Consider the following 72,089-nt stretch of genomic DNA (forward strand, 5'->3'; position numbering starts at 1 on the left):
TGCTTGGATATGCCTTGACCTTGCTTTCCTTTTTTTAAATCCCATTTTTCTTTTCTAGAGTTTTCAATCCCTATCTACATATAAGAACAAATCTCCTTTGGTATATGAAGAAATAAGAAGGGGGTTGAGGAGGGAACAACAAAAGGATTAACAAATAAGATGTAAAATTTCATTTCCAACTTGATTGCCAATTTTGCTTGCTCCATTATGTTTGTACTATACTAGGCATCTTGGCTTGCCCCATTATGTTTCTCCTACACCAGGCATCTCCAAAGAGAGATGAGTACCAAGAGTTAATTTTCATTCATTAAATGTATTTTTTTTTAATTCTTCACTATCATTCAATTTCTCATGAGCAGAATTTTGAGGTTTAAAATGGGTCTCCTAAGGAAAATAATAAAATAATATTTATTATTTTTTAATGGAAACGAAAGAAATATACTTTTTAATCCCTATCCCCCTTGGGCTATAGGGACTATAACAATAATTTTTTTAGTCCCTGTTAGTTGGACACAAAAACTGATGAAATAATTTTGTTTTTAACCAAAATTTTCCTTTTATATTCAACTAAATGCATTTTCTTAGCTTATGAAAGGCTTACACACATTTTTCTATCCAATGAACCATTTTGAGATCTTATTTGGCCCCATATCGAGGCCATACTTTGGATAAATCTCAAGCATATGAGAGCATTTCCATGTTAAATGAACTAGCGTTAGTTCATAAACATTTAGTGTTTAAAATAGATTTTTTAGATCCAAATATTAATAAGCCAAAACGAATAATTACAAATATGTTATTTTAAATGTTTATTTGATTAAATTGCATTATATTGTTTCATGATAAAAGTTTATAATGTTTAAATGGATAAGTTATTTTAAATAAAATTTTCAAATGCATAAGCTTTTAAATTTTTTGATATTATATAAATTCATTTGAGTTTTAAAATTTAAAACTTATTTTATAAATATGTAATTTTCTATATAAATATTCTTGCATATAATTTTATAACCTTATATATTATGAAATTTTCGAATTTCAATATGTTAAATCATAAAATAATTTTAATAAACTTTAATATTATTTTAAAATTAAAATAATTTCATGTACACGAAAGAAATTTTGTGTTGCTTGCTCTAAACACGCATTCCCTCTACACACATATTCTCCCACACAGACCCCCTCTTATGTACATCCTTTATTTTGCACACATCCCCGAATCCATATACCTGTTGTTTTGCACAGCTATTTCCGCACTTGATCTTTTGAAAAAAACTTGTCACTTTAAAAACCATTTTGTATATAGGTTTAGTTAAAGTTTTCAAATGCATAAGCTTTTAATTTTTCTCGCATTATTTTTCTTTATGTAATTTTTACAACAAAGATCTTTCCGCACTTAAAATTAAATTTCCTTCTCTCACACACACACACACACACACACACACACATATAGACAAGTCTATTTTCAAATAAGCCTTTTAGAAAATGGTTGGTAAAGATTTAACCTTCATAGAATATCTTAATAGTATACACAAATTAAAGATGACGGTACTTCCCCTTCCGCATATTCCTCTTTCTGCACACATCCCAACTTTTGCACCTCCACACACATTCTCACTCAATAAAACCAACAAAGAAAAAAAGTGTATCTATAAGTTATTTTATTACGTTTTGTATTCAATTGATTGTCTTCTATATTTATTTTTCTATTTTCATTTCAGTTATGCAATAAAAATTTAACTCTTTTTTTAAGGAAAAAATCGTAATTTTATTTGACTTGAAACAAGGAACAAAAGTACATTATGTAGATGTTGTTAAGCATTCAGACATATTAGCCTTGTTGATGAGAATAAAAAATAAAACTGTAAAAAATTACATGAATTTTACCGGGGTTAAGTGTGCTAAAAGTCATTTAACTTGGCCTTTTTTCCTTTCATTTTCCAAACCTTTTGCCAAACCCCATGGTTGGGATCAATTGTTACCTTTTCCAATTCATTTCCAGCTACTTGCAAAGATACTTCTTGTCTAAGTCAGAACTCTCAGATACATGAGTTCCCTTTATACTCCATGTACCCTTTTCATTGAGTGTTTCTTCTTTATGTTACTTTGATGCTTTGATCTCTACTAATTCAATACCCTTCTCAATGTGGTTCGTGGTTCCTAACATCCACAACACGTCCATCTACTTGGTTACCATGTTGTGCATGTGCATCCTTATGTGGATTGTGTTCTCAATGGTCTCTTCTTCTTCTTCTTAAAAAAGGATAGGGTCAGATACCCACCATCCCTTACACTTATGGGGTTGCCTTAGTAAGACTTTATTTCTTTTCATATATATATCTATTCTCTTATATCTTTTATATTAACAAAAAGACAATTTTAATTCCTCCCAATCAAAGAGTTATTTTTATAACACAAATCTTCTTCTATTTAAGATTAAATTTCCATCACATATATCACCTTTTCTTATTATAGTGACTTTCGCTTTGCAATGAGTGAGTAAACTTCTTGATGTTAGCATTGGAATCCTTGGTTGAAACAAACATTTCATTCAGTCTCATGTTGATCATAGCTACTATGTATGAATTCAAATTTGAATTTCAATTGGGTTAGAAAAGGGAAAACTATATTTTTGAATTTAAATGTGATAAGATACAAACTACATAATTTGTTTTCTTTATATCAATTTTTACAACACAAGTGTTCTCCTACCGCACACATCTCCACTTGTGCACCTCCACACACATTCTTCCTTTTGCACATTTTTCCGGCATACCTCCATCCCAAACAACACTTCTTCCACACATGCATGCACATTTTTTAATGTGATGCATTAAAAAACACAAATTTTATTTAATTTTTCTATTTTTTTCTAGTTTTGCAATAAGATTTTGATTGTTTTCATTAATATAATTATACACACGCACATATGCTATCTAATAATTTATTATTCTTTTTAACGGAAAAATATATTTTAGTTCATATTAGAATAATTGGGATCCGACCTAGAACCATTGCAATTCTTCTAAAAAAGAGATTCCAAAATTACTTGAGGATTTTAGATTGAGCATATAGGTTCAATCCATATCCTCAATTGAGAACTTCATAATACAAAAAAATTGTTCCTATTCCAGCTAAACATTTTCCAAAATACCCCTAGATCAAAATACATTTGCATCCCATTCTTAACTAATTGTCCCCCTAGCTTTGTATGACTTCTTGTTTTCCTTGGCGAGATATTTTTCGCCTTTTTTCCAACTTCATTCCATCCCCTGTTATTTGATGAATCTAATAGGTCACCTATCTAGTGATGATATCTACTAGGAGCTTCATCCTTTTGGCTCCTTAATGGCTCTTCCTCATTTTCCCGGGCAACCCAAGAAGTTACTCATTCAGTCTTATTTTTTGAAGAAACATAAGAGAAGATATTGTTCTTATGGCTTTGTTGAGTAGGTTCCTCTTTTGAAGTTGGATATGGTGGAGTTTTTATGATTTTCACGTCTTCTTTCTTGTGTTTTGCCTCTTGCATATTCTCTACCTTATCTTGTGGTTCTTCTTCCTTATAAATTGTATAGTGTTTTCTCTAAGTGCCTACCCACCATTTGGGCCTCCAACTTCTTTTTTGAGGCATCTGCGTGTTACCAATTTTCATGACTCTAGGGTAGTTTTTAATTGTATACCCTATCTCATAACATGCTCGACACTGAAAGAAGATGTTCTCATATATGAGCTTTTGAATCCACAAGTAATCAATGTTGGTCCAATTTAGTTATGCTAGAAAACCCTTGCTTAAATCCATCTCCACATAGATCCAAGCATATGTGGGATTGCGATAAGATTTTGTTTATGGCCTTCGTTAATGAAAGACTCCAATTGCATCCATAATTGCCTTAATAGAGGAAAGATTTCAGAGATGTAGGGACACATTTGGGAGTCTAACCCAGACTGGAGTAGAATAAATTGCAACTACAAGAGGATCGAAGGAGGGTAACCATGATTGCTTAAAAAGTCCCACACTTCCCCAAAACTAAGGACCATTATTGAAAATAGTTCTTATGTCTTCCAACTCTTAAAAAATCACCATAAAAAACCACGAGCCAAAGGGTAAATATTAAGATCATTGGAAAGGAGGATTTCTAATTCTCTAAGATCCACTGATGAATATCAACTAAATGAGGCTAGAGGCCATTGAATCTACAAAATAAACCTCTTTTCAAAAAATACATTGCTTATCTGATGGCTTCATCCCCCAACGGAACTGTGATCATATAGGCTTCATGTACTACTTTAACGAGAGGAATAGAACAAGATCTAGAGTTAACCACATCTTTAAAAGAGAGAGTATGTTTACCCAACGTAGAGGATGCTTTCAGATTGCCTGCCACCATGGGAGCATTGAAGATCCAAGCCCAGTATTAGAAATAATTGGAATATCTGACTCTGTAGAAGGAGGGAATACCACCATTGACAAAGGAAGCTGACCTGGGAGGACGAAAGAATGAAAGTGGTTGGCTAGAACTAAACCCTAATCATCATAATAGAGAGATGTTGCAAAGCTCCATCCTTTCGTGAGAAAAAAATTCAACTCTTATAAAAATATTACTTTACATTAACAAATAACTAAATATTTATATTTAAAATATATCTAATAAAAAATTATTGTTATAATACTTAAAACAAAAACTAACAAATAAAAAAGGTCCTATTAAAAATAAACTACATAATTTATTTTCTTTATAAGTTTTCTTTATTTGTAAGTTTGACTATATTTTCTTCCTGAAGTGTTTAAATAAATAAATTATTTTAAATAAAGATATTTATCATTTGTTATTTATTTATTTTTAAATGCATAAGCTTTTAATTTTTTTTTTAATATTAATTTTATTATATAAATTTATATAAATTTATTTGAATTTTTAAATTTATAATTTATTTTATAAAAATGTAATTTTGTATATAATTATTTTTATATAATTTTATATGTTGTAATTTTTTATAATTTTAATATGTTAAGTCATAAAATAATTTCATTTATGTAAAAAAAAGTTGATGTTCCATGCTTCACACAAGTATTCTCTTCACATCTCCTATTCTCTTCACATCTCCTTTTTTCTGGTGCACATATCTTCTTTTTCACACATGTTTTATTCCACACACATTCCCAACTCCGTACACTTTTTGTTTAGCATTGCTACTTCCCACTTAATTTTTGAAATTATTTTAAAAAACATTTTGTATATACGTTTAAAAAACTATATTAAAATCCATGTGAATTCGAAAGCCATGTACTATAGGTGAAGACAAATAGAATGTGAAATTGTTAAATGAGAAAAGTTGAATAGTATCTAATTGTAATCACTAAAGTAAAAGTCATCACCATTTTAACAATAATGACCTCAAAATTTGATTTTCTCTCTATAATATTTCTAGTACCTTCTAAAACATAAAATAAATTATTTAGAAAATTTTAGGGATTAACTTTAATAGATGGAATAATTTTTCATTTTTTTAATTAGAGGACTATATTTTTTTCAAATTTTTGTAAATTGCCAAATTACTCTATTTTCAATATATATATATTTAAATCAAAAAGACAATTTTTATTTCCTCAAGAGTTATTTTAAAAAAATGGTTTGTCATATAATTATAATTATAATATTATGTTGTCAAAATTGAGAGAGGGATAGGTTAAAAATAGTTTGAAAGAAAAATGGTTTTCTTTGTTTTTAATTAAAGTTTTCCTTTTATATTCAATTGAATACTTTTTCTTAGCTTACGAAATACTTAGATGCATGATTTTGAGATATTATTTGGCCTTATATATTGAGGCTATACTTAAAATAAATGTCAATATTGAATTGAGAGAGGGATAGGTTAAAAATAGTTTGAAAAAAAAAGTTTTCTTTATCTTTAACCAAAGTTTTCCTTTTATATTTAATTGAATACTTTTTCTCAGCTTATGAAATACTTAGATGCATGATTTTGAGATATTATTTGGCCTCATATGGAGGCCATACTTAAAATAAATTTTAAGCGGCCATACTTAAAATTTATTTCAAGCACACAAGAGCACTTCCATGTTAAATGAACTAATGCTAACATTAATTCTTAAATATTTAACATTTAAAATACATTTTTCATACCTTATACTTTAATATACCAAAACACTATTTTTTTCGTGTTAAAAAAATATAAAGTGTTTAAATCTACAATTTTTTATTATTATTAATATTTAAAATTTTAAAAAAGTTTTCAAATGAATAAGCTTTTGAAGATTTTCAATTAACTTTATTATATATATTTATTTGAGTTTTTAAATTTATAAATTATTTTATAAAGATTAATCATATATATATATATATATATATGGGTAAATTTTTATAATTTTGATATTATAAATTATAAAATAATTTTAATATTATTTTAAAGTTAAAATAATTTCATCTTGTCTTGACGATGAATCACATTGGTTGGTTCAAAACGCGTCGACAAATGAAATTTGATGTGATTATCACAAAAAACATGACTTAAAAACTTGATATGGATCACAAAAACCTAAATTCAATCAATTTCATTTATATTGAAAAAACTTTGTATCCTTGCTATGCATGCTCATTTCCATTGCACACTCATTCTCCATCACACACCCCCTATACATCCTTCATTTTGCACACATCCTCAACTCCATACATCTATTGTTCCACATAAGTCCTTCCCCACTTGGATCTTTTCTATATATATAGGTTTAGTTAAAGTTTTCAAATACATAAGCCTTTAAATTTTTTCATATTGTTTTTTTATATAAATTTTTACAACATAGGTCTTCTCCTATTTAAATTAAATTGACTTCACATATATCAAATTATATATAGATATATAGGCTCTTTGGAATGTGGATGGTAAAGATTTAACCTTCATTGAATATTCTAGATTATTATTAATAATATACTCAAATTAAAGTTGAAGGTATTTCCCCTTCCACATGTTCCTCCTACAAACATCCCCACTTTCACACCTCTGCACACATTCCCTCATTCACATATTTCTTCTTCACCTCTCCGTCCCGCACATCACTTCTTCTCGACATGCATGAACTATTTTTAATGAGATACATGAAAAACACAATCATGAAGACAAAGAAAATCGTGAACAGATGAAGACAAAGTAGACTGTGAATTTATTTAATGGTAAAGTAAAATATTACATAGTTTGAAATTATTAACAACAATGACCTAAGAATTTGATTTTCTCTCTATAATATTTTTGTTACATATTTATGTTTCCTTATAAAGTGTAAAATGTTAACTTTTTAAAGTGTAAAATAAGTGTAAATTGTATCTATTAAAAAATTTTAAGGATTAAATTTAGTAAATGGAATAATTTGATTAATTTTTTTTTTTAATATTACCTTTTTTTTCTTTCTAAAATGCCAAATTATTCTATTTTTCATCATTTTTTCTCAATAAAAACAATTTTTATTTCTTCCCTCGAAGAGTTATTTTTACAAAAATGCTTTCTCATATAATTATAATTATAATATTATGTGGTAAATATTGAAGAGAGAGAGGGACAAGTTAAAAGTAATTTGAGAAAGAAGATTTTTCTTTCTATTTTTAACCAAAGTTTTCCTTTTAAATTAAATTGAATACTTTTTTTGCCTTATGAAAAGCTTACAAACATTCTATCTAGTGAATGATTTTGAGATCTTAGTTGGCCTCAAATTGATGTCATATTTATGATAAATTTCAAGTAGATGAGAGAAATTACATATTAAATGAACTAATGCCAGCATTAGTTATTAAACATTTAAAGTTTAAAATAGATTTTTCATGTCCCAAACATTTTTTTATGTGGTTCACTGTCACATTGGTGACTCACTACTTCAACGAAATATTGTTCCAAACAGATGCACCTAAAGAGATAACTTCCCACCTGCTCAAACATGGAGTCTAACTCCGAAGGTGTCGAGAGAATTGAACCTATGACCTCCCAATAGTGGAGGTGCTCAACAACATGAACTTGACCAATTGAGCTAACCCTCAAAGCTTCATATCCCGAGCTTCTTTTTTGTAAGCTTGGTAGGTCCTCTTCATTCGTGCATTTTCAAAAGTAGGTTACATCCATGAAAGACGCTCAGGGGCTTCAACCTTCCCATTGAGAAACCAGGTTTGTTGGCCACCGAAATTCATTATAGGCCATCCAAAATGTCAATAACTTCAGTCTGTCAAACAAGGCCTTATAGGCCTGAATGTCTAAAAACCAGTGTTCGTCTACATAGTTGTACTATATGATACTCTCTGACATATACATCAAAAAATTCAACAAAAAATAGCCATTATAGAACTAAAAACTAATCATCATCAGAGGATTCAATAGGGGCAAGTTCCTTAGCACTGGATTCGAGTAATTATGACTAAGGGAGGCATGGAATGTGCTTTTCGATACGGCTAAGGCGAACATTCTGCTGCTGGATTTGGAATTGAATAAGATGCAATTCCTTCTGGATTTCCTAAAGTCTTGTGTTGATTTTTCTAGAGTTAACCGACGATGACATGATGCCTTTAGCCACGAGGCTCTTCATAAGCCAATAGAGGTGCACTGTTTGTTTGTACTATGTGGTGCGCCCATGAGTATGACTAGGATCTGGAGCAAGAACTCACCAATCCCCCACCTACACTTCAACTTCTTCTCGCTGATTGAGATCAGCTTCCCATAATGATATCACTTGTTTCACTAGAGCTGGAGTTCCAATATTATAAGCTTGAACTGTTTCCTGTATAATCTAAGCATCCGACCTGCACCCAATTCGCTTCGGTGGCCAAACTAATGGGGAACCCCCGTTATCAAAATTACCTGTCTTCCAGCCTCTGCCCCGTCCTCCATTACCAGTCGAGCTAGTACAGGGGGAAGGGCGACCCATCTTGTTTACCTTCAAATTACATAGACTGTAGACATGCCAATAGATAGGGTAGGCCAAGAACCAATACCAGTCTTTGAACACACGCCCACAATGTAAACACAAATTATAAGGACCTGATGTAGAAACATTAAAGAGGAGCAGGAAATGAATTGAGTTAGGAAATATCTTGACAAAAAATGTGGAAAATCGACCAAGGTGGCCTCCACCACCAATATATACCACTGTCCAACACCCCGTGCTCAAGAATGTTGAAATACAAAGAGATATGAAGCAATTGTTGAAAATTATGATAGTATATATCACACACTGGCTCCCCGAACCAAAAACCTTATGGGCCACCTCATATACATAGTAAATCAAATATATAGTGCATACTTTCATTTTTATGCCCGAAATGAACAAAACATGGGAATATCCTTTACTATCGTATATACAGTCCTTCACTATGATAAAATTACTCCAGAATGGAAAATACATGCCCATTCTAGACAATAAAATGCCAAAGAAAACTGACACCAACATAGAAACATCACACACAACAAAGAATAACACTACAAAAACTTTCCATCTTTCCAGACACCCATTTCCATTACCTCCAACATTCCAATTAAAGAGCTTGTCATGTCATTGCAGTGGAGAGTAGTTTGAACATGCCACAGTCTCGGAGGAAAGGGAAAAGAGAAGAAAACATACCCGACAACGAACACCAACAACCAAGAGGGCTTGAACCTAGTCTGAACACAACTTCACCAACCCAGTCCAACCAGCATGAATGAGAGAGTTGGACATCTGCTACTTTTCCTTAAAACCCAACACCAGTACAGGACAAATGCGAGCAAGAGGAGAGTTGCTTGTTCCACTTGTAATTTATGAGCTTTGCAACTCATCATTTCAACATTTAACATTCCACCATTGTCTGCCATCCCACTAGCCTGTTCGCACACGCGACGCATGGGAGGTGGTCGTCCTTTGGCCTTGCCAAGGGTCGTATCAGTCATTTCTCAAATGCAAAGAAGGATTTTGCACTGTATTTCACCCCGATTGAGGATTCATACCCCAAACTTTAATAAGCCTAAATCACTAATTAAAAATTTGTTATTTAAATGTTTATTTGGTTAAAATGTCTTATAATTTTTCACAATAAAAAATTACAATGTTTAAATGGATAAGTTATTTTAAATAAAACTTTTATTATTTAAAATTTTAATGAAGTTTTCAAATGCATAAGTTCTTAAATTTTTTCATATTAACTTTATTATATAAATTCATTTGAGATTTTAAATTATTTTATAAAAATGTAATCTTTTATATAAATATTCATATTTATAATTTTATAATTTTATATGTGGTAAAGTTTTATAATTTTAATATGTTAATTCATAAAATAATTTTAATATTATTTTAAAGTTAAAATAATTTCAAGTGTCTTAAATAATTTTTGTGTCCTTGCTCGGGACACGCATAATTCCCTCCACACACCCATTCAATTGAACATACCCTTCTTCTGTGCATCCTTTATTCCACACACATCCTCGACTCCAGACACTTATTGTTCCAAATATTTACTTCTACACTTATCTTTTCTAAAAGAAAATGTCACTTTAGAAAACATTTTGTATATAAGTTTAGTTAATGTTTTCAAATGCGTAAGCTTTTAAATTTTTTCATATAGTTTTTTATTTATATAAATTTTTACAACACATTTCTTCTCCTACTTAAAATTAAATTGCTTTCACATATATCAAATTTAATTTATAATAATTTTTTTAAAATTCATTTATATAAATAATTATGTCGATAAACATGTCTATTTTGGAATAAACCTTTTGGAATGCTGGTGGTAAATACTTAACCTTCATAGAATATTCTAAAATATTTTTAATTCTATACACAAATTAAAGTTGAAGGTACTTCCCCTTCATGTTCCTCTTTTCTCACACATCCCCACTTCCTCACCTTGCCACATATCCCCCATTTCACACATTTCTTCCACACACCTCTATCCTGCACAACAATTCTTTTGCACACACATGAACTCTTTTTATTACAAATAATGCATGAAAAAACACACTCAATAAAACTAGCAGAGCATAAAAGTGTAGGTTTAAATTCTTTTCTTCATTTTGTATTTCAATTTATTGTCTTCTATTTTTATTTTTCTATTTTGATTTTAGGTATGCAATAAGAATTTAATGCTTTTATATATTACATTAACAAAAAGACAATTTTCATTTCTCTCGATCAAAGAATTATTTTTACTATTATTTCTGTTTTTGCATATTAGGTGTTCTCCTCCTTAAAATTAAAATGCCTTCACATATACTACTTTTTTCATAATATAGTGACTTTCACTTTGGACTGAGTGAGTAAACTTTTTGATTTTAGCATATTGGAATCCATAGTTGAAACAAATATTTCAATTAAAATTAAGTGTCATATTGACCATAGTTAGCAGATTTGAATTCAAATTTGGATTAAATTAGATTAGAGAAGGGAAAATTATATTTCCAAATTCAAAAGTGATAACATATGAACTACATAATTTATTTTCTTTATATCAATTTTTACAACATGTTTTCTCCTACTACACACATCAACGCATCCACACTTCTGCACCTTCACACACATTCCCCCTTTGCACACTTCCTCCGCACACCTCCATCTTGTGCAACACCTTTTCCACACATGCAAAAACTCTTTTTAATGTGATGCATGAAAAAACAAACTCCTCCTTTGCACACTTTTCCTTTGTACACTTCTTCTGCACACTTGCAAACCTCCATCTTACGCAACACTTCTTCCACACATGCATAAACTCTTTTTAATGTAATGCATAAAAAGTAGGCTCAGATAGAAAAAGTTTAGGGATAAGCTTTTTCTTACCTTTTGTATTTCAATTTATTGTTTTATATTTTTCATTTCAATTATATAATAAAAATTTAATTTTTATTTTCAATAAAATAATTAAAAAAATAATATATATATATATATATAATATTAGTTAGAATATAACTAATATGAAATCAATATTATTATTATAATACTTTAAACAAAAACTAAATAATAATAATAATAATAATAATAAATTAGATGAAAGTTTTCCTATTTTTATTATTATCGGAAATCAAACCTCATGGGCAACACGTACTTGACCGGAAAAAGACATGAATTGTGGGAACACCATTCTCTCCTATTGGTCGAGCTAGTTCCTTCCTCACCTCACTTATTTGGTGAGCCATTCTTTCTAACTGGGGGATTGGGATGGGTGGGTAAATAGTCTTCAGGTGAGCCGTTCTTCCTAACCCTCCCCAAAGGAAGGACCTATTGAGCCTATCTTATAAGGTGAGGCATTTAGAAGTTCATTTTTTTAGTGTAAGTTTTCCTATTTTTACTATATTTTATTTGGTTTAAAAATCATATTTAAAAAATTGTTATTTCAAATATTTGTTTTTATTAAATTGTGTATATTTTTTATTATAAAAAAATATAAAGTGTTTAACAAACAATTCATATAAAACAAATCGGGAGAGAAGTGATGATGGTGAAAGCGGCTAGGGTTCGGGCTCATGGGTAGCACCTGACAGACCTGCAAACCCTAGAAGCAAGAGCGGTTGGGGTTTGGGCTCGCGGGTAACGCCTACAAGATCTACATCTCCACGGATTGCAACAAGAAAGAGGCAAAACAACAACGGAGTAGGCTGACAAAGGGATGAGTGGGATGACAGGGGGGAGAGAGATCCCCTCCTATTGAAGTGTCGCCGCAGGTGAGACGAGCCTTCAGGGCATAGCTGGAAGAAACTGGAATCGTGGGAAGGGTTTGCTTATACTGGGAGCGAAATGGCAGGCTAGGGTTGGAGGAAAATGCTTGCCCAGAGCAACCAAGAAACCCAGATTTGTAATACCTAATAACAAGTTGGAGGAATACAAAGGATATATGAAGGACCACACCCTGATTTTCAAGTTTATTGGGGCCTGACCAACTGACAAGGAATTGATAAAATGGATCCAGCAATGATGGCAACCAAAGGGGCATATCGATCTCAAGTTGGGGGTGAAAGAGTTCTTCTCGATAATTTTTTCTAACCTAGAAGACAAGGAGAGGGTATTTGAAGATGGACCATATTTATTCAATAATGCAGGCTTGTTCATGCGACACTGGGAGGAGTGCTATAACCCAGACCAGGAGAAGCTGTTGGCAGCACCCCTATGGGTTTGACTCTTCGACCTCCTAATGGACTTCTGGGACCCGGAAATACTAGAAGGAATAGGAAACTCGATCGACACTTTTGTCAAAGTGGCAGACTCGACAAGAAAATGTAGGTATACATCCTATGCAAGAATCTGTGTTTACATGAATATCACGGAGTTGCTACTAGACTGCATAGAACTAGAATACCATGATGAGGTATGGAAGCAAACCCTGGATTACGAGCATATTCATGTCAGATGTAGGCGATGCCATGAATATGGGCACCTGTACCAAGCTTGCCCGCTAAACAACCTAGAAAATCAGTCGTAAGGAAAGAAGGCAGGAGAGACAATGGGAAAATAGGATGGAGACAGTTTCCAGAAAGTGCAAAAAAAGAGAAGAAACCAGAAATCAACAGGGAACCAGAAGGCATGACAAAACGAGGTAGAGAAACAAAACCTCAATAGATTTTCTATCCTTCAAATGGATGAGACTGGGGAGACGAGTGGGGAAGCCACTGAGGAGATGAAAGATACTCAACAGAAGGAGAATGAGGGTAGTAAACCAAAGAGACAAGAAGTAAATGAAAAAAAAGAGAGGAGAATAACATGAAAATGGTGGATCAAAATCCAATGGAAATCGACTCCCAGAAAGAAGACCTTAGTGTGGAAGAGAAAGTGATGAAATGACTACTACAGGAGTGGAGACACCTGGATGAACGCTTCATTCCAGAGGACCAAAAGCAACTCTATAAAGAAACATTTCAGCAATACAAGATAAAATAAGGATCGACTATCATAGCCCAACCAAAACACTTAGGATCTCATGGCGGACAAGGGCAAGATCCAGGAGCCCTGGGAAAAGGGGGGAAGAAAAGGGGAAGAAGACCTATGAATGAGTCCATACAGATGGTGGGGGAAATATTAGTAAACTCGGGGAGAGTGGTGCCATTATCAGAGGTATTTCAACAACCCCCAAAATTGTTGAAATGATTATTACAACTTGGAATATAAGAGGCCTCAATAGTAGAGGCAAATAGAGATACCTCAAAGAGAGATTGAAAAAATATCGACCTAGTATTATGATCCTTCAGGAAACGAAAATTAGCGAAATAAATTTGAAAGAGATTTTGGAAAACTACAAACCCCAGTACCAAGTCATTGGATAGGATGCTAATGGCAGTGCAGGAGGATTGGCCATCATTTGGAACCCAGGAGAAATATGGTTTGAAGATTGGGTCAGCATTCCGCAAATCCTCTCTAGAAGATTCAGGGTCATTGGATCCAAAGATTGGGTGTTACTCACAGGAGTATATGGACCCCATATACCAGGAGAAAGAAAGGTTTTTCTACAGAACCTAGTAAAAATGAGAAGCCTGTACCCGAAGGATTTATGGGTGGTGGGAGGTGATTTTAACATGATCACCTCACTGGCGAAAAAAAGGGGCGGCATGAGGAGAACAAACATGGATATGGAGCTCTTTGGGGACACTATAGCAGAGCAAAGACTAGTCGACATCCCAACTATAAACAGGGTGCACACCTAGAACAATAGAAGAGGAGGGAACAACCAAATTGCATCCAGATTAGATAGATTCCTAATCTCAAAATAAGTAATTAGTAGAGATATATTCATCGAAGCATCGATTCTTCTTAGAATGGGCTCAGACCACTGGCCAATCCAGCTGGAAGTGGATCTGAAAGCCAGCCCAAAAAATCGACCCTTCAGGTTTGAAGCTTTTTGGCTCAGAGACCCAAGCCTCATCAAAAAAATTGAGCTCTGGTGGACACAGAGCGAGCAACAGGGGAGGAATTGTATGCATACGTTCCAACTAAAACTCAAAGAAATTAAACAAAAAATAAGGAAATGGAACAAAGAAGACTTCAAACACATCATGAAGGATCAACAACAATTAAATCAAAAGATGATGGAAGTGCAACAAAAAATTATACAAGAAGGGAGATTGGACGAGACAGCAGCAGAAGAGGGACAAATCATTAGCCAGCTGGAGGAAAGGCATAAGAAAGAAGATATTATGTGGAAACAAAAGTCGAGGGTGAATTGGTTAAGAGAAGGGAGCGGAACACCCGGTTCTTCCACAAGGCCATGATCCAACATCGCGAGAGAAAAAAAATATTCTCACTCAAAGATGATGAGGGGAATTGTAACACATAACATGAGGAGATGGAGGGAATCCTTGCAAACCACTTCAGAGACCTCCTAACAAAACCCCAAGAAGATAGAATGGAAGCAACACAAAGAATCTCCCAGCACATTCCCCAGAAGGTCACTCAAGAGAAAATCTAGCCCTGATGAGAGTAGCAACACTCGATCAAGTGGAAGAAATCATCAAAGGAATGAAAAAAAATAAGGCCCTAGGCCTGGATGGGTTCACAACTGAATTTTTCCAATCCATTTGGTCGTTCATGGGAAAAGACATCCTGGAGGTTGTGGAGGAATCAAGGTGAAACCAAAAGGTATGCCCTGGTCTAAACTCCACCTTTATTACTCTCATCCCTAAAACTTCTAATTCAAAAGACTCGCAGGGATTCAGACCCATTACCCTGTGCAATGTCATCTATATTATTATAGCTACTCTTATAGTCAAGCGGCTAAAGCCTCTTCTCCCAAATATTATCTCCCCGAACAAACAGGATTTGTTGAAGGAAGGCAAATCCTAGACAAGCTGGTCACCTCCCAAGAAGTGGTCCACTCCCTCAAGGCTAAGAAGGTTGCATGCATGCTAGTGAAGTTGGATATCCCAAAGGCTTATGATCGATTGAGCTAGGAGTACCTAAGGAGTATCATGAGGGCTTATGTTTTTAACCCGAGATGGATTAACTGGATAAGCGCTATGATATCCACCCCTGTATTCTCTATATTACTAAATGGGACTCCTACCTAAACATTCAATCCCACTCAGGGTCTGTGACAAGGTGATCCCTTATCTCCTTTCCTATTTATTATTGTTGCAGAAGGATTTGGAAGATACATTAAGAAGGAAGCTCAGGAGTCTAGAATCAAAGGCTTAAGGATCTAGGGGAATGACCTTGCAATAACACACTAGCAATTCGTGGATGACATCATGCTCTTCTGCCAAGTATCTCTCAGAGAAGCCTAAAGAATTAAAGAAATCCTGAACACCTTTATGCAGGCATCCATAATGCAAATAAACAACGAAAAATCTTGCACCTTCTTCTTCAATACCCAAGGGAACATAAAATCCTATTTGGCCAGGATTATGGGATTCAGTACAAGTAATCTCCCCACGAAGTACCTAGGTATGCCCCTATCGGAAAATCCCCTAAAAAAGGTTGGGTGGAAACAAACCATCCAAAAGATCTAGGGAAGGTTGGGAAACTAGGCTTTCTGATCCCTAAACCTAGCCGGTAGAACAGTTCTCCTAAAAGCAGTACTGCAGTCAATTCCTATATACCAGCTGTTAGTTATGGCAGCCCCTAAGGGGGCCTACACCAAAATGGTGGATATCTTTAAAAAATTCCTATGGGGAGGGGAGAAACCAAAGAAAAAATGGGCTCTTATATCTTAGCAGGTATTGATAAAGAAAAATATGGAAGGAGGGCTTGGCCTAAGAGATCCATATACCTTAAACCAAGTAATGAGAGAAATACTTTGGTGGAGATGGCTAGGGGGAGGAGGGGACCTATGGAAACAAATATGGACAAGAAAGTATAATATGCTGGAGAGAACTGAAGAAATCCTACGGTACATAGATCCACCCAAGGGCTCAGCCATATGGAACTTAGCAAGACAAAACCGTGATCTCATTACCCAACATGCCTTCTGGGAAATTCGAAATAGCCGAATAGCTAGATTCTGGTAGGATTCATGGCAACAAAGAGAAAGACTTATAGACATGAAATACCTACGACATATTTATCGATTTACCAATGACAGAAATATTCAACATATAGAACAATTCTGGACCAAAGGGAAAGGGATAGGAAACCGGAGAAAATGGAAAAGGATAGAATACTGGGGTTAGGGTATAGAGACAGAGCAATGGACAGAGTTCAACAAAGAAATGAGAACAAGACAAATAACGATTAGGACAGACCCGTATATCTGAGATGGGGACACTCAACAAAAGGAACCTTCACCATAAAAGAAGCTTACAAGCTAAAAGAAGAACAAGAACAAGATGGCCAAGCACTGCTCTGGAAAACAATCTGGAAGGGAGAATGGTGGCCTAAGGTAGCCCATTTCCTATGGCTAGTATGTAAAGGGAGAATCCTTACTTGGGACCAACTACAAAAGAAAGGAATGCAAGGCCCGTCCTTATGCTGGATGTGTCAGTAAGATAGAGAGGACATAGAGCATATGATGAATTCTTTCTCGTTTGCGAACTAGAAGTGGGGCCAACTACAAGGAGTCTTCGGAAGGATGGATAGGAGCTATCACAACATAAAGGAAACAATATTGTTATGGTGCAACAACATATTCTCAAGTCTAGTCCTGAATCGCGCTTGGGGGCTAGCCTTGGGATTCAACCTCTGGGCCATTTGGAAAGAACAGAATTGCAAAATTTTCAAAAACAAAACCTCAACACAAGATCATGTGTGGGAAGGAATAGTAAGAAACATCAAGGAAACGATTCTAGCAGAACAATGGAGCCCAGAAGACTTGCAAGTTCCTCCTCAAGAAGCAAGAATACTTCGACGACTTAACTTAACCATGGAAATGGTAGCCCCTAATGCCTGGAAAATGGGTAGGATGAATATCGATTCCCCGATGCACTTCACTATACCAGGAGAAGGATTCATCAAGATGAACTTTGACGGGGCCTCAAAAGGGAACCTGGGAGTAGCAGGATTAGGTGGCATATTCCGAGATACCCAAGCGAACACATGGCTCATATATGTAGACTCGTGTGGGATCGTAAGTAACAATGAGGCAAAATTCGCAGCAGCTGGATAGGGACTACGAATTGCTGTAAGAATGGGGTACCGAAATGTGGTGGTGGAAGGACACTCAACAATGGCACGTCATGGGACAAACTGATCCAAAGTTCGAGGATAGCTTGCCTCATCCAGGAAATAGGGGAACTCATACACAAGTTCAACTATCTAATGGTTAGACATGTAAGAAGGGAAAGGAACAAAGCAACATATTTCTTGGCCAACTAGGGCTGCAATCAACAACATGGCCCAATGGAAAAATTATGGTCAATACAACCCAGGGATGATAGAATTAAAGCCCTGGAGGACATCCTTCGATAAGATCACCAAAATAGCTAGGAAATTGAGAATCCAAACAACAATAATCCCAATTGGGGTGCGTGCTCGAGGCAGGAGAGGACAATGGAAAAATATGGTAGTTATGAATTTTAATGGCGGGGTACCACCCACCGGCCCCCACACGCTTAATGCGATGGGTGCGTTGGCCTCCCGCATGCAATCTGACAGAGGATATGGGAGAAGTGGCAGGTATGGCCAAGACGAAGAAGGAGGTGAGGCAGCTAAGGCAGGACAGGTGATGTGACAGAGCAAGGTAGAGTGGGAACCTGAAGGAATTAAGGATAGAGAGAATAATATTGTTGCGATTGTGGGTAGACGGAGGAGTGCGGGAGCAACTCAGTGGAGCTGCCAGCGACGGTTTCAGCGACGCGTTCTTGGGCATGTACCTTGGTCTTTCAAGCCCCTTACTATGGCAACTTTGTTTTTTTATGGCTAGGGGGTTCGGGAGATGACAACGGAGGGAAATTGGGGGGATGGCCGAGGAGACCAGCAAAAGATGGGGGTGATGGTGATCGGGCTTGGGCAGGAGGTGAGAGCCATGAGCGATACCTGGGGTTGGGAACGAGAGGCCCCTCCTGTGAGTGGGAGAGAAAGTCGGTATCCCAATGCAGGTGGTGAGGCTGAGGCTAAGCATAAGCGACGACCAAGGGAGGGGTAGAGGAGTGAGGCAGCTCTTTTAGGCAAAGGAGTGATGCAGCAGCACTAGGTAGAGGGGCAGGGGAAGGCACTGCGAATGGGGGTGATGGTGACCGGCTCGATGGGCTGGCTGTGAGAGCCATGAGCATTAACTGGGTCTGGCATCGTGAAACCACTCCTGTGTGTAGTCGAGAGAATCGTTACTACCATGTGGGTGGTGAGGCAAACGAAAGGCAGGAGTGAGAGCAAAGTGAGTGGTAGAAGAGTGGTGCAGTTACACTAGGTAGAGGAGTGGCACAACATTTCGGGGCAGAGGGGTACCCGGGGAGAGGCAATTGTGCCTGACTGCATGAGGAGTGGGGCACCCGTATCAAGCCAGAGGCACATGAGACAACGTACTGAGAGCTAATTCATTCCGCTTGTGAACAGGTAAGGAATAGAGGAGATATGGCCCAACCTGCATGTGGAAGAGGCGTGGCAGAAGGGGGATGGAGTTGAATCGAGAAACATACCTGAGCACTTCAAAACCAAGACGTGGGAGGAAGCATGTAGAACGCCTCATTAGTGAAGTGACGACAACCTACAGGGAAGGAACGGATGCAGGCATCTGTAAGCTTCTGGACGAATGGGAGGGGAAAATAAAATAAGAGGATGAATTCGAAGAGAAGATGGAGAATTGGCAGGCAGTAATCTTGGATCCAGGGAATACTAGGGGCAGAATCACCCAGTTTAAACAAACCCTCTATCTATATTGGCTCATGAAGAGCCTTATGGGGAAGGCAATGGAGCAAATTTCAGTGGGGATGGCTATGAATCTCCAGGACATGCCCAATTACAAAAAAGACTTGCAGACGATCCAATTCTAGTTGCACAAGCAAGACATCTGCCTAGACAAAATCCAAAGGCACATCTCATGCATCATTGAGCTAGCTAACATGCCTAGCAACATGTTGTGGTAAAAATACAACACCCCCCATTATTGATGCGTCCGCTTCGAATAATGGGGACCCTTTCTATAAAATTTTTGGCTAAGCACCTTTTTTATTTTTATTTTAATTGATTGCCCTACGCTTTCGTTAATTTTTAGTTTTATTTGGATTCTTGTTTTGATTGCTTTGTTAGAATCGATTTTTTATAAGCTTCACATTGACGCTTGTTTCACCTCATTTGGTCAACTGGTTTGAAAATGACACTCCTTTGAAATCTCATCATTTATCTAGTCTGGGTTAAAAATGCATAAAATGTACAATATCGCATTTTGTAAATAAATTTGTCCAATATCGCATTCAGTTTAAATATTAACTCATAGAAGGTTTTACTAACATTTTTCATTATGCAGCCAAATAATTAAGCATCGGGACTTAAGAAATTCACTCCAATTTTCTAATCAAATCTTAATCTCGAAAAACCTAACATTCAAGTGGCTATAGTTTATTTTTATTATTTTTCATTTATTTTCTAAGTGGCTGTAGTTTTATTTTTAGCTATAGTTTAAAAACTTAGGTTCATAAAAACAAAACAAAAAAATGAAAATTTAAATTTAAAATTAAATTTAAAATTAATTAAATTAATTAATATATTATATAATTAATTTAATTAAATTAAAATTTAAAACAAAAAACAAAAATATAAAAATAATTGCATCAGGGAATTCTATTTCGCAACCAATTTTAAAAGAGCCCCGATATGCCCCTTGGGCTACACCCGATGCGAATTGCCGATATCGCATCGGGGAAGTTCACTTGATGCGTTTTAATGAACCCGCCATTCTCCCGATTGCCGATGCGAAAAGGAATATAAAACAAAGTTTTATGTAAGTGGTTCAAGCGATTTTCTCTTTGACTCACACGTAGGGTAATATGGTTAGTTATATATATACATTATATATAGTGTATATGGTTATGTTTTAAAAATTTTCATATATTATGAATGAGGTTAGTGCATTTAACGTATGCTGTAGGTTAGTGTAGTTTACATATTAGTTTATATACGTGCTGTAGGTTAGTGTAGTTTATATATTAGTTTATATATGTGAGGAGTAGGGTTAGTTAATATATATTAATTAGTTTATATTAATTAATAATATGTAATATATTATATTATTTAAATTAATATATATTATTTAATTAATAGTTCAGATTAATTAATTTATAACATTTAAATAATTTATTTAATTTAGATTTAAATATTATTTAGAATTAGTTTTTAATTAGATTTAATTTGTTTATAAATAGTTAATTAGATATTCGTTAGTTAGTTTATAATTAGCAATTAAATTAAAATTAATTAAGGACTAATTCAGGATTTAATTTTTAATTCAAATTCTCATTTTTTTAGCCCAGCAACAGAATTTCCAGATTTACATCAGATTTGACTCATCAACTTTGGAAGCTCATAAATCGGAGGTGTTTCCCTCTCACTGGTAAAGCCTTTCCGTAACGCTTTCTGTCTAGGACTTGAACCGGCCATGGCCCCCCACCCCTACTATAGTTTAGAAAGGGCTTTGCTTTCGGAGGCATGAGCCATAAGCCATAAGCCATAAGGACCAACCAGACTAGGGGGGGAACCGGGGTGAAACGGCAACCGGAGTTCTACTTGGCCAAATGAGGCCCAGGACGGCTCATTGGAAAGAGAAAATCAAGGAGAACATTTTGGAGGAGGTTTCACCAACAGAATTGATCATTTATTGGGCCAAAAATCAGGCAGAAGATCAGGCTCCGAATTTTGAAAACAAAATCAATTTTCTGAGTTATTGTTTTCAATTTCATTTGTCCAAAGCCTCTTCTAATTACAGATCCATTGGCCAATAATATCCTTTGCCAATCAAATCATTCCAAGCATCAATACGTAGCTTATATTTTGTTTTTAATTATTTATTTAAATAGAATTTGATTGGGTTTGATTTAATTGCCAGAAATGATATTTTGATTGCATTTTAATTTATTTTGATTTCTTTTGCAGGAAAACAGTGGAAGAAATATGGAAAAAGAATCTCAATCAATGAGAAAGCTCCAGCAATTGAAGATCAGAATTAGGAGCAAGTAAAATTGGATTTAGCAGAATTCTCTTGAACAAACTGTCCTTTCTAAACATTCTTTTACAAAGACTATAAATAACAGATTGCAGAATGGAATAAGGGCAGCTCTCCTCTGCAATTCTGGACTTCTAAAAGAACTACTGTAATAGGAATTTAGAGTTGTAGGAGGGAGGAGTGAAAAATCTCAGATCTGGGGATTATTGAGGATTTTTCCTTTGTATCTTGAATTATGTATGAGGGGCAGAGTTTTCACTATTGTGGCTTTAGCTTTGAAGGCAGAAGTTCAAGCAATGTAAAGGACTGTTGGAGACCAAGATCAGAGAAATGGATGCAATAAATTGGTATTTTTAATACTACTGTTTTAAATATCAGTTTCATTTTTATGGTAACAGGAATGTGTCATTTTATTCATGTTTGTGCACTATTGTCAATATGGGTAGTTTGTCTCAATGTTGTTATCATGTATCTCTGTTCTTATGGATTAATTTCTGATTTCTGAGTAACTATTTACTCAGAAATCTGCCTTATTAAAACTGATTTATTGAGTGATAATATGTTGTGAACTATTTCCACATATTATTGTTTAATTATTGGATTTGCTGATTTGATAATCAATATCATTTATGTGAACTACTTCCTGAGTGTTGTTGGTTTATTATTTCAGTTAAGAGGTCTCAATAGGATGTGTTTTGGTAATTACAATATCAGTTAATTGAACTACTTCATTAACTTGATATTCATTATAAACAAGACATATCTAAATCCCAATACTTTAATTATCTTGCTCTTAGTTGGGTTAGATCTATATCTACCTAATTAAGATAGGATTTAGATTAGTTTCTTTTGCTTGCATCATAGAATAAGCTTGCATTTAGAGTAAATTATACACTCTGTTAAGTCCTCTCCTCAAAGAGGCAAAACTTTAGTTGTGGCTTGGCTGAGCCCAAATCAGCTTAAGGGTCATTTTCTTGCCTGATCAGCAAGGAGAAGTGATCTGATGTCCCTGTCTATTGGTAGTTAAAGATACATTATAAACCAATAGCAATAGGGAGAAGGTAACTGGACCTAGATGAACAGTCGGAGCCACCACACCAAACGGAAAAGGAACTGCTTTTAAGGTTCGGACTGGGAAGTTATCCCCCAATGTTGTTGCAGCGATTTTCGAGGCATCAACAAAATGGCGCTAGAAGGAGGGCCTGAGATTTTTTTGTCTATTGGAGTCTTTTCGATTTTAATATTTTATTTATTGTGATGACTCCTCTTAAACTTCCAATTTGGAGTTGTATTCATGGACATGCATCTTCCAATACTCCACCCGAAGTGGTAAGACTCTTGTCTCAGGTAAAGTTCAATGGTAAGAGAAATTCTTCTGCTTTTAACCATGTCTTTCAATTTATTCAAAATGTTTCAAATTACAATTTTCAAGGAATTGATGAAGGCATCTTATGCAGAATTTTTACTCTTACATTTGCGGCAAAAGCCAGAATCTGGTGCAGAACTCTTCCAGTTGCTTCAATCCACAGCTGGGATCAATTTGTTACAATTTTCATTTGTAAATTTGACAGCTATGATTATGAACAGGTATGTGAAGAAATTGAATATCTACGTAGGTTTGAAAATGAGTCTGTTAATGATTTTAATATTCGATTTCATTTGAATTGCTTAAGATTTAAAGATGAAGATAAGCCTACGGAAGAAAAATCATTAGATTGGTTTAAATATATTTGTTCTCTTCCAACCATTCCCAATCCATATGAAATTAGTTCAAGTTTTGTTTCATCCCCTTTCAACATAAATGAAAATCCCAACACGGATGTGCAAATAAATGCTGATGAAGCGGTTTCACAAAGCTTGGAAAATATTTCCATTCAAATGCAAGAAGACAACAATAGCAATTTTGGGGAAAAAGCCGCCTTGAAATCTGAAAGCTACTTTGAAGTAAATTCAGAAAATCAAATCGCAAATCAGCAAGTACAAGCAACAATCAAAGCAAATAAAATGCAAACTGCTGTACAAATTTCTGAATTTCTCCATGATGAACAAATGCTGAAATCAGAGCAGCAAAGCAGCATTCTTCAAGAAAGCATATGCACACAAAGGAATGATCTGCAATCTGAAATTTACAATGAGCATAATGCACAAGAGCTCTCAAATAGACACAGTTTTAAATGCATTGTTTCAGGTTCACACTTTTCCCTTTATCCTGATATTTTCAATAATGGTAATATTTTTCCTCTTGATGTTAATGATATTCCAGAAATTAAAGAGGCTGATCTAAATGAATTACCATTAAGTTTTTATCAAGATAAAGAAACAATAATCGATCATTCTTTTGCCACTCATGAACATGAGATTTTTGTTCCGCCTTGTTTTGGTATATTGGATGAAATCAAAGAGAATTCCAGGCAATCTTGTGAGGTCATTTATGATGATTACTCTGATATTGAGGATGTTGATTTCAATTTTTATCAAGAGAATCCTCATGAGAAAATTCAAATAACATCTGAGAATGAGGAACACTTCAATTTAGGAATTATCCCAACTAATCCTCATTTTAGAGCAGCAAATTATCTTCATGATTTTACCATTCAAGAAATCATTCCAATTTATGATTCATATGAGGATCAAACTCCCATTCCTATTCATAATCATAATTCGTTTTCTATTTCACAAGTTGGAATTCAAAATCACCCAAATTCCATAATTCTGGCCATTCCTTGCGAAAATGAAATCATTTCAAAACGATCCCAAATGTGCTGTAACATTAGTTCTACAAATAGTGACTTCATTTTAGTTTTTCTTTCACAGCTATTTTGTTTAAACTTAGATTTATTTTCTGATTTTATTTTGCAAAATTTCCACACTTTTCGCTGGCATATTGAACACCTTACTATCAAACACTCAATTGATGCCTTGCCCGATTGGGAAATTGAAGTTTCATATTATAATCATGAGCATCAAAAGATATCAATATTTCAATTTCAATCAATGCTAATGTTTCATCAAGAGCTTCTATTTTTTCAAAGGCAATATCAACAAGAGAATGTATTTTTGCAATCTGGCCAGCTATTCAATTTAATTAATAATTTTCCATGTCATTTGACAAACTTCCATTCATTTTTCATTGACTCATTTGAAGATTATTTGGAAGTTTTTCCTTCAAGGAAAATTGTCAATGATTTAACATTTGTACATAATACTAACAATTCTTTCTAGGCCTTTGAATTTCAAAACTCATATCCACAATTCGGCCTGTTATCTCTTTCCTTGAACATTTCCCCATCCTTAATGGAAATCCATCCAGATTTTTGCGATCCAATTGGTATTCAATTGGAAAGGAAATTTCATGAGAGAGAGATTTTAATTAAGTTCCTAACAATAACTGTACATTCTGATTTCATATTTATTTTCCTTAGTTTAGTCAAATCTGTATTTTTATTACTAACATTTGAACTGTACATAAACGCGGGAATAAAAATGAGAGAATGGTTACACTGGAAATATGACTATACCTAGTCATTTTCATGTATATGGTTAGAATAGGAGTAGAATTAATTTAGTTAGCTTATTTTATGTAGTTAATTTATTTGCAATAGTTCTGTAGATTAAAAAAAAATAAAACAAAGCAATCAACCTTCTCATACATGTTCAGTGGAAACATTTTTCCTTATCAGAAAATTTTAATTCTTGCTTTCCTTTTTGAAATTTCTTATAGCGATTTCTCTACTCTGCCTATTTTGAATAATGTCTTGATTAAATTCAATTGAGGTTGCACTTGGCATCAATGGCCTCAAAGCCACTTTTCTTCATTTCGAGATTTCCTTCTAAGATTTTCTTTGGAAATTTATATGGTAAGGATTTGAGGATATAAAAGCTTCATGACCCCATTATCCTATGAGATGTATGATTGACTATGATAAGCCTAATTCTAATTCAATCATTATCAGTCAATCTAACCTGTCACAGAAATCATATGAAGTTCATATTATATTCCTCGGAATTTGCCAAAAGCTGATCTTAAGGATGCCCATTTTGCCAAGTGCACACATTTAAATCTGTTTTGACATTTTTCTACAATCAATGGCTTAATCTCATTCTAATCTTTAATTTATTATCTGATGCTGTAAAAACGCATCATGTCTATTTACTAAAGGCATTATTAAAAAGTCACTATAACAATACATATTTTTCTCAAGATTAATTCGGAATGAGCAGAGGTAATAAATTGTTACTTCACTTCGAAAGGGAAGCATAGTTTCATATTTATTTCTGGTAAATTTTATATTCCATAAACATGAATGATTGATTTCATTTAGGCTGATTGCGCACTTAGATTTAAAATAAATAATGAGATGATTTTAATCAAAGGAAGAATTTGAAGATTTATCAGGTAAAATTTACAGACAAATTCTTTTCAGGTACGCATTTACAACTTTATTTTCATCCATTATTAGTTCTGTTTTTCTTAGCTTATTTTTTATTTATGTTCTGTTTTATTTGCAGGTTTTTATTTCCTTTCAAAATCTGAAGTAAGCAGCAAACTCATTTTAAATTTGCAAACAGGTTCAGGGAAATTCAATTCTGATTCATTAGAGTTTAAGCATTTTTTAGCTTTGCTTTCATTCATTAGAAAACCCAATTGAAATTTCAAGAAATATCATAAGACCATTCGCATCATAAGATTTCATCGGAAGTAGTTTTTAGTATTTCTTTTGATAAATTGTTCATCGAAGACCTCCGATGTATTATCATACTCATATGCCATATTGCATTTCGCATATCGGAGCTTTCCAAGTGAAGTATACTTCCATGAATATGAATCGCCGATCTCCGATAATCGACTTTACCGATATTGCGATAGACACATAATTCCGGACCCGATATGAAATTCAAATCAAATTCATAAAATTATCGCGTCCGTTCAATCGCAATAATGGTAGGAGTATAACTTTAAAGGAGGCCGATGTTTCGGATCCGATATGTTATCAAATTTTCATCATAAAATTATCGGGTCCACTCTTCATCACATATCGGCATATTGAGAATTGTTATATCATGCGCATAACATTGCCGATCGCGATTGCCGATTAGCCACGTCATTCATCGCATATCGGCATCGCAACAATCATATTGTGTTACATCGGGTGCTTAAGATTGCCGATCGCCGATTTACGTCATCCATCGCATCGCCGATTTCGCAATCACTTCCTTGCAGTTTTATTTATGGCCGATGTCTCGGATCCGATATGTTATTAAAATCCCATCATAAAAAGTAATCGGGTCCGCTCTTCATTCCATATCGTCATCACAAAAAATATATTGTGTTACAACAATGTAAATATTTTCTAATCCCCCATATAATATTTCTTTAATGATGCGATCGCTTCATTTCATTGCACATGTTCATATCAGCAATTTGCCATTGCAATCTCCGATGCGATAGCTTCCAATGCATGCCTATGAGCCATTAACATTTAATCGATATATGGCATAGCAATAAAGGTGAAGTTCTGCAGATTAAATTTGAAGCATGGTGAAGAAACATGTTATGTGAATCATCCGATACGGCAATGTGTTATTTTAAAAGCGAGCTTGGGTAACCACTATGGTAAGAAAGCAGTTAATGACCAATTTGCAGCATATCCAAATTATTTCAATTTCTCATACATTTTAGTTTAAATATATAATTCCATAATTAAAAATGGAATTCAAGACCTCTCTATCTTCATATTTAAATTTTATTATCGTAGATTTGGTCTTGATTCCGAACTATTTATAAAATCATGGAATTTATATGAAACTTGTGATATTTTGAGAAACAGTCATTGCTGCAAATTCTCATTCTCATTTTTGATGCATTTGCTTTAATTTCAACTCCCTTGAACACTAGGCATTTCATTTTTACGTTTTACTGCTTGCTTTCATGTAAATAAAATAAATAATGATTTTGGGTTACAAGATTTTGGTTAGTGTGACTTCTTCATGTTTTTAATGATAATTAAAAGGAGTTAGCTAGTTTGGAGAAATTGACACCTTTCAGGTAAGATTAAAAAACAATTATCCAATGGTAAGATTCATGTGCCCACTTTCATTAATTCCCATTTCATCACTCTAGTTTCAATTTTTGTTTTTAAATTATGCTGATATAAAACTCTGTTTTGCAGCTCTTCACAAAAATTTTTCACTCTTCTGCCAAATCATATTTTCAAAGTCCATACTCTTCTCCTGGCTTTATTTCAAGGAGCAGCGATAATCTTCATCGAAACAGCTACACCAGGAAGTTTCTGAACCTTTAATCTGTTTCTTTAAGCATTCATTTTCTTTTAGAAAATGATTAAGATGATGCTTGGAAACAAGAAGATTCATATCAAACAGAAATTATTCATTGTGGCTGAATTTTACGATCACTGTTATCTAAAAGCCTAAAGTATTCACAGCTCTGCAAGGTATGTTTTTCTAACTCTCAACATAAGAAGGAATGATTACATGCTTATTTTCTTTTTCTTCATATTGTTGAGGCATTGGTACAAACATTCTTGTTTGAGTTTATCTTGCGAAACATAGATTTTCCTTTTCATTCTTAGAGATTTCTTTGTTCTTATTTTTATTTTTGTTTGCTGATTTCTTTTTTCACTTTAGCATAAGAATTCTTTTCTTTTCGTTTTCAGTTTTGATTTTGGTGACTTTGCTGTGATTTATATGGAAGGTCTTCTTGTTACCTAACAATGGTCAGGATACGTGGGAAAAAATTGTTAATAGTCACCTATTAGCTTTTTTTCTTAAATCTCTTAGTAAAGTTTGATTTTCTTATTATTAAAGTAGATATACGTAAGGAAGAGATTACCAATCAAGAGAAGTTGGCAAAGTAACATAAAATCTAAAAAATTTCTTTTTCATCAAATTGTAATCATTTTGAGATTTCAAAATTTTATTAAGATCTTTTAGAGTTCTATTATCAGTCAAGAAAAGTTATTTTTAATCAAGTAAAGACACTTTATAGCAAAGCACCTTTAACTCTGAAATTGTCATTCTTAACTCTTAAGGAGTCAATGATTCTCCCTGTCCCAAAGAGTCTTATTTTTTTAGAGTATAATCCAGAAATATATTTAAACTTAAAAGATAAGAGGTCTCATCGTGAGCCTGCTTACCATGATCATAGGGGAAAATAGACTGACATTACCAACACTGCTAAACAAACCAGGGTAATGACTTATGATTGCAAACAATTATAAGATAAGGGGTCTCATCACGAGCCAGCTTGTTCAGTCCAATTTTAACCAGTGAATGGCATTGTCAACTATCTGGCTACCATACTAGGACAATGGCTTTTAAGATTTAATAAAAAAAAAAAAATAAAAATAAAAAAAAAATAATAATAATAAAGAAAATAAACATATATAAATGGATTTATCTCTAGATCAATAATTCTTAAACAGATGGGATTCTGAATCATTTATGATTAAAAGGTAACCCTGTCGAGACTATAGATGTTTGCTGGCAACAGTGGCTCTACCTGTGACAAATGAGTATATCTTAAAAGCTAAGCTGTAAAGTTACCCCTGCTTTATCCCTCCAGCGAATTAATGACTGATATAGAGTTTTGAAATATTTTAATTTATGAGGAATTTTAAGAAAAATTACAGTTAGATGATTCTGGTTTTTATTCAGACTAACGAACTAAGTTAAGCATTTCAAGCATAATCTTCTCTTCTTTAATTATTTTTGCTTTAATTTTAGGAAAATCTCATTCATAACAGAGATAACTGGTTCTTCTCCCGTGTGTCGCCAATTGTTGTGGTAAAAATACAACACCCCCCATTATTGATGCGTCCGCTTCGAATAATGGGGACCCTTTCTATAAAAATTTTGGCTAAGCACCTTTTTGATTTTTATTTTAATTGATTGCCCTACGCTTTCGTTAATTTTTAGTTTTCTTTGGATTCTTGTTTTGATTGCTTTGTTAGAATCGATTTTTTATAAGCTTCACATTGACGCTTGTTTCACCTCATTTGGTCAACTGGTTTGAAAATGGCACTCCTTTGAAATCTCATCATTTATCTAGCCTGGGTTAAAAATGCATAAAATGTACAATATCGCATTTTGTAAATAAATTTGTCCAATAACGCATTCAGTTTAAATATTAACTCGTAGAAGGTTTTACTAACATTTTTCATTATGCAGCCAAATAATTAAGCATCGGGACTTAAGAAATTCACTCCAATTTTCTAATCAAATCTTAATCTCGAAAAACCTAACATTCAAGTGGCTGTAGTTTATTTTTATTATTTTTCATTTATTTTCTAAGTGGCTGTAGTTTTATTTTTAACTATAGTTTAAAAACTTAGGTTCATAAAAACAAAACAAAAAAATGAAAATTTAAATTTAAAATTAAATTTAAAATTAATTAAATTAATTAATATATTATATAATTAATTTAATTAAATTAAAATTTAAAACAAAAAACAAAAATATAAAAATAATTGCATCGGGAATTCTATTTCGCAACCAATTTTAAAAGAGCCCCGATATGCCCCTTGGGCTACACCCGATGCGAATTGCCGATATCGCATCGGGGAAGTTCACTTGATGCGTTTTAATGAACCCGCCATTCTCCCGATTGCCGATGCGAAAAGGAATATAAAACAAAGTTTTATGTAAGTGGTTCAAGCGATTTTCTCTTTGACTCACACGTAGAGTAATATGGTTAGTTATATATATACATTAGATATAGTGTATATGGTTATGTTTTAAAAATTTTCATATATTATGAATGAGGTTAGTGCATTTAACGTATGCTGTAGGTTAGTGTAGTTTACATATTAGTTTATATACGTGTTGTAGGTTAGTGTAGTTTATATATTAGTTTATATATGTGAGGAGTAGGGTTAGTTAATATATATTAATTAGTTTATATTAATTAATAATATGTAATATATTATATTATTTAAATTAATATATATTATTTAATTAATAGTTCAGATAATTAATTTATAACATTTAAATAATTTATTTAATTTAGATTTAAATATTATTTAGAATTAGTTTTTAATTAGATTTAATTTGTTTATAAATAGTTAATTAGATATTCGTTAGTTAGTTTATAATTAGCAATTAAATTAAAATTAATTAACAACTAATTCAGGATTTAATTTTTAATTCAAATTCTCATTTTTTTAGCCCAGCAACAGAATTTCCAGATTTACATCAGATTTGACCCATCAACTTTGGAAGCTCATAAATTGAGTTCTACTTGGCCAAATGAGGCCCAGGACGGCTCATTGGAAAGAGAAAATCAAGGAGAACATTTTGGAGGAGGTTTCACCAACAGAATTGATCATTTATTGGGCCAAAAATCAGGCAGAAGATCAGGCTCCGAATTTTGAAAACAAAATCAATTTTCCGAGTTATTGTTTTCAATTTCATTTGTCCAAAGCCTCTTATAATTGCAGATCCATTGGCCAATAATATCCTTTGCCAATCAAATCATTCCAAGCATCAATACGTAGCTTATATTTTGTTTTTAATTATTTATTTAAATAGAATTTGATTGGGTTTGATTTAATTGCCAGAAATGATATTTTGATTGCATTTTAATTTATTTTGATTTCTTTTGCAGGAAAACAGTGGAAGAAATATGGAAAAAGAATCTCAATCAATGAGAAAACTCCAGCAATTGAAGATCAGAATTAGGAGCAAGTAAAATTGGATTTAGCAGAATTCTCTTGAACAAACTGTCCTCTCTAAACATTCTTTTACAAAGACTATAAATAACAGATTGCAGAATGGAATAAGGGCGGCTCTCCTCTGCAATTCTGGACTTCTAAAAGCACTACTGTAATAGGAATTTAGAGTTGTAGGAGGGAGGAGTGAAAAATCTCAGATCTGGGGATTATTGAGGATTTTTCCTTTGTATCTTGAATTATGTATGAGGGGCAGAGTTTTCACTATTGTGGCTTTAGCTTTGAAGGCAGAAGTTCAAGCAATGTAAAGGACTGTTGGAGACCAAGATCAGAGAAATGGATGCAATAAATTGGTATTTTTAATACTACTGTTTTAAATATCAGTTTCATTTTTATGGTAACAGGAATGTGTCATTTTATTCATGTTTGTGCACTATTGTCAATATGGGTAGTTTGTCTCAATGTTGTTATCATGTATCTCTGTTCTTATGGATTAATTTCTGATTTCTGAGTAACTATTTACTCAAAAATCTGCCTTATTAAAACTGATTTATTGAGTGATAATATGTTGTGAACTATTTCCACATATTATTGTTTAATTATTGGATTTGCTGATTTGATAATCAATATCATTTATGTGAACTACTTCCTGAGTGTTGTTGGTTTATTATTTCAGTTAAGAGGTCTCAATAGGATGTGTTTTGGTAATTACAATATCAGTTAATTGAACTACTTTATTAACTTGATATTCATTATAAACAAGACATATCTAAATCCCAATACTTTAATTATCTTGCGCTTAGTTGGGTTAGATCTATATCTACCTAATTAAGATAGGATTTACATTAGTTTCTTTTGCTTGCATCATAGAATAAGCTTGCATTTAGAGTAAATTATACACTCTGTTAAGTCCTCTCCTCAAAGAGGCAAAACTTTAGTTGTGGCTTGGCTGAGCCCAAATCAGCTTAAGGGTCATTCTCTTGCCTGATCAGCAAGGAGAAGTGATCTGATGTCCTTGTCTATTGGTAGTTAAAGATACATTATAAACCAATAGCAATAGGGAGAAGGTAACTGGACCTAGATGAACAGTCGGAGCCACCACACCAAACGGAAAAGGAGCTGCTTTTAAGGTCCGGACCGGGTGGTTATCCCCCAATGTTGTTGCAGCGATTTTCGAGGCATCAACACAACCCAGCCAATGACCCGACTCCGGTTGAGTTTGCCTCAGAAGGACAATAGGATTAGTCAGTTTCTTGGGAGTTTTTTGTTTCTTGCGGGTCGCATTTACTTTTAAAAATGCATGCTTATGATAGATAGACACATAGACTCTTATCATGATACTGATACGTATATAGCTTGGTTAGAACGATTGATACTATATTGTTTTTGGATGAATTATAACAAGGATAGGTGGCCAACAGACTTGGTTTCCCACTGGGCAAGTTGAGGCCACCTATCTCATATATGTGGTGTAAACTTGCTTTTTATAAATAGAAAAAGGAGGTCTCGCCAAGCTTAACATACATACATACATACATACATATATATATATATATATATATATATATATATATATATTGTTTAAATAATTAATTTACTTTAAATATAATATTAATTATTTAAATTTTTAATAAAAAATTTAAATATATTAATTTTATTATAGTTATTTAAATTTATAAATTATTATATAAAAATGTAATTTTTTATATAAGTATTCTTATATATAGTTTTATAAATTATTTTATAAAAATGTAAATTTTTATATAAGTATTGTTATATATAATTTTATAAAAAATATTTTATTTATAATTTTGTAATATGGTAAACTTTTATAATTTTAATATGTTAAATCATAAAATAATTTCAATATCATGGATTTGAGACTTCTGCGATTTGCATTCTGTGTGGTTGTATCTTCCGGATCCATCGCATCTGTTGTTTTAGTGCATCGACGTTTCGAACCAGCCACTGTGGTTCATCATCAGGATGAGAATTATTGAAGAAGTCAGAGATGGGTGATGGTGAATAAATAGGAGAAGATAGGGGAGAGTGAAGGGCCGACAAGTTCCAGATATGAGGAGCGGTTTATTAATTAGTTTTAGGATGGGCTTTATTTTTATTCTAATAAAGAGTTTATTATAATTTCATTTATCTTTTATTTATTTGTTTGTGTTTAAATTTGTTTGACCTAATCATGTTTTTGGTTATTAGTTCATTCGTATATAAATGTTTAGTATATTTCTTATGCTTTGATTTAATATATTCTGTTTTTGATTTAATTATATGAACGATTAGTTTAATTCTTTTTATACCTATATATATGTATAACAATTGATCTAATATATTAAGATGTGTATATATTGATTTATTATATTATGATATATGTATATATTGATTTAATATATATTATGTTTTGATTTAATGTATATTGATTTAATATCATTTTAAAGTTAAAATAATTTCATGTATAGAAGAAAGTTTATGTTTTTTGCTTCACACGCATATTCCCTTTGCACACTCTTTCTCTTGCATATTTTTTTTTGTACATCTTTTACTCTGCACACATCCTCGACTGCGTACAACCGTTGTTATCCACAACTACTTCCGCACTTAGATCTTTTCTATAAAAAATTGTCACTTTAAAAAACATATTGTATATATGTTTAAAGAACTATATTAAAAACCATGTGAATTCATACAGATGAAGACGAAGTAGACTGTAATTCAATTTACTAGCAAGTTGTTATCTTACTAAATTTTGACAACTGTAGAAATTCCCACTGTAGATCACCTGATAATGCAATATACTAAAGAAAAATACTTGATCTACTTCTACAAACAAACTTGCGGAAGGTTAATCGATTATGAGCAAGATCAAATAGAACACATATAACAGAGAATGAGAAATCAATCACACATGAACACAAAAGAATACTCTGGGGAAAGCCTCAGCTAAAAAACCCCGATATCTGTATTATCATACAAGTGGAAATATGTCCGGATTACACAAAGCTTTAGCTCACAAGCTATCCAGCTCTCAGTACAATCCCTCAATACAACTCACAGACTGAATAGACACAAGATATGTCTTCCTCCAATCCTCCAAGCCTCCTATTTCCTTGCACAGTTTCTCCTGGGGTCCAATGCTACCACCTGTGTGAATTGGCCTCATCACACAGTCATCAAACTTAGAAGTAACTGTGCAATCTCCAAGGAATGAATTCCTTCTGCATGCAAGAGATATCCTCAATGGAATATTCTTGCAACTGATAGTACACTGTCCCATCTTCTGATCTCAACTGGGTTTCTGACTGAACTGACATGCATGAGTTATTTATGAGAGAATATTCAGCTATCTGAAGTGCATCAGTTACATGCATGCATGCATTAACTAACTGAACTCACAATTAGTTCCACAAACTGTTGGAACTAATCTAACTGGACTTAACTCAGTTAACTAAGCTAACTAATTACAACTCAAAGTACAACTCATCCTGATCTCCTTTAATCAAGGGATAACTTCCTCAATCAAAGGGGAAATTGTTGCATGCCTTCACACAGACTTCATGTTTGATTTTCTATAACTAATTAACTCAAGATGAATTAATTAATTATTTTACAAACAACTGCTAAGATCAAATTCAAATTTTAATTCTCAATTTTAGTTAGGGACTAACTAAAATTGGAATGTATCCCGAAATGCTATTTATAACAGTGTTATTTTTTGCACTTCTATTTTTAGCATTTCTTGTTGCTATTTTCAACAAAAAAACCTCATAGAATTTTAACTTCTTCATTACCAATTCCACTCATTGGTAGGGACTTGGACACCTTTTGGATGTAGAATTTAAATTGTGCATTACACAAGTACCATTGCATATTTTTTGAGTAGGCTCACATTGAAAACAAATGAGAATACATGAAAAAATGTAGAAACACATTTTTCATGTATCTTCAATCTTTTCGGGTAGGGATCTACTAAAAAATATGTTGAATATGGTACTTGTTGAATTTCAAATTTAATTCTAAGATAAGTCGAAATACATTTTTTTGTGTATGAAGTTCGACTTTATATGATTGAAGAGAAGAAATACAAAAGATAACTTTCTATGCTACTGCTCTGCCCATCGGGAAACCAACCCAGTAGCACAATTTAATCATTTTGAGATTACATAAACTGAGTTTAATCAGAGCGCCTGACAAAAAGAAGATAATGCCCTTGTCTACTAAGTGCATCAAATAATAACCTAAACTAATGCTCTGATAGGAAAAGATTTAATTATTTAAGGATAAACCCCCCATTAAAAGATACACAAAAAGGAACATGAACACATAATTTACTTAAGAACTGCCATTGTGAAGTGACCTGGGTAAGGCATGCATTGGCCATAGGCACTAGACTCGACAGGGAGGCAACACTAGTAGACCACGAGTGTCTTAAAACAACCTCGAATTGTGCCAACTAGCAATAAAAAACCACAACACACCACGAGCCATGACAAACCGCAAGCAACAATGGGCCTTGAGCTTCCTTGGTCAGCCATAGTTCTCCCTCCGTGAACTAAAACATAGCCTTTGGCCACCTGCCAAAGCACATGATTAATGCAAAGCCTCACACTAGCTGAAAGAAGACAAAAGACCAAGTAGGAGGAGCATGCCATTGATGAGATGATGGGAGATTTGGCTAGGAACACATGAAATGGAGGAAGTTAGGAGGAGAGTATGGAAGCATGATGCACCACTAACTAGTAGATATTGTGACTTGCGCCAACCCAATTCTAGTACCCATGCTAGAACTTGAAGGGAGAAGCCAAAAACTGGCCATGAGAGAGATGAGACAATTCATACACTCAATTATAGAAGCCTGTGAAATGACAGGAGACATAGAACTCAACGAGAGAGAAGAATCATTAGTGTGAGTCAAGAAGGCCAAAGAAATCCCAAGGCAAGTCGTGAAGGCTAGAGAGAGATCCATCGTATTAGGATAGGGAATGGAGCAACATTCAGTGAGACATGGATGGAGACGCTAATGTGCCAACTTTGGGAGAACTAGTGAAACCCCAAGATTGGGCCAACAAGGGAATGCCCCGCAATCAGGGGAAAGGAAGGCATGACAACCACATATACGTATTGCAGAGGACACAAAATGATTTTGGTAACTACTAGTAGAGATCATAGGACTACCCAAAAAAGGAAGTTTGCATGCCCTGACACAACCCTCTATCATGGAAATGAGGAGCTTGTTTGTGCAATAATAACATGAAATCATGATCTAGAAGGTGAAGAAGGAAGATGCGTACATTGATAGAGGGCACATGAAAGCTCACCGCACTTGAAAAATTAAACTTTTTAGGCTGGACACAACATGAACTAAGAGCTTCTCTAGGTGTTCGTTTGAGCCAAATGTCACCATCATTATTGAGACAAGCTTTTGGATCCATCGCCCATGGTGGGGGTGTAACTCCTTCTGCGTAATGGAAATACATTCATTTATAAGTTAATCTGGAAGTGTTGGAGACCATCATTCATTTAGAGAAGAATCTTCTGAATCCAATGCATAATTTTCTAGACAATCAATTAACTTATTCCCCAAGCAATAAACATGAGACAACAGAGGTGCTTGGGTGTGTTTAAGTAGAGAAGCTACTTTACTTATGTGGGATTCAATTCGCTAACTGCCAATGATTTTCGAGAGGGGATAACTCGAAATACAATTAGAAAAAGTAGTTTTCTTCTTTTCGATGCATAAATATTTACCCTTTGGGATGACATCATCATCTTGAATTTTATTGATTCATGTCAAATTGATTTTATTCATACAATTTTTTTTTTAAGGTCCATTTTTTACCTCAAAATCCCTCTAATGTTTTGTCCCTTCACTAATTTAGACCCTATAAGGATTAGATACATGGGGAGTATAGATATCCTCATTATGTGTGGAGATTGGTCAAATAGGTTGCTTATGTCACATTCAACATTGTAGCCAATTTCGTCATTATGAGGTGTCATGATAATTGAATAATTATGGATGATAACTTTGAAAGCAACTAGAAGAGAATATGTAGTGAAAGTGTTTGATAATGTGGCCATGTTGGACCATTAATACCAAAATAAAATTATAATGCTACTTAAGGGTGTTCAAGTGTGAGGCATTCACATGAATAAATCATGACATGAAAAAAAAGAGGCAATAGAGTCAAAGTACTTACACGGAAGCAAAAGGGTTTCCTCCTTCCTTAAGGTGCTTTAAACAAAAGTAAATGGGGATGAGCTAGGAAGAACAAATAATGAGATTCTTGATGGAATGACATTACTGTCTTTGTAGCCCAAGGTTTCTTGAACTTGTTTATTGATCCTTTTGACACATTTTAAAAAGCTAGTTAGTGGCCAGATGAAATGTGGATGCTTGTTCATATGGCTTGGCTGAATCAAAAGGGTTATTGATTTCCCCAACGAAATAGAAAATGTCCTACCTCCCTCCCGATATAATGATACCATGGCCCTAGTGGATTTCACATCAATAGATAACCAACTCAACATAATAGATTAATTCAAATCTACATGTATTTTTGGTACAAAAGGATAGATTGATTCAAATCTACATGTATTTTAGGTACAAAAGGAGGGCCAATATTAGTAGAGATTGAATTGAGATAGGAAGCCACTATGACTCAACATTGTAAAGACCATTGTGAAAAGGCTTGATCTTGTTAAAGATTAAAAAGATCTTGATTTACCATGAAATACAATTACCTATTTATATAAACACTCAAAGAATGTTCTATGAGTTTTAAAAACTTCACATGAATCCAAGTCATGGTTATTTTAAGTTGATCATGGAAGTTAGTGTTTACTTGATCAATTTTGATCACCTTGAATAATCATGGTTCAAAGGATTTAAATAGTGATATTTTTTTACTATGCTTGAGAATCTAGACTCAATGAGTATAACTATATGCCAAGAAAAATTTTAGGGGCAAAATTTCTCCTTTGAGCTAATTTTCCTTGTTTTTCCTCAAAAAAATTACTAATTTCGATTTTGATAAATATGTTTCACTCATTTCTATAGGATAAACTTATTTTACTCTAAAAAACATAATTTCTATATCTTCTTCCAAAATAAAAAAGTCTTCGCTAATTTCATTTTTTTTCTAAAAACGGTTCACCAAATTCTATAATATATGTGTGTGTGTGTTAAAAATCACCTTTAGCTTAATTTTCATGTTTTTCTTTCCAAATAAAATATTCTCTAATTTCTATTTTTTTAAAAATTATTCGCTTAAATTTTTAAGATAAAATTATTTTACTCCAAAATTTTCTTGGAGCTATATGTGGAATATTTAGAATTTGAATATTTTTACAAATATATTGCCAAAATTTTTATAGTTGACATTTAAGACTTAGTAATATTTGCCAAAGCTTTCATATTTTAAGTTATGCATTGATCATTAAAATTTTACTCTTTGTATGCATATTGATTTGTCTGAGGCACCATTGTAGATGAGATTCCATGACATCCTAAAGTTCAAATCAAGTTGTTGTTTTGTTAAATATTATGAGGAAAAAATGTTGGTCACAATTGGGATCATAATGGATCCTACTATGGGTTCAACTTTAGTGGCATTACAGTACAAGTTGGACCTACACAGGCCTATTATGAACCCAAATCATGATAAGGCACAAATAAAACGTCCTTATGGGTAGTCATGGTCCCCATTGCATCCAAGCAAGAAGTGTTAATGCAAAGATTTGATGTTGATCTAAAAATTATAAAGTGTTTTCTACCATTTATGGAAACTTATGTCGCACTTTGGATTGTGTATGAAATTGACCTAATTTTACGATGTAGTAGAGATTAATAACATTTTTATGGGTAAGTTGATTCCATCAAATAATAATTTGGTTAGATGGAGAGGACATGTTGTACTCAGGGTCAATATCCATTGCAAGTTTCTACATGCTATGCTCTACTCAAAACAATGGATGACTACAAAGTTGTAGAAGCTCAACAAAGAAAATCAGATGAATACCAAGATAAGGTGATATTTCTAACTTGAAATATTTATCACTAAACTTGTCAACGATGGTACAAAAATTGTATCAAAGTGGTCCAAGCTTTTGACATGGAATTTAACTTTTCGTACATAAATCCAAACTCTACCCCCTACTAAAACTTGTGGGACATGATGCTTTTCATGTCACATCTTGTTCCTAGACTAAAGTGTATTGTAGTATCTGCATATATCCATAATAAAAGAAGTAATTCTATCTACTTCTTCATTTGTGGTGACAATCAATTTCAAAATTAGTTAATGTTTACATTGTATACTTTAGAATATAAAATATAAATTTGACAGTAACATATAGAAATAAACTATTTACACTTTATTAATATTTTCCAATCAATTTTTAAGAGAACTAAGGATTAAACACTGTGTTCATTACCAAACATAATTAGCAATCACATTCTATCCTTTAATATCCTTTAACATATTTGGAAAAAGATAAACCTATCATACTCCTAAGAAATATACCATCCCACTTCACCAATCAGTCAACCCCCAACTAATTGCAAAATTTGTATAATGACATCAGACTTTATGAAAATGAAAGCTTCACATCGTAACATATGTTCCCAAGTTTGAAGTAACTTTGTGATAAGTCATTTAGTGGGGAGTATTGTGGGTTATAACAACCCTTTATAAAAATGAAAATTATTGCATTATTTTTTGCAATGAAACTTGATTGTCATGGGCCCGTTGTCGTTTACATTTTTGTAAGTTGGTCAGGTATAACCTCAAAGTATATAAAGATAAATTAAAAATTAAAACAGACAAGTTGATTGGATTCTTTAAGAGAAGAGTCCATGAAATGACAAAATGAGATGCAACTTTCTCTGTTGTATTTGCGTGTCAAGAAAGTAAATGAGATGCAATCATTGAGTCGTGACCCCTCACTAAATCCCTTTTCCATATATGTTTTCCATTTTAAGATAAATGGGGGACTGCAACTTTGGGCATTTTAAAGGCACCGAGTATAGAGTAATACCTATCATGGCAACTTGTTAAATAATTGTGTTGTTTTAGGGAACCGTGTAAGAACCTGACCAAGTGGATTTCCTCCATGCAAAACTTGGATATCTCCAACTTTATTATCCAAAATGGCTCACCATGGCTATATTTTTACCATATTCTAGAAAGCCCAATGATGAAGATGAGTGGCGAGGACTTATATTTATAAGTGAAAGGTGGATTGTCTAATCATTCCCCCTCATTTGACCCTTCTTTGCTTTTTATTTAACTAATCTAACCACCTGCAGGATTGGATAATTGGTGTAATGTCTTCAATTTGCAGGGAGATTGGTTAGAATCCTTATTGTTTATGCCCAAATAGTCAAGTTGGTAATGGTAAGCCAGTGTAATAAAATGGTGAAGTAATATGAATAATGATTAGACTAAGTAGAAGTTAATATATCACATAAGTTTTTAGGAGTGTGATCATGCTTGGTGATAGAGGACACAATAAAAAACATTTAATTCAGCTCAGTTAAAAACATGATCAACTTGAAATGAGATTGTTTTAAATGTACATCTATTTACTGTACCAAATAATGAACTACAAAATATAAAGTGAACAAAGTGATGTATGGAATTGTTATGGTTGAGATTGTTGAAGGCAACCAGTGCTTAGTCTTTTTAATAAAAATATTTTGATTTACAATCAGATATATTTATATAAGTAAAAAAGTAAGGTTCTTTTGTGGTTGCAAATTTGATCTAAGTTGTAATAAATATTGCATTAAGTTTGAATATACTCCATGGTTTTTAAGTTGATCATTGAAGATGGTGTGAATTTAGTTAATTTTGGTCACCTTGAATAGTAGATATTGGTATTAACAATAAGATTATGTTGTCTAGGCTTAAGAATTTGGAGTTAATGAAATATAGCTATACATATGTTGATTTATTTGAGATGCCATTGTTGATGATAGATTAGTGACATATCGAGCATTACACATTGGTTGTAGTTTTATCAAATGGCAAAAGGAACAAGGGTTGGTCACAATTGGGATATCAATGGATTTTGTTGTGGGTTTGGTTTTGGTTGTATGACAATATATTGATATGGGCCTACATGCTACAACACAAATAAAAGTATCCCCTAAGAAGTAATGGTCCCTATTACATTAGAGATAGAATTGCTGCGTGACACAATTGTGGATTTGATTTTGTTATAAAAATTTCAAAGCATTATCTACAAAATTAAGAATAAATTGACACACGTGTTCAAGTGTGAAGTATTTGGCTTTTAGAGAAAAATAACCTTGCTTTCACAATGTAATATATCTCAATAACCTTGTTGCGGGTAAGTTAAGTCATATAATTAGTAGCTTAGTTGGATGGATTGATGTGTTGAACTTAGGGTCAACATGCATTCTAGGTTATGAATTTAGTCGACTTTACTAAAACAATGATGATTATAAGGTAGGAAAAGGTCACAATTGAAAACAATATGTATGTAAAAGTATGATGGCAAGTCAAGCTTGAAATCATTTTCATCAAATTAGTTTGTGATAGTATAAGTTATATATATATATATATATATATATATATGCAAAACTTTGAATCTATTCTTCTATATGTGAGGTTGAAGTATATCCTCAATTAAGAAGTTATATATAATACAATATTTGTCTTGTCATATTTTATTCATTCTTTGCTAATGCATATTAATGAATTTCTTCAACTTAAACATTAAATGTTTTAAATATTTCTCCTTTAAAAAATAACTTTGTCAAATAATCTTAAAGTAAAACTTAAAACTACTTCTAATTAATAAAAGATTCTATATAAGTACTAAAATATGAAATTATTAAAATATTACTTAAATTTTATTATCATGTATTCTAAATAGGCCACAATTTCACCATAAAACAATAGAAATTATGACAGAAATTTTTGAACATTTGGATTACAATTGTCAAGCTTCATGATTTTGGGTGCCCTAGGGGTCCTTGACGGTGCTTAATCCATTTCTGCAATAAAAAAAATGATTTAAACACTCCCACGATCAAATTTATTGAAGAATTTTTCATTAGATTCTAGTAAGAAATTCGTTGTCCAAATGAAATTGTGGCCTTATTAGACAACATCTTTTATTTTTCCCTAAGTTTTTTTTAATGTGGTTCACGAACACTAGGTGATTGCTACATCCACGAGAAAATCTAGGCAAATCTACCCGCTGATCAAACTAGCAAGGCCTAACCCCAAGGGCGTCGAGAAAATTTGACCCCATGACCTCTCAATTGGCTACATACTTAACAACGAGAACTTGACCAATTAAATTATCATTGACACTGACATCTTTTATTATTATTATTATAAATATAAATCCCTTCTTTTACAATAAAATTAATAATATATCAAAATAAATTTAAAATTTATAATAATAATAAAAATATATAATTAAAAAAAATGCTTAGTAATAAATTTCATTTCACTTTATGAAAAAAGAGTGCATTATCAACTTCAAACTTTATAATGAACATTAATTTCAAATTCATTATTATTAAAGATATAATAGTAAACTTTATTATTTAAAATATAATAATAAACTCAATGACAACATTGCCAATAATTTCGGAATATCACCTATTTTTGGCAATTTCGGAATATCACCTATTTTGTAAAATATGAAATCTAGACATAAGAACAAATATTATAAAATTGCCAATAATTATGTGATAACATCCCAGATTTCTAGAATAATACTCAAATGTATTATAAAATTGGCAATAATTATGTGACAACATCCCAAATTTCTAGAATAATACTCAAATGTAGATGCTCCATTTTCTCTCAAGTTGGTAGGGTTAGTGCAATTAAAAGGACAAGTTGATTTGATTGGTTGAAGACAATACAAAGTATGTTTTTTGGGTTTCAAGAAAGTGAATGGAGAGAGAAAAGTACTCAAAAGGAAATACAAACTACAGTTTATTTGCTATCATTAAGTCCTTATGAACCTTATTTTCTATGCAAAGTTCTGAGAGTGGAATGACAAATTTAGGCGTTAGATGTTAAGGGTTGTCAAGGGTTTTGTTATAAACTATAATTTTAATTTTTGTTGAGAAAAATAACGAGAAAAGATTGTTATAATAAGTAGATTAGAAAGTAAGGTATTGCAAATTATATAGAAATAAAGTTTATAAGAAGGTTAACTAGAATGTTTAGTGTGATGATTAGGGCGTTGTTTTATTAAAAAGGTTAGCATATTAAAAAAAAATATGTTTGAAAATTAAAAAAAAAATAACCAAAATCAACTTTGATGGCAAAGCTAAAATAAACTTACCAAAGAGAGGTAAGGGAACTAGCTATTGTTCAAGAAGCGACAAACATAGAATTATTTTTTAAATAGAATAAATATATCATTGTATTGGACAAAATAGGGTGTGTTACAATTAATTCATATAATTAAATATTAAAAGAGAGGATCTTGAGATCTCTTTGGTTATTAAAAGTGTGTGGAAAACACTTTCTTCTTTCTCTCAGTCTTACTTAAAATATTTTTAATTTTTTGAAAGTTGATTATATAATATAGCATAATGAAAATATATTTTTATGATTTATTGAAGTCTTTTTGGGTGTAGTTATAGTTGACAAGCATGGAGAGGGATTTTATTAATTTGTTATGGTTTTCTTCACTTTTTTTTATTTCTTTTAACTTTCGTCTTTTTTTAATGGGGTTAAAGGATAGCATCAATTTATTTAGGGTTTTTGTATAAATTTGGGTTGTTGTTTGCTCAATTTCCTTTTGCCAACTTCTTCTTTATTCTCTTCATCGTATTTTTGGCACTGGGAAGGTGGACTAATGAGCTCCTCATCATTTCTATGTTTTTATTTTTCCTGGCATGGATTGATCATTTTGCCATATTCTTCTTTCTCTTCAATGAAATGAATGACCACTGGGGTTTCTTGATCAACTCTTTATTGGTTTAAATCCTCAACTTGGTTTTCTATTAAGTTGGGGCTTTACTAGGCCGTTGTTATGCAACTAGCTCATAAAATAGAAGAAAGGATTGATCAACGACTTAAAAATTATCCTCTTCGAGGGGGAAACCTCCTTTACATTACATAAATGAACAGTTCTTGGATGATACAAATGAAAAAACCTCCTTTATATATATAGGAGTGTAAGGGGACATAATATAATCAAAACCTACATAATAATAATAATGTAAGGGCACAACAATAACAATAGTGGGCTTCTATGGGGCACAATAATAACAATAAGGGGGGTACACTAACAATAACAATAAGGGAACTACACTAGTATTATAGGGTCCTAACATGCCCCTCTCCTTCAAAAAAAGTGTTGTCCTCAATGCTTGAGTAGTTTTGGATGCTTCTGTATAAAATTCTCATCCTCCCATGTGGAATCTTCCACTTAATGAGATACTCTGAGATTGATCGATTCCATAGCTGTCGGATTCTTGTTTCTATGACTGCTTTAGGCTCAAATATGATTTTTCCTTCTTCGTCAAGTTTTGGCAACACTGTTTGAACAGGATGCTTGTCACCAATAACCTTCTTTAAGCATGAAACATGGAAAACTGGGTGTACTCGGGAAGATGTAGGCAACTCCAATTTGTATGCCATAGTACCAATCTTTTGCAACACCTTGTAAGGACCGTAATACTTGGGTGATAATTTATTATCCTTCTTAGTTTGCTTGATGGAAATTTGTTTATATGGTTGTAGCATTAAAAATACCTAGTCGCCTTCCTAAAAAATTATTTCACTGTGATGCTGATTTGCCTATTGTTTCATTCGATTTTGCGCTAGAGTGAGTTTATCTTTTAAGAGTTTGAGAACTTGTTGTTGATGCTCGATGTGATCTTCCACTACTTGAACCTTAGAATTTTATCTTAAAGATGATGTGATCGATGGTGGATGATATCCATAAAGTGCCATAAATGGGGTCATTTTTGTTGCAGTATGGAAGGAAGTGTTATACCACAATTCAGCTAGAGGTAACCAATTGACCCATTATGTTTGTTTATCATATACAAAACAACGAAGATATCCTTCCAAAATTTTGTTCACTATATCAATTTTCCCATCAGATTGAGGATGATAAGATGATATATGAGCGAATTGAGTACCAAGACAAGAAAATATTTCCATAAAAAAGTTTCCAGTGAAAATAGGATCTCTGTCACTTACAATAATCTTTGGGTTTCCATGAAGCTTTTGAATTGTTTCCATACATGCAGTAGCAATTGTATTGGCTTTAAAGGATGAGATAATGCACACAAGTGTGCATACTTCGTAAGTCTATCAACTACCACCATGATGACACTCTTTCCTTCCTACTTGGGTAAACCTGTGATAAAATCCATTGAGACCTCCTCCCAAAACTGACTTGGAATGGCTAAAGTTTGTAATAGACCCGAGTCTTAATCGTCTCAACTTTATTTTGTTGGAAAACCAAACATTTTGCCACAAACTTCTAAATATCAGATTTAAGGTCATCCCAAAAAAATTCCTTCTTGACATTATGGTAAGTTTTTAAAAATATTAAGTGCCCTCCTAAGGGGGAGGTGTGCAATTCCAAAAGAATCTTTTATTTTGGTTGAGAATTCTTACAAAGATATAAGCGATATTTGTACCATAATGAATAATTTTTCTAGCTAAATGTATAAGATGTATTGAGATCTTGCTGTGACTTTTGAATGAGTGTCCACACAGCTTCATCATTATTCCATTCATCCCTTGCTCCTGTTAACCACTCAGGTTGGATAATAGAAATGGGATAAAGAAACACTTCCACATCCTCCTTTCTTGGGAGTGCATCTGCAACAACATTTTGCTTCCCTTTTTTGTAGATGATTTCAAAGTCATAACTCAACATCTTTGTGACCCATTTTTTCTGCTCTTCTAAAGATAATATTTGTTCCAAAAATTATTTAAGACTATCATGATTTGTTTTTACCTTGACGTGTCTTCCCATTAGGTAAGGCCGACATTACTTTGGTCCATGTAGTATTGTCAACATTTCCCTCTCATAAATAGGTTTGTGTAATTAATTTCCTTTGATTGGAATACATTCAAAAGAAATGGGTCTTCCTTCTTGCATTAAAACAACACCAATTCTGTTTCCTGAGGCATCACATTCCACAATATAGGTTTTTGTGAAGTCTGGTGTAGCTAAGACCAGTGCCTGACACATTGTCTCTTTAAGATGTGCAAAGGATTTAGTTTCTCTTAGAGTCCAAGAAAATGCATCTTTCTTTAGTAATGGTGTTATAGGTGCCACTATTCTCCCATCACTCTTAATAAACTTGTGATAATACCCTTTCAACCCGAGAAATCCTTGAATATGCTTTATGGTTGTGTGGATTTTCCATTTCTTAATGGATTTGATTTTTTTAGGGTCTACCTTAACACCCTCATGAGATACAATATGACCCAAATATTCCACCTCCTATACTCCAAAGAAACATTTGGAGGTTTTTGCATATAATTGTTTCTCCTCCAATAGTTTGAGCACCCTATCAACATGTTGAACATGATCCTTGCAAGACTTGTTGTAGATTAGTATATCATCAAAAAATACTAACACAAAATTTCTAAGGGTTTGAAAATGGAATTCATCAAACCTTGAAATGTGGAAGGTGCATTCGTAAGGAAAAAAGCCAAATTCATAATGACCCTCATGAGTTTTAAATGATGTTTTCAAAATGTCTTTATTCTTCATTCTAATTTGATGATATCCTGAACAAAGATCCAACTTGGTGAAGTAAATTGATCCATGTAATTCATCCAACAATTCATCAATGACAGGAATGGGAAATTTATCTTTAATAGTGAGCTTGTTGAGATCCCTATAATCCAGACACATGTGCCATGATCCATCCTTCTTGTGCACCAATACTATTGGAGCAGACAAAGAACTTTGACTAGGTTGAATTATACCAGCCTCTAGCATTTCTGCAACCATACGTTCAATTTCACTCTTTTGGCAATAGGGATACCTGTAAGGCCTGATGTTTGGAGGAACACTTCTTGGAATCAAATGAATATCATGATCATGATTACAAATAGGTGGGGGGACTTTTGGAGTCTCAAATACCTTGGAATGAATGTCCAAGACTTTTTGGAGATATGGAGAAATAGATGATTTCGATGTCTAAACCTATAGTGAGCATAATTGTGAAATTACTCCTCGTTATTCTTTCTTTAAAATCTTTGTCATTCCATTAGAGATGATTATCTTTCATGGTTTTTCTATGATACCCCTTAGTTCAACTTCCATTCCTTCCCAAAAAAAATCAAGAAAAGTTCTTGAAAAAAAGGTTATCGTCCCCAAAGATTGTAACCATTGGACTTCTAGTACAACATCATCACCACCCATTGGAATGGAAAGCATTAGATTATTCAATACATACTCCCCCATGGATAGAATGATATTATGGAACTTTCTAAAGAAATTTATAGTTCCTCCATTTGCAACCATCACTTGACACTCTAGTGCTGGATATAGGAAGCAATTCAATTCCTTGGCTATCTTACAATGAATAAAATTATGGGTACCACCCGAATCAATCAACACTATTACCTTTTTCTTCTTGATATTTCCTTCTATCTTGAGAGTTTGAGGAGTGGCAATTCTTGCCAATGCATTACAAGATATGGTCAGATTCATATCTTTTTTCGATGGGGTTGGTTCTTGGTGTATATCCTCTTATTTTGACATTTCTTGTTCCTTTTCTTCATCCTCTTCATAATCTATGTAGAATAATTTCTTGTGAGCACACTTATGACCTTTAGTGTATTTTCTATCACAATTGTAACAAAGCCCTTTTGCTCTTTTTTCCTCCAATTTTTGTGGTGTCAACCTTGCAGGTTGTGGAATACTAGTAGCAACAACTCTTCAATATTTATAGTTATGAGTGGTAGACTTCCTTGTTGCCATAATTTTTCTTTCAACTTTTCTTGCCACCCTGAATGCCTTCTCCAATGAATCAGGTTCCCAAAGGTGAACCTCATGTTGGATGTTATCCTTTAAGGTGCCTATGAAGACATCAATCCTATTCTCCTCAATATCTTTGTATCCTCATAATGTGCTATCATTTCCTCTATAAATTTGACCAAGTGATAAGTGCTTTACTAGAAAAAAGTCATCAATACCATACAAACTGATCAGGTTCTAAATATAAAGTTGCAATGCATAACTTTTGTGTGTTTCACATTATGTAGATCGAAATATTGCTCAATCTGTAGTATCCATGTTATCATATCCTTGCCATAAAACTTCCTCATATCTATATTTGGAATATGGTGGGTCTTCAATCCAAAGTTAGAGTCTATGGAATCATGATTAACATTCATTTTGTTCTCATCATGAGTTTCATCTAATACCTTTTCACCATTAGGAAGCATTTCTTGTAGAAACTTTGTCAAACATTTCCTTCAAACCTTCCATGTATGCTTTTAAACCATTCTTCAAATATTCCATGTTTCCTTTAATTTTTTATTTTATATCATCCATCTTAGCTTCCACACCATTCTTCAGACAATCTATCTTAGCTTTCATTTGATTTTTGGTTACTCTTTGCGAGAGAGAAATTTGTTGCACTTGGTCTCGTAATTTTGATATATCATGTTGCATTTATTCCTCTTCTTCATGCGTCATAGTAGATATTTATGGTTTCTTACTAAGTGTTTCTATTTTCTTTCTTCGAGTAATTTTGGAATCAAACAATGATATTTATGCTTTACTATGCCCCTTGAATCACTTCAAACTGATTTTTCAAACAAAACTTATGCCAATTAAAAAAAAAAAATTACACACCTTTTTCTGGCTTTGTAGGAGCTCGATATTGAATTTGTTGTATCTCTGTAAATCCAGATCTCCAAGGTCCAAAATTCGATCTTGTGGTAGCCCTTTGAGTATTATTTCCAATTCCACAAGTCATACCAAACTTGGATTCTTCAAGATAACATTATCTCCAATCTCCCACAATGGCTTGATTACGAACAAGTTCCACATGTCACTATTTCAATATTCAGCCCTGAAAATGATACAAAGGATACTAAAGTCTGTTTGATTTTACCACTTTTTACGAAATTCAAATCTGATGTTTGTAGAGGAAGATATGACGATTTTACCAAGGTCACCTATTTGAGACAAAATTATGGAGCATGCAAAAACCCTAACTTCTTTGGACCATATCTCCGAAAATATAACGAACCAAGATCTGAAATTTTTACATGAAGTTCATCAGGATTTTGGCTCCTCGTGGTAAAATTTTAGTTTCTGAACCATCGTAAAAACAAGTTATAGATAAAATTCCACGATGGCTTGTTTGTAGCAGTGAAACCCTAGAATCTAAAGCTTTGATACCAAATGTTATGCAACTAACTCATAAAATAGAAGAAAAGATAGATCAATGACTTAAAAATTATCCTCATGGAGGGGGAAACCTCCTTTACATTACCTAAATGAAAAATTATTGGATGATGCAATTGAAAATACCTCCGTTGTATATATAGGAGTGTTATAGATCCATTTGGGCATATCACTCCCATCATCCAAATCAATGTTTTAGGGCTCATCAAACCCTAATTTCAGTTGCTACATGACCTAAACAAGTCAACCTTTTGAATGCTTCCTTCCCAGACAGTTTCATGACTTGAAGACATCCTAAAATGATCTCTAAAGGGACTAGCACAAGTAGGCCCATGTAAGGGTGTGTTGCAGAGAAGTTAAGTCCATGCCAGGGTGCTCTGCAGAGCACTTAGGCCCTCTTTGACCTGCGCTGGGCAAGATTGAGCAAAATTCACATAGGGTTTGGGGAATATTCTTATCTCTTGGAGTATTCTAGAAGTTTCTCTCACTTATGAACTCCTATGAACTCGAAAATGGATGAGGAATGAGTTAAGATGCATCCTATCCTCTCATCCCTTCCTCCATGGAACTAATTCTAAGTATGGAAGGCCATTCAATACCCCCATTTATGACATAACCTTCTCCATCTTCCTATAAATTGAGCACTCATCTAAGTGATCAATGGCTGGACTTTGATGAATTGTAAGGAGATAACATTGCTATGAGAATTGACTTTGAGACCAGTATTGTTATGCTGCTGGAGTGTCATGCTTTTGATGTGATGTGGATGGGATCAAAGTTGGAGGAGTGACTTCGAATCAGACTTCATGGTTGTAATTATTCCTTCTATTCAATAAAGTATTTGAACCTTTTTCCATATGCTTATCTTGTTATATGATGCTTATATGTGTGAATGTATCTGATTCCATTTACTTGTAATCAATAGATCTTTTGCTTTGATTGGTTATTTGTCTTCTGTTGATGTTTACAGGTACTTCTCAAGCGTGTTAAGTATGACAAGGATCGATAGGATTGATACAAAGGAGACAAGAGGAAAGCGAAACTACAAGTAGGTCTTCTCATTCTCTTTGTCTTATCTATTTCTTATAGGAAAAGGCTAAAGTGCTTTAAACTATTGTTCTAGATATGGCTACTTATCTAGGGAATTAGTATTTATCCGTAGATACCAAATTATCCAAAACAAATTGGTGACCATACTAGGGAAGATCATCCTTCCTAGTAGCTTATCCACCTCCTAGGACACTCTTGCAAACCCTACTTGTTTTCAATGATTGTATTTCAACTTGCACAGAATTTTGTAAAAAACTGTGTCAATTTGCCTCTTCAAATGGCTTACTGTCACCAGCACAGGCTTGTGAGAGACATAGTGTGTTGCAGAGCACCCTTGGCTTAGGGACAGTGCTCTGAAGTGCACTGTCTCCCATTTAGGACTATGTTGATCCTCCTAGGGTCAGTTTCCCACCTTTGGATTGAGTTTTTTTTCCAAATTTTTTCTGTTTGATTGCTTGTTGATTGTTCAATGAATGCCATGTCTTAGAAAACAAGTTTTTATCTCCTTTGCTAGCCCTAATTTGACTCGGTTGATTAATGTTTCTTAAATTTTTTCTTTATCATTATCGATCCATAGTCAAAGTTAGATTATATTCGATTAATCTTTGTTCGAAAGAGAGTGTCATAAAAGTCTTCTTTTCCGTCAAAAAAGAACCATCGTAAAGTCTTTGCTCTTGCAAAAAAGGTTGATTGATTGTATGTGCATTAGTTTCCTTTTTTTCATATTCACATTAAGGAAATCAAAAAGAAATACATGCATTTTGCATTGAAAAAGTTTGTGTGTGCTCATAGGAATAGTTTAGGGAAATTGCATTAGATTGTGCTCTTTTCTCTTTGATCGAAAGAAATTTGATTTCTCTAGCCCTATTAGCTAATATTTTCATTGTTAAATTGAATAGAAATAATGCTTATCATAATAGTTGCATTCCTAGGAGTTTCAGAATACATCGCGTGGTGAACTTGAAAGGCAAAATCCTAAGCAAGATCAACTTAAAATTAAGCTCAATTTACCTAATGGAGCATTGTCACCTAACGAAAAATATTTCTTGGTTCTAGGCTAGAGACGTGTTTTGGGGTTGTAAAACAAAGCAGTTGTCCCTAACTTGTCTGCAATACATCCCGAGTGTGATACCTCATTCCATGTATGTGAGTATATCGTAGTTCGTCGACATACCTTCAGGTATATAGGGCAGTGTTACAGTACATAAAGTATATGGGAATGCTTTCACTATGCAGTTTTTCATTAGACAGAGCTTATATGGATTGGGCCTCCACGTACTTTCCGGTATATTTGGGAAGACAACACTAGGTTTCTATCCATCCTTAGGTAACCAAGTCAGCTGCCTTGTACACTGTGATACACTGAACACAACATTTGGGGAGATTGCCTGCCTGTACTTCTCGGTTCGCTGGGAGGTATTCTGTAGTTCATAGTTTCTTCGTAAACCTTTTTTCCTGGATTACCCCTTTCTGTTTATTTCTTTTTGTAATAAAATTAAGCAGCAATCGTGGAGGAACATCAACCCTTACCCCGTCGTTTGTGGAGAACAACGAGTAAACCGCCTTTGCCACTCAAAGCTACACCTATTCAGTCAAAGAAATCTTGTTTAACTGAGTCAAGTACATCAAGAACTCATGGTTCTTCATTTGAATTACCAGAGTCACCCATTCTGATAAGTATTGAGACTCCAATTACTCCAACTATTTCTAGTACATATATTACTGAAGAATAAGTTTCACAGTTACCTGAGGACGCTATAACTGACACTAGTGAAATGGTAATTGAAGTTGTTCAACAACAAGTTGATCCTCAACTTGAAGTTGCTCAATAAGAAATTACTTCTGAACTTGAATCATTTCAACCAGAAGTTAATCCAGAACCTATCATAGTTCAATCAGAAGTTACTTTTGAACCTGAAGTTGTTCACGAACCTCTCCATGAAATCATTTTTCTTTTACCGGAACATTTAGACTTCGAATTTGAACATTCAGAAGTTGTTACCTTACCAGAAAACAATCAATTGGTTAACCCTCAGGCATCAGTAACTACTAAAACTTCCACTTTACCAACACCAGAAGTCTGTTACGGACCTGACGATGAAGTTCTTCCACCTGGTTTAATTGTTGTTGAGGAAGAATTTTAAGAAGATACTACACCTAGAACTCCATTCCATTTTAGAACGGGGCTTTATCTTTACCCTCGTACTCCTCATTTTACTGCTCCTTTTGATCCTGCTTCTTTTCAAGTACCCGTTGATTCTTTAGGACATCTATTTGGTTAGTTAACTATGGTTGAACAACCGTCAACATCCCAGACTATATCATCTGATGCAGCTGCAGCATAATATTCTGTTGCAACCTCTTCAATGTTTTCTACTACTCCTAAGTCACATATATATGGTGAAATGTCTGTCCCGTTTAGTTACCAATATTTATCTGGAACCCACTCAAGGGTTGCTTCTACACAATGGTCATCACCCATGTCCTCTACTGGAATTTTACCTGGTTCTTCATTTATGGGAACTCAATAGTTTGATCCTGCATATCAATATCAAACTGGGCAATCTAGTCAACAATGACCTATGTATCCACTACATACTAGATTTCCACCATATGGAGAGCAATATGCCTATTCACCTTATCCTTCATATCCTGGAGGACCATCATATGGTAGTATCCCACTGTATTTAGGTCAGTTTGGAATGCGAGTCTGTCAATGGCAACCAACAGTGCTAGTTCAACCGAGGCATGTGTATCCAACACAACCAATGCAAACTCTATCAGCTGTTTCTACTACACTTGTTGTTACCACTGTACCACAGTCACAAGTTCAAATGGTTGTATCTCAACCTGTACAAACTAGTCCTCCTACCTCCCAACCACAAGTTTCAGGTTAGCAGACCCAAGTTTCTCAGGCTGTTGTACAACAATCGCTTCTGTCTGGGGTCCAACAACCTTAGGTTAGTGTACCTTTATCTGGAGTGACTCAGGATTACACTGGTATAGTTTATTCACAACCTGGTCAAGCTAACATTGGGGAGCAATATCAGTTTCAACAACCTGTATGCCAGCAACCTTGGCAGCCCCAATATTAACAACCTCAATTCCAGCAATGCCAACCCCAATCTAGACTTGCCCAACAAGCTAAACCTGGGTTTGGGCAATATCAAGCTTACCAAGGTCCTGGTCAACAAGGATTTCCTGGTTATGGACAACCACAAATTCAACCTAGTTATCAACAACCACCTTATATCGGATTTGTTCAAAAACCACCTTATCAAGGTTACCAGATACAGATGCCCTATGTTGGTATGCAAAGACCTATTTCTCAGGCAATTCCATCATATCCTGGGTATGCTCAACCTGACTTGAATCGACAGTTTCCGTTTGTAGCAACTCTTGAATTACCAGATTTAAACTGGCTCACTAATGATCCAATTTTATATGCACCTTGGTGGCCGGTAATTCCACATAAGTTACCTTCTGACATTCTGAAATTCAATGGAAATCTCGGAGAAGACCCATCAAATCATGTCATGACTTTTCATTTGTGGTGTTCATCAAACTCCTTGAATGATGATTCAGTTAGACTTTGTCTTTTCCAAAGAACACTTACTGGTCTGGCTGTGAAGTGGTACATTGAGTTACCATGAGCTTCTTTTGACAACTTTATGACTTTAGCCACCACATTTTTGACCCACTTCCAGTTACCTATCAGATACGAGATTGGAACGAAACTCTTGACCAACTTTAAATAGACTACTACTACTCATATATCATATCATATATCGTCATCGAATGGTTAAGACTTATGTTCCTAATCAGCTTTTGGCTGAGTGGTTTATAAAATCCTTGTTTCTATCAATCACCGAGGATGTGGAAAAAGGTGGAGTTGTCACAGAAGAGCAAGTAATTGCTCACGCCCAATATTTGGACCACAATCGAGTAAGGAATCACATGCCGAGGACGGTGTGATTGGTTTTTTGAGCACACAAATGGCAGGTAGACCATCTGGTCAAACAATTTCCATTTCCAATCAAACTTCAAATGCATCAGAAATCACTCTTTCTAAAGTCAATTCCATCTCATCTGACAAAGGCAAGAATCAAAAGCAACTAGGAGGCAAGAAGAAGGGGAAAAACAAGAAGAAACAAGATAATCCCCCTCAAGAGAAATCATCTGATTCCTCTACTTCGGCAAGGAAACCTCGTTATCCATGTCTAATCTGTAATGATGAGAATTTTACAAGAGATTGTCCACACCGCTTGGAAGTCTCTAAGCTTCTAAAGACTTCTAACACATCTGCAATGTTGACTGATCCGTTTCCAAACCCGGAGACACATTTGGTTGCGACAGACCATGCTTCCACATCCCAAGTACTTATGCTATCCGTTACAAAGCCTAAAAATGAAGTTTTGGTGTCGACATGAAATAAAGATTATGGAAATCCACCATCATCATCGAATAATCAGGCCACTGATCAACCTAATCCTTCGACTTCAACTTCATTTGAAAATATTCCACCGCCTATTGCGCCAAAATTGACAATAAAACCACCAAAGGGAGTTGTACATAAATCGAAATTTAACCCTCGAGCTCGAGCAACTCAAAACTATAACATAGTAGAAGACCTTGCTCAATCACCTTCTGCTATGTCGACACTTGAGGTGTTACAAAACTGTCCCTCCCAGAAGCAGGCTTTGCTGTCAGCAATTGGTGGAATAGACCCTACGGATTCCAATCTTGTGGTTTTCAACTATGCAGGATATACACCACAATTACAGGCACAATTAGATTTCTTAATTCAAGTAAAATCTCTCAATAAAAATGTTCATCAGACTATTATTGACAAGGGGGAATCTACTTGCATTATGTCAATGAGTTGTTGGAAAACACTTGGTTCACCGCCATTGTCACGATCACCAACAACGTTAAAAGCTTTCGACAGATGCACATATACGCCTTGTGGGATTTTGAGTAACTTGCAAATTGAACTAGGGGGAAAAACAGTTACTGTTGAAGTTGAGGTAGTTGACGAACCCCTCGACTACAACATTTTACTGGGAAGGCCATGGGTATATGCTATGCCTGCTATGGTTTCCACGTACTTTCGTACGATTGCATTCCCTCATAGAGGTGGAATCACAGTTATCGATCAGATTTCCTTCTTTGCATCTATTTCTCAAGCTACTTTAAGCATTCCGTTGGTACATGGACCCCCATTATCACTTCAAAATGTTGGTGTAGGTCTCTTTAAAGATCCTTCCCTAATGGGAAGTGGAAAAAGTATAGACTTGAAACATGGTTTCCTCCACCTCATCTGATTTAAGGAGGATTACCAATAGTTCTGAAGTTGATAGTAATACTGAAGTTATGCCGCTAAGTCCCATTGAGCTTGCATAGCAATCAAATTTTCTGGCTTGCATGGCGAACCCAAATCCACTTTTACCAATTGTATGGGTAGATAGTTCATTAGAATATGGTACTTCTTTGGATCCTTTTTCACGTATATTTTCTATGGATGAAGGAATCGTCCAATCAATGATGATAGGAGAAGAACCTTGGGAAGATTATGATCATCGTTCCCATCTTCCAGATGAAATTTAAGATTATTCAAATGAACTTAACCACCCTTCAGTTGTTGATTTCCTTTCGAATTCTGTTTTCATAGATATAGTAGATTCCGAGTGAAACCTGCCAAATAATGAAGAAACGATTTCTATTAATATTTCGACCAAACCTAATGTTGTAGAAAACATTCATGTTGACATATCTTGTTCTCCATCAGAAATTGATACTTACCATACACTCTTTCATGAATTTCGAGATATATTTGCATGGTGATACGAGGAGATGCCAGGCATTGACTCTAGTATAGTTGAACATGAAATAAAAATGTATCTTGATGTCAAACCAGTACGACAGTGGCTTCGACCTATTCATCCAAAGAAAGTTGTTGCCATTAAAGTAGAAGTTGAAAATATTTTGCATGCTGGTTTCATTTACCCTGTACCTCTTACTGACTGGGTTTCCAACATTGTTCCCGTCATGAAAAAGCAAGGGAAAATTCGAGTGTGCGTCGATTTTGGGGATGTAATCAGGCTTGTCCAAAAGATAATTATCCTACTCCTTTTATCGACCAAATTATTGATGAATGTTCAGAATGCGAAATTTTCTCATTTATGGATGGTTTTTCCGGTTACAATCAAATCAATATCCGCCCACAAGACCAATTTCAAACATCTTTTATTTGTCCATGGGGCACATTCGCTTATAAGAAACTCCCTTTTGGTTTGAAGAAAGTAGGGGCCACATTTCAAAGGGCAATGAACTATGCCTTCCATGACATTAAGCATATTGTTCAACCTTACCTTGACGATTTACCTGCTCATTCATGAAAGCGGATTGATCACACACAACATTTGAGAGCTATATTCTTACGGTGCTGACACTACAAGATATGACTAAATCCACACAAATGTGTGTTTTTTGTTGGTTCTGGTCGATTTCTTGGATTCATAGTGTCTAGAGATGGAATTCGACTTGATCCTCTAAAGGTTCAGGCAATTCTTGACTTACCTCCACCTTCAAATCTTTTACAGTTACAAAGACTCCAAGGGAAGGCTAACTTTCTAAGGAGGTTCATTCCCAATTACGCTGAAATGGCTAAAGGTTTTACACGTCTTTTGAAAAAGGGGATACCCTTCCATTTGGATCAGGCTGCGCAAGGTTCCTTTGATGCTCTTAAAGATACCTTGATTAGAGCGTCATTAATGTATTCTCCAAATTATCAAAAGGGCTATTACCTGCATCTCGCCGCTATAGATACAACCATTGGCATGGTTTTAGCCCAAGAGGAAGATGGGATAGAACATCCCATATATTATTTGAGTCGAAATCTCAATGATATAGAAAGTAAGTACTCTTATGTCGAAAAGTTAGCTTTGGTAGTTGTGCAAGCTATTCAGAGATTTCACCACTATACCCTGCTCTGAAAGACCACTGTCATTTCGGATTGCAACGCTATGACATAGATTTTTTCACGTCATTGTTGGGGGACAAATACTCAAAATGAATAGTCATTTTGTAGGAGTTTGATCTAGAATTCATCAAGTCCAGATCAAAGAAATCTCTCGTTTTCGCCAAGCTACTTTGTGACCTTCCTCGACCTCCATTGATTCAACATCTGAACCATCAATTTTGGATGAGTCTCCGTTCCTAATATCATCATCAGACCCATGGTATGGATATATACTGATTTATCTCCAGACCCAAACTTTTCGGCTAGATACCTCTCGCTCGCAATAGCGATGTATCCGATACCAAGCCAAATATTATCTGATCATTGGTGACACTCTTTACCATCGTGGTATGGATACAATTTGATGGAGGTGCCTCACACATGAGGAAGCCGAGAAAGAATTGAATGATTGCCATTCAGGTGCTTGTGGTGGACACTTATCTAGATATGCTACTGCACAGAGAATTCTCCGTGCTGGTTACTTCTGGCTAACTATATTCAAAGATTGTATTATTACCATCAGAAGCTATCAAGCATGCTAGATCTATGACCGCAAAGCTATATTAGTACCTGCACCATTGCATCCGATCATTTTTTTTGGACCATTCGCCAAATGGGGAATTGACTTCATGACATGTAACCCTCACTCGGCTGGGGGGCATGGGTACATTATAGCTGCCATTTACTATTTTACAAAAAAGGTCGAGGCGATGCCAACATCAAACAACAGTGGCGAAATGATTGCTCTTTTCTTTCAACCAAGTGGTTGCCCGGTTTGGTGTACCATAGGCCATAGTTAGTGATCATTGGTCGCATTTTTGCAATCACATGATGATTGAGTTAACTGCCAAGTTAGGACTGTCACATGATAGTTCTACTCCTTATTACCCGCAAGCTAATGGACAAGTTGAGGCTATCAACAAGGTCCTTAAGTGAATGTTGCAAAGAATGATAGGGGTTCATAAACGAAACTGACATTTAATCATGTACTCAGCTTTATGGGCATACCGAACCTCAGTGAGGAATGCAACTGGATTCACACCCTTTTAGTTGGTGTACGGTTTGGAAGCAATCTTACCGATACAATGTGAAATTTCATCTCTCAAACTCGCGATTGACTTGTTACCTGACACTTCTAAAGAAGAAGCGTGTTTCTTGGAACTTATCCATCTGGATGAAACCCATCGTGATGCCGCATTGGCTAACGAAGCGCATAAGAAATGAATCAAGGAAAAATACGATAGAAATGTCAAGCCTCGTATCTTCTCAGAAGGAGACCGGGTCTTTACAATCAGGAAGTTGATAAACTTGGAGCAGGGAAATTTGAATTGCTATGGATGGGTCCTTATATTGTCAAGCGTGTTTTGGCAAAAGGTGCCTATGAGTTAGTGGATTATGATGGGATTCCATTGTCGCAGCCACAAAACGGGCTATACCTCAAACGTTACTATGCTTAATTGAGTGTAGTAAAATTCACTGTATATATGCTTTCGTTGCATGTGTGTGTGTCAGTGTGTCTTTTAGAGTTTTTTTATCTGGTTAGTAATCCTCTTTGCATTTGTTGCAGATGTCGGAATCTTCAGAACCATTTGTTGGTTACACTGATGGTGCTAGTCGTAGTACACAGAACCTATCTTCTGCAGCATGGGCTATTTTCACTCCAAGTGGCGAGTTAGTGAGTTTTCAAGGGATTTGTTTCGGTCATTCAACGAACAATATTGCCAAGTATAGCACATTGATCGAACTTCTCTCTGATTCCATTTCACTTGGAATTCACCGAATCATCGTTAGGTTGGACTCACAACTCGTTGTACTACAACTTACAAGTGTGTATACCATCTAAAACCCAACAATTCTTCGTATGTTCCTTAGAGTTCGTATTTTGGAAAGGCATTTTGAATACATTCAATATCAACATATTTCCAGAAACTTTAACACATTAACTGATTCTCTAGCGAATTATGTGTTAAACAGACATTTGTGACACATGTAAAAGTAACATTTTCAATTCACATCATTAGTTGAATAGGATTGCACATAACCATAGAAAAATCTGAAAGTAAAAATAGATAGATGTTTTAAAAGTTTTTACAAAATTTGTGTCCAAGACAAGTTTGGTCATCTGACCCAAAAACTCAAAATGCATGCAAAAAACATCCTAAGTAGACCTAGTGATGCTCATGATAATAGGTCACAGCCTGTGCTATCATGCACAAAAGCCTCATCCAGTGGCTAGGAACACCAATAGTGTGGCGCTGCAGCCTCATAGGTAACTCCTCGATCTAGACATCTGGAATACCAAGGGTTAATCCCTCTATGTGATCCTGCAACTCTGCCAGTGTCTCAGCCAAATCCAAGTCCTGGAGAACTACTCTCCCAATATTTCTCCGCGCTAGCCCACCTACCTCCTGTTGGTGTCTCACAGGTCAAACAGTACCCACATCTGCATGCATGAGAATGATTTTAGTTTAGTATTGGAAACATTAAAAACAAAAAAACATGTAGAAACTTGAAAATCAAAAAACACTTTGGTCAAACAATTTACCTATAGCACCCCATTGTGCTCCAACTGGTAGAATCAGGTCTAGATCTCCACGAAAACCCATCCCTGAGTATGGATTCTCCTTGATGACAATGTGTTGTCGATCGAGCCAACTGAAGAATGCAGTTGAAAAAATGATTATTGACTGACCCGCATGTCGAGCCATCAATTCGACCCACCTCTGTATCCGTGGATCTCTAGGACTAGCTACACCCAGTGATACATGATGCGGTTGCATCAATGGAATTATATCTAAGGTAAAATCAATTAAGATCGAACCATAGCAGAAATTCTTCGTCTTATCACTTTTTACCTTGGTCAGTTTTTCTTTTAGTGAAGAAAGCACGACCTCACACCAGTTGAATACTTTTGGCTCTAGACACTCAAGTGCATACTGCATATATGATCTGTTTTCCAGATGAAGTGTCACATTGCCAGCCAACTTTGTGATTGTGGAGAGGATCATTCTCAAAAGAAAATCACTTACATCCCTGATGTTTATTTTCCCATCCTTGCTAGAATGTGTACCTGGCCGAGAAATTGTCGAATGTAATCCTTCACTGATTCACCTCCACGGGAAAATCCAGAAAGTGATATGGGGGCACCTCGCCTCGATAGTCTCGTAGGAAAGTAAATATCATCAATGGTTATAGGGACCATTTTTTCCCCTATATGAAAAGTCTAATATGTCGGATCCCATGCATGAACTAGGAACTGCAATAGTTCTATTTGTTGCCTCATTCTGGACAACCTGAAGTATTTGAGTAACCCACAGTTTTTGAGGTCCTCAACTGTACCTGGATTATTTAGGGCAACCATGTCTTGTTCTTCATGCACAGAGACAATGTGATGAAGAGTAGGCAACCTTCTATCAGGGTGCTCTTCATCGCAATTTTCGATGTGAAAGCCCACTTTGATCCCAGGGTGAAAAAATCAAACTCAAGAGGCCCCAAAAAAGCCTAAAACTTGCATGAAACAATAAAAGAATGACCTGAAAAGAAAGATGAGGGGTAGATCTCCTACCTGGTCCAGATGGCATGAGAAATGGTCCAAATAATTTCTCACAATTAGCTGCTGAAGTCCAAGGTAAAAAACTAGCCTAGAGCACAAAACTGAATGGTAAGTATTAAATGGTAAAAATTACATGGTAAAAACTTATTTTTATGTTTATTTCATGTTCATTAATCGAGTAAAAAATAGTATTTACCTATTTTTACCTATGAAACATGTATTTTTAATCCATTTGGTGGTGTTTTGAGCAGGTTTTATAGCTGACTTACAAAATTTGACGTGCTCGATTGTAAATTGTACCTTTGACCATAGAGCATCCTTTTATCTCTTTTCCTAGCTCTGTTAAATAACAAAAAAGGAACCCCCTTGGAGTCCTCTTTAAGCTCTTTTGAGACTCTCTAAATATGAAAATATTGTCGAGCGCTTGTCCTTTTTAGCTCGTTAATGGATTGGAAATGACATCTAATTAGTATAAGTTTAACTCTTTTTCGGGCTGAGATAGATTAACTACAAAAAAAGGAATACGTTGATTGAACATGATCAATAGGTTCTCTCTCATATTATTTTACACTTTTTCAGACTTGAGAGACAAATCTACAAAAAATATCTTGTGGATTTTTCTTTTTGTCCCTTTTCAAACTCTCTAAACATGAAAAGGACTGAGTTGTCTTTGTCGTTAAACTCATTAAAACATCAAATAGTGACAAACTTGTCCATCTAGACAAGACCAAGTTTCACGTTCGCTAGACTCGTTAAAACATCACATAGCGATGGATTCATCTGAAGGGTGGAATTATACAACAAACATATGTTATCCTCCTCAAGCTTGATAAAAAATAAAGAGGTATTGGTCAACAATGATTGGGGAAAATGGAAAAAGGGGTAAACCACTTTATGGTAGTAGGTCACTCTTAAACACGACACTTTCACTTCATCACAATGACTACTTGGGTTGGGTTATCAGCTTGATGGTTATCATACCATTGTTCTATCATACCATCCGTCACTTTGTTTTGGGTCAATGCTACCAATTCATTTTAGTGTTGCCGACATTTTCAAGAGAAGTCATCCAGTTAAAATTCATCCTTTGCGATACCATAAACCTTCATTTTCATGACCGCCATTCCTAAACCTTGTGTCGTCAGTCAAATTCTGTCTCTAAAATCATTACACTTGTTTTGTGTTGTTGATGTGGGATAGATCAAGGCCCTCCTGCGATGAGTCAATTCTTGTCAACATCATCACATTATCCAAGAAGTTGAGTTAGAAACACCCTTCCAGTACCTTGAGGCTTGCATACATCAATGGCAAGTTTCTCGCTTCCAGTGATAGGTTGACATCATTGGCCTTTGACCGAAAGGCTTTGTATGGTGTTCGACATAAGAACATCCATTCACACTGTTATCACCCCAAGAAGCTCTCCTAGGTTGTAGCTCGGAGATGCTCGGGAACATAATAAACTCAACTCTATGTTGTAAATGGATGAATGGAAGGAATGATGCTTGCTCAAGCCAGATAACCACTCCTGCTTTGCTTGACTCCAGACATGCGTGAACACCCCCAGACTACAAGGCTTTAGACCACTAATTACTCACAGCTTAAGGATTGGGTGAATATGGAGAATACTGACCACACCAGCAGATGCACAAGACCCTGTGATGGCCGACTGCAACCAGTAAAGATGTCTGCAAATCTAATTCCCTAGTGCACAGATAGGATGACAACTCTCTGTCACTAAGTGAAAAGAAACCTGATTAGCACATTCACTGATACATGCAAGATTCAAACACAGAGGTAGGATGACAGCTCCTCTAATGTTATACATCAAGAGTTCAAGAAAACTACATATCGGGCATAGCCTAGAACAGAATAGAAATGGAAAGTGAGCAATTAACAACAAAAGAAGCTTTTATTAGATGAAAATGTAAGTATCAAAGCAGTTACAGTCTCCAGAAGTTGAACCTTACATCAAAACAACAACCATCAACCTTGATTACATCTATTTTTGGGGTATATATAGAGTTTCATTACAAAGACGTTCTGCTATTCTAGATGTGGAGGGGTCATAATTGACCACCAACCGCTTTAACTGTCTGATGGAGTCTCTGGTGCAATTTTTCTACTTCAGTGAATGATTTGATCTTCTCAGGTGCTCTGCTGTACTTCTTGAGCAGGTGGAGTGTCGTATGGATGGAATTCCATAACTGCTAAATGCATTTAACTGCTCGAGGCTTGTCCTTTTCCTTCTCAGCCATCCTTCCTATTAAATGCGGTTGTTGAGGAGCTACTGCGCCGAGTACTGGATGCTGGCCACCTTCTTCCTTTCGGGAGTATGGAATGGTTATGGACATGGATAGTCGGGATGGATGGAGGAAGAAGATCGGCCATTGGATTAAGCGGATCGATGGCGGGGATTGGTTTACAGAGGGTATTAGGAAGGCGAGGCGGGAGATGATCGCATGCCATTGGATCTCGGGCGGGCAGATCCAACGGTCACCGGGCGCCAAAGATGCACAGAGCTTATCGCGCAGGAAGAGAGGGTTTGAGCGGTAAGCAGTATTGCTCACACCATTATTGAGGGTCAGGTGGTAATCGTACAAGGACGTGTGATCCCAATTATCGTGCGACACGTGGCGGCAGAGTATGGGCGAAACCACCTTTCATCGCGAGTTATCGTGTGACTATGTTATGGCAGCGGGGGAAGCAGATGTCGTCGGATCGCAGCGGATGCGATCAGACGGTGGGTGTTTAATTACATGGTTTTTTATTTGATGTGACAGGGAAATGACAGATTAGGAGTGGCGAAGAGCAACAGTTAAGGTTACTGTTTGGTCAATTTAGTGTGTCCTAAATTGCTATTTAAAATGTCAATCCGAGAGTCATAAACTGCTGAAGTGAAGTGCACTGTATATGCAAGATAACCGATTTCTTATTTCTTTGTCGGTTTTGGGTTTTTGGTTTGTTTTTGGGTTTATCTTCTGTTGATTCCCTAATGTGAGATGGTAGAATTGAAAGTCAAGTATGGATGGCAATGGTGACTTCTACAATGATTTTCCAAACTTTAAAGTTCTAAAAAAGGTTTCAAAACTTGCTGTGATGAAATCAATTCCTAAGAGAAAATAAAAATGTACCAAAACAGTGAGCTAGTGACAATGAAGCCCAGTATCCTTGCTACTGTATAAAAAGAAAAAAAGACTGAACTCAAAGCAATTCAAAGACTGTAAGAAAAGCAAACTAAATCATACTACTTCAACTCATATTCTGACCCCTCACCATTCGACTCGCTCTGGCTATAGGAGGTAATCATAAACAAATTGAGTAATCTGATATCTAAATTGCATGAAATGAAATTGCATAAAATGAAACTAAGATTAAACTACGCATTCATACTTCAATCCCTGAAAATGACATGAGTAATCTAATCACTAACTTGCAGAAAATTAAACTAAATCATACTACATCAACTCATATTTTGATTCCTCACTATTTGAGTCGATCTGGCTATAGGAGGTAATCATAAACAAAATGGAGTAATATGATATCTAAATTGCATGAAAGTAAATGAGAAAAATAGAACTGAAAGAAATGACAATGCTGGAATTAAAACTCAAAAAATAAATCAGCAGAAGGACAAGATGATTTCATGTCATTAGTCATTAAAAACTATGTAAATTGCCCGGGCTGTCTACAAGAACCTGAAAGAAAAACACTGATCAGTTAACAATCATGAGAAAGCATAAAAGAAAATATGGACAACAGTTAACATGAATATCAGAACAGTGTAATATATACAAGCAAACGATTATGGAAGCAGTAACATAATGAAATAAAGCAAGAAACTATACAGTAGTTACAGAGCCTTGGTGTACAGGGGCCCTCTGTAACCTCGGCCAATGAACAATCAATGACAAACTGAACTTTAAGAACACTGTCTTCTCATATATTAGAATGCAGTCAAAACATGAAGATAGAGCACGACACAGTGGGCTCGTAAAACAGTTAAGATTACATATATAAATCTAACTATCAAGCGTATGATAACACGTTATTTAGAACTGAGGATGCTACAACTAATTCCTAAATTCCGCGCTGTCAAATAGACACGTGAATAACCATGTCCTGAGATCTAGCGGTATGGTAGTTGTGACAATTAAATCTAAGGAGTGGTGGCTATTCGATTTGGTTCACGGAGCGGTCCATAGGTGTTAGCACACCTCCGGAGATTAAGGAATTTGCCACGCAGGTCTTCACGTGGTGAAAAACAGAGTCGTGCCACCGCAAAACTCTTAGGTTGACCACTGCTTTGACTGCCCTTGACCATGGCTGTTTGTGAGTGATTCGGCTGAACCAAGGGGACATGCTCCATGTACACATCATTTGCAGCTTGCCCATGTGGCCAGATTCTCTAGTAGACACCTGTAACATAGACTTCAACAAAATGGCTGCGGAAACTTGAGCTGGCTGCGGAAAGTGACAAGTTTCCGCGGCTGATTGAACAAAAATATAGATCAAACAACAGTCACAAGACATAGTTAGGAAACCATTTTATAATCTCTTTTTAAACTAATATGCAATGATTTGACAGCTTGGTAGGTCAAGTAACTGGAAAAGAAGGCTAAAAAGGTGTATAGGGAAGATGCAAGTTTGGGACTCAACATACCCCCACTGTGAAGGTGTTGCATGTCCTCATGCAACCAAAATTTTAGTCATTCCCCTTTAATCCATATGTCTTGAAGCCTTTGCTAGTACATCCAGTCCTCTTCTCTTCTTTCTTGGTGCTACCACCATCCTGGGTTTCCTTATTAAACATCTAAATTTGAGATTGATCAATTCCCTGCTCAACTTTCTGCACTTTTTCTTTAGTTTCTTGTTCTTCTTTTGCCATAGTCCCAAATGAAGCATAGTATTATCATGAATAATTTTGTCCACTTTTCTTTGCTCCTTAAATGCTTCATTTTCTTGCTTAATATGCATGTTTAGAACCTCTAATTCAAACACTTCTTGCTTTAAGGATTGGACTTGTGAATCTTGTGTCATGTGGGGTAGAGTGGTTGATGTACTCGAGCCTGTAGCTGTCTTTTCTAAAGATTTGAGGCAATCATACACCTCCTGTTGACTTGGATCAATTTCGGGTGTTTTTCTTGTACTGACTTCAAAGTTTTGTTGAGGAGGAGGACTGCTTTCTAGCTTTGGCCGAGAAGGGCTTTCATCAACATGTGGAGGACTAGTTTCAATACTTGGCTGAGGACGAGGTGGACTACGGCCAGTTGGAGGTTTCTCGGGTGTTTCCCCACCCAAGTCGATGAAGTGGGGTCCTTTTATTTGTGTTTTCCTCTCCCTTCCTTTAAGCCTGGTGCTTCTTCTTAAATATTGTGGGCTAGTACTCCCTTCTTCTATGCTCTGTTTTCCTTTTTCCTTCTTCTTTGCTGTAGCAGCTTGTTTTTGAAGATGCACTAGTCTCTCAGACAATGTTTGATAGTCTTCCTCTATAGATGGCTCTGGTGATTGGTAGACTTCTTCTATGTTCCTTTTTCCTTTCAATTTCCTCTGTTTTCTGTCCTTAGTTCCTTTCTCCTTTTCTTTTTGACCAACTTCTTGAGTTTTAGTAATAGGAGAGTCTTGGATTATGGCACTCTTTTCTTTTATCCTAATCTTTCTTGGTGTCTTAGGTGTACTGCTTTCAGGTGCCTCAGATGAATCTTGAAAGTAATTTCTTATTAAGAACCATTCCCAGGTATCTTTGTTTTTCTTCGGTTGGTCTTCAATGAGAATCCTTACAAGTCCATGATGATATAAGTGAGGTTCTATATTTCCTATGTTCTTTTGGACTGTGGTACTCATCTTTTTCAAACTCAACAGTAAGAAATAAGGCAGATTAAGAGTTTGACTCTCTAAGAAGTTCATCAATAACCTAGCATGATACATTTACAGTGCTCCAAAGCGTCCTTCGCAAGTGATAAACTTTTGGATGATTTACAGTAAGCTGGCCCATTCTTCTTTCAATGCATGAACAAGAATTCCTTTTGTAAATACAGTAACGTCCATACCTAGGTTACGTAACATGATTCTCCATGCCTGCTCGTCCACACTTTTGTTTTTAAACCAACGCTCACCTTCCTGGGGCAAGTCTGTGGCAGCTGCTACTGAGGCTTCAGTGACCGTGAGCTTTAAGTCTCCAATTTCCACCATCTGGCCGTCGAAAGACCGTGCAAAGGCTTTCGTTACCTCCTTGTTATGGCCCTTAAATTTTTGAATGAAGCATAGCCATTTTTCTTTCTTCAACAAATCTTTTACTTGGGGGTAACCTTCTAAATATTTAGGTCCTTCCGGTTCTGCCCTTAGTAATCGTCCCATCCTTTCCTCTGTTTTGAAATTCAACTGAAAATTCAATTGTGTGTGAGGGTTTAGCAGAGGTAAGGTGGCTCGGTTGTAGGGTTTATGGAAAAAATACAGTGGCTGCAATTGGAGGATAACAGGTAACGGGAGTGTTCCGGAACTGCAAGCAGAAACAGAGGATGAGCAGCCGAGGTGAGTTCACAAAATGAAGTGCAGACGTATGTGAAGAAGATGGTCTTAACAGAATGGTAAGGAAATGGAGTGAAGTCGGGATTTTGAATTGAATGGCTGCGTGAAAAATGTTACACGTTTAATGAATGGCTGCGAAAAATGTGGTGGAGAGGAGCCGTAATGGAATAGGTCACATCTCATGATTACAAGTGGAGTATGAAAGTGCAGTCGACTATGAGTTAAATCCGAAAATCAATCATGAGACCGTTAAGGAGTAAATGCATGGTTTAGGGAATAATGTCGTGGGATGGTAATGGGTAATGGAGCTATCGTGATAATCATTGCACATAGTAGAGCTTTTATGGTTTGACAACTATGCAAAATTGTGCCTTTAATTGCTATTTGAAAGAAATTTTTGCTCATACCTTTGGAATCCTTGTCATTTGTTGTCCATTAGCCTTTAGACAACTGCTCTTTATTGATGTCTGGAGATGCTCCATGTCTTCATAGCATATGCTCAGTCACACCTGCATTTTTATGATTATTGCACTAACATTTTGACTGTAAATTTGAAAAACAGAGTGGTGGCTGCAGAAAATGATTTTGGCTGCGGAAACTGCTTCCAGCTGCGGAAACTGACACAACACCCACTTGGATGAACAAAGATAGTTAGATAATAACTAACTGAGTGGAAATGGTCCTTAAAGAGACATTTATTGATGAAATGGAATGAAATGAATGAGATGGAGTGAGATGAAGTGGAGTGAAGTGAAATGAAAATGAAATGGAGATGGAGTGGGATGGCAAATGAAGTGGAGTGAAAATGAGAAAGAAGGAGAGAATTTTTTTTTGGAAAATATAGAGTGTTAGGTGTCCCTGATTTTCACTCTACATTTTCTATATAAGACCGCCAATCAATTATTGGTTTTCAGGCTTATACAATTTTTTTTTTTAAGAACAAAGGCTAGGCTGGTGGGGAAGAAGGATTCTTCTTCACCAGGCTAATTGCAGAATTCTCTTGGAACATTTTGACAAATTCTTCTTTTGAGAGTGGCTTATGATAAATTTTTAATCTGTAGCCATTCACAATAAGAGGAGTTTGAAATTCATCAATGGTCTTGATTCTTATTGCTCCATTGCTAAAGACTTTGTCAATCTCATATGGCCCAAGCCAATGGGTCTGAAATTTACCTTTGAAGTCTTTAAACTTGGAATCAAACAGTAGTGCCCAATCTCCCTCTTGAAACTTTTTCTCTTTGATGTATCTGTCATGCCACTTAGCTCTTTGATATTGAACTAGATCAGTTCTTAGGATTGCTTCTTGTCTGATCTCATCTAGCTCATTCAACTACTCCATTCTATGCTTTTGAGCTTTTGATAGATCCATCCCCAACTGAACTGCCATCTTGAAAGTTTTGACTTGAAACTCAATGGGGAGCAGGACTTCTTTCCCATAAACGAGTTCATAGGGAGAATGTCCTGTTGTATTCCTCCATGTAGTTCTGTAGGCCCACAAGGCTTTAGGAAGCTTTTCTGCCCAATCTCTTCTGTGTAGATGAACAGTTTTGGTGATGATGCTTTCAATAACCTTGTTTGTAGACTCCACTTGACCATTTGCTTGTGGATGGTAAGGAGTAGATTTTCTGTGCTTGATTTTGTATTCTTCCATCAACTTTTCCATCATGTTGGATGTAAATTGGCTTCCTTGATCTGTCACAATTTCTCTTGGGACACCAAAACGACTAAAAATATCCTCATAAAGAAAATTAACGACTGAATTTTCAGTAGCAGAAAGTAATGCTTTGGCTTCTACCCATTTAGTGACATAATCAGTGCATACCAATATATACTTCTTTTGTTTAAATGGTGGATTAATGGGTCCAATGAAATCTAAAGCCCATTTTTCAAAGGGTTCGATGAGTAACTGTGGTTGTAATGGAATTTCATTTGAAAGAGTCGGTTTCGCTACTCTTTGGAAACTGTCACACCTTCTGACATATTGTTTTGTATCTTTGAAGAGGGAAGGCCAATAATATCCTAAAGAAAGGATTTTATAGGCCGTCCTTTTGTCAGCAAAGTGTCCACCGCATGGTTCATCATGACATGCCTTGAGGATGTCAGGCATTTCTTCTTCCCGAACACATCTTCTGATCACACAATCTAGCCCTGTTTTAAACAATTCATTAGAAATCCATGAATAATTTGAACTCCTGAATAATTCTTCTTTTTTCACTAGGAAATAAATGTGGAGGTAGCTTCCCTGTAACCAAATAGTTAGCAATATCTGCATACCAAGGAGTCTTATTAGTTACTGCAAATAAATATTCATCTGGAAACTTATCCTCTATAGGAGAATCTTCTTTAGTATTTTGGATCCTAGACAAGAAATCAGCTACTGTATTTTGTTTCCCTGGTCTATCCAACACAGTAATATTGAATTCTTGTAAAAGTAAGAGCCATCTTGTAACTCTGCCATTAGTAACAGGTTTGGTCATTAGATATCTAATTGCAGATTGATCAGTATGGACAAAAGTTTCATAGCCTGTTATATAATGTCTAAACTTATTGATTGCATGAACAACAACTAAGAACTCTTTTTCAGTCACAGTATAGTTCAACTCAGTGGGAGTCAAATTTTTACTAGTATAGTAAATAGCATAAGGAACTGAATCCTTTTGACCCAACACAGCTCCTAGAGCTGTATCTGAAGCATCTGTAGAAATATGGAAAGGAAGTTTCCAATTTGGTCCTCTCAAAATGGGTGCTTCAGATATTCTCGTTTTCAAAGTTTCAAATGCTGATTGACAATCAGGATCCCATTTGAATTCACAGTCTTTTGTAAGTAATTTGAAGACGGGAGATGCTATTTTGGTAAAGTTTTCGATAAATCTTCTATAGTACCCAGTAAATCCCAGAAAACTTCTAACATATTTTTGACAATTTGGAATAGGCAACTTGGAGATGACTTCAACTTTTGATCTATCAACTTTAATCCCATCCCCTGAAATATAATGTCCCAAAACAATACCTTCAGTAAACATCATAAAGCATTTTTCATGACTCAATGAAAGGTTTGTTTCTTTACATCTTATAAGGACTTTTTCCAAATTCTCTAATGCCTCTTCAAATGAATCACCATAAACTGTAAAATCATCCATATAAACCTCTACACAATCATGGATTAGATCAGAAAAGATTCCTAGTACTGCCCTTTGAAATGTTGCAGGTGCATTACATAATCCAAAAGGAAGCACTCGGTAGGCAAAAGTTCCCCATGGACAGGTAAATGTGGTCTTATCTTGATCTTCAGGTGCTACCTGAATCTGATTATAGCCACTAAAACCATCCAAAAATGAAAAGTACTTTTTTCCTGCTAGAGTATCTAATACCTGATCGATAAAGGGTAAAGGAAAGTGATCCTTCAAAGTTGCTTTGTTCAATTCCCTGTAATCAATGCATACCCTCCATTTACCATTCTTTTTAGGTACTATAACCAAAGGAGAAACCCATCGGCTATCTGAAATTGGATAAATGAAGTTTACATTGAGTAGTTTTTGGAGCTCTTCTTTCACTATCTCCCTAAGGTTTGGATTCATCCTTCTCTGAGGTTGTTTGATTGGTCTATTGTTTTTCTCAATGTAGATGTGATGAATGCAAGTCTTAGGGTCAATACCTTTCATATCAGTATACTCCCATGCAAATGCAGTAGAATGTTTTTGCAAGATTTTGGTTAGCTCTCCCTGTTGTGATTTTTCCAAGTTTTTGTTGATATTCAATGTTTTACTTGGAAAGATCTCAATGGCGAAACTACCAAACTCTTCCATAGA

Source organism: Pinus tabuliformis, chromosome 2_1 (assembly GCF_031772625.1).
Source record: "Pinus tabuliformis cultivar Carrire ecotype Pingquan chromosome 2_1, CPIR1, whole genome shotgun sequence".
NCBI lineage: Eukaryota > Viridiplantae > Streptophyta > Pinopsida > Pinales > Pinaceae > Pinus > Pinus tabuliformis.